The sequence below is a fragment of the Mauremys reevesii genome, linkage group 2, assembly GCF_016161935.1.
Source record: "Mauremys reevesii isolate NIE-2019 linkage group 2, ASM1616193v1, whole genome shotgun sequence".
Classification (NCBI taxonomy): domain Eukaryota; kingdom Metazoa; phylum Chordata; order Testudines; family Geoemydidae; genus Mauremys; species Mauremys reevesii.
Genome location: NC_052624.1, coordinates 219388011 through 219460099, shown reverse-complemented (window position 1 = coordinate 219460099; position 72089 = coordinate 219388011). Strand labels below are relative to the sequence as shown.

General features: G+C 41.6%; 2 long non-coding RNA genes across 4 annotated transcripts; one reads left to right on the top strand and one right to left on the bottom strand.

Moving 5' to 3' along the window:
* Positions 1-32457: 32457 nt before the first annotated feature.
* On the bottom strand, positions 32458-53415 carry LOC120399310. 2 transcript variants are annotated; one of them, XR_005595083.1, is made up of 3 exons: positions 53392-53415; positions 51077-51203; positions 32458-32915 (listed from the first exon to the last, which is right to left on the bottom strand). It is a non-coding gene; the product is annotated as an uncharacterized LOC120399310 (long non-coding RNA). The 2 variants fall into 2 exon arrangements; XR_005595082.1 differs by lacking the exon at positions 53392-53415 and adding an exon at positions 52094-52197.
* LOC120399309 lies at positions 52520-64293 on the top strand. 2 transcript variants are annotated; one of them, XR_005595080.1, is made up of 5 exons: positions 52520-52568; positions 56823-56886; positions 59360-59431; positions 63497-63577; positions 63798-64293. It is a non-coding gene; the product is annotated as an uncharacterized LOC120399309 (long non-coding RNA). The 2 variants fall into 2 exon arrangements; XR_005595081.1 differs by lacking the exons at positions 52520-52568; positions 56823-56886; positions 59360-59431 and adding an exon at positions 60410-60458.
* The last annotated feature ends 7796 nt before the right edge of the window (positions 64294-72089 follow it).

Below are 72089 nucleotides of genomic sequence, written 5' to 3'. Positions count from 1 at the left end.
TGGTAAACATAGGGGTGTCAGGGTGTTGCGTCGGGGTACAGAATATCACAAATTCCTACGGTGTATCTTTTAGAAAAACGTCCAAATTTTATTTAAAAATGGCTAGTGATGGAGAATCCACCACAAACCTCAGTAAACTGTTCCAGTAGATTAGATTTTAACTTCTGCTTTATATTCATTACTATCAACTTCCCTTTTTTTGCATTTATTATTAAAAATTAATATTAATTAATATTATTTTTGTATTGCTGCCTGCACTTCCACTGTAAACCAGGTTGTTTTTCTTTAAACCAGTATGGTCTTCTTCCTTGATTGTGGGGTTTTAGGCATCTGTTAAAGTGTTCTTAACAATTCACAATTATCATTCACATTTTTTCTGATGAAATCATAGAAGATTAGGGTTGGAAGAGACCTCAGGAGGTCATCTAGTCTAACCCCCTGCTTAAAGCAGGACAACCCCAACTAAATCATGCCAGCCAGGGCTTTGTCAAGCCGGGCCTTAAAAACCTCTAAGGATGGAGATTCCACCAGCTCCCTAGGTAACACATTCCAGTGCTTCACCACCCTCCTAATGAAATAGTTTTTCCGAATATCCAACCTAGACCTCATGCGCTGCAACTTGAAACCATTGCTCCTTGTTCTGTCATCTGCCACCACTGAGAACAGCTTAGCTCCATCCTCTTTCGAACCCCGCTTCAGGTAGTTGAAGGCTGCTATCAAATCCCCCCACTCTTCTCCTCTGAAGACTAAATAAGCCTAGTTCCATCAGCTTCTCCTCATAAGTCATGTGCCCCAGCCCCCTAATCATCTTTGTTGCCCTCCACTGGACTCTCTCCAATTTGTCCACATCCTTTCTGTAGTGGGGGGCCCAAAATTGGACACAATACTTCAGATATGGCCTCACCAGTGCTGAATAGAGGGGCAATACTGCTGGCAATACTCCTACTAATGCAGCCCAATATGCCGTTAGCCTTCTTGGCAACAAGGGCACACTGTTGAATCATATCCAGCTTCTCATCCACTGTAATCCCCAAGTCCTTTTCTGCAGAACTGTTGCTTAGCTAGTTGGTCCCCAGCCTATAGCAGTGCATGGGATTCTTCCGTCCTAACTGCAGGACTCTGCACTTGTCCTTGTTGAACCTCATCAGATTTATTTTAGCCTGATCCTCCAAATTGTCTAGATCACTTTGGACCCGACTCCTACCCTCCAGTGTATTTACCACTTCTCCTAGTTTAGTGTCATCTGCAAACTTGCTGAGGGTGCAGTCCATCCCATCATCTAGATCATTAATGAAGATATTGAACAAAACTGGTCTCACTTCTTGTAAGCTTCCTTTTTGTGTTTAAGTTCACCAAAGATTTCTCCATTAAGCCAAATTCTTCCTCTTAGCTGATTTGGCTCATAATTGTTTTTCAGGTTTGTGAAATTGGCCCTTTTAAAGCACCAGGGTTGTGTGTATATATTTTACTGGTTGGGACTTCATTGTGTTTGCAGATTATAAATGTGATCAAGTCATGATCACTTGTACCTAAGCTACCATTAATTTTTAGTTTTGTGACCTCTTCATCTGTCAAGTCAAACTCTAATATAGAATACATTCATGTTGGATGCAACACTTTTTGAGTTAGGAAATGCTCATCTATAGTACTTAGAAATTCCAAGCATGTTTTAATACTGGCAGCATGAGCCCTGCAGCATACATCACTCAGTCTTCCATAATCACAGAACTCCCCCCCCCCCTACACATTGTAAATAGTGCAAGGAGCTGCTCATCCTATTCCCTAATGTGTGATTTGATGGTCTGTAGCAGACATCAACTAGCAGGGCCGCCCAGAGAATTCCGGGGGCCCGGGGTGGGGCGGGGGGGGCTTCTCTCCCTTCCCACCGGGCGCCACGTCGCCTCCGCGGCGCCGGGGCGGGTCCCGAAGGGGCCCCGCCGCCAGCGGCGGCCGCGCGGGGCGGGGCGCCCGCCGCTCCCTCGCCCCGCCCCCGCCCCGCCGCCCCGCCGGCCGCCGCCCCGCCCCCCGCCTGCCCGCCGCCAGCGCGGCCCGGCCCCAGCTCCCGGCGCAGCCCCCGCCCGAGCCTGAGCTGCTGGGCCTCAGAGCTGTGGTGTGGCGGGCTGGGGCGAGCGGGGCGGCGAGAGCGGCCCCGCCCGCCCCTCCCTGCCCCGCTCGGGCTCCCCGGGCGGCCCCCAAGGGCTCCCAGCCGCCCCTCCCCGGGCGTGCTCCTCAGGCGGCGGCGCTCAGGCCGCGCGCGGCGGGCCGCTCGCGGAGGCAGGCGCGGGGCGGGGGCGAGCTTCTTCTCTTCAGGGAGGGGAGGGCCTGGGGAGGCCGGGGCCCCCCTCTGGGCCCCCTGCCTGTCAACTAGTACTCCATCTTGTGCCTTCTTTGTTAGGACATTGATCCATAAGCATGCAAGATTGTTTTCTTCCAAGTTATCAGTGACTCCGAAACTATTAATGACATTTTTGACATGGAGTGCTACTCCCCCACCCCTCATGCCCACTCAATCCTTAATGCATAGATTATGACTGTTGATTTTAACATTCAAATCATGCAGATCATCCCACTGGTTTTCAGTAATACCAACTAGATTGATTTTGTACTCATAAATGGGCAATACTCATTCCTTTTGTTTGTTACCCAGGCTTCTAGCATTGATGTATAGGGAATTAAATAATTTCTTGTCTTCATGTCCTGTGGTTCCTTGATTAATTTTTTCACCATCTCAGTTTTGTGCTAAATGAATGCTCATATATTCCCTCTTTTTACCCTCCCTTTATGCTATTTGTTTAATGGTCTCCTGACAACTCTAGCCAGCCTGTCCCCAAGCAGATTGGTTCCCCTTCTGTTGAGGTGGAGGCCATTCATACTGTGCAGCCATCACTCCCCAAAGATGGACCACAGAAGGTCCAACTACAAAACCAGTTTCTCCTCTCTTTGTTTTCTCACCTCAGCTGCTAGAAGAGGGCCTCATCCTCCCTGATTGAACTAACCTCGTTATGTCTAGCCTGCTTCTTGCTTGCTTATATATACCTGCTCCTGGAAATTTCCACTGCATGCATCTGACGAAGTGGGTATTCACCCATGAAAGCTCATGCTCCCAAACGTCTGTTAGTCTATAAGGTGCCACAAGACTCTTTGCTGCTTTTACAGATCCAGACTAACATGGCTACCCCTCTGATACTTGACACAGAAGGTGGATCAGTGATCCACAGAATCAAAACCTCTGCCCTATATTATTTACCAAGCCAGCAGTTCACTTCCAGAAGTGATTTAGTGGAGAATCCCTTTTGGGATTACTTGCATGAGTAAAACCAAATCCTGCTTGCCTTAGATGATACCAGGCTGTTCGGATTCATGCTGTGCATAGTATTTTCGTTGTTCATTTGTAAACAAGGAAAACAGGGATTGTCTAACTTCTGAGTTTTACTGACTTAAATTATTCCATGTAAAAACATTTCAGATTTCAAGACGACTTGAAGAATAATTAGGAAGGTGTCTGAGTTGGCCCTGCATATGCCAACTTTTTATGGGCTCCTTAGGGAAGACTTATGTCAAGTCTCTGCACTTAATATCAATTTATTGTTGCTTGTTCCATCCTCCATGACTCTTCTGTCTTACCTGCCCAAAGCACAGCAGCTAAAATAATTTTTCTCTCCCCTGGCCCCTCTCTAACCTATTCACTGGCTTCTGCTGCTTTCCATGTAGAGTTCAAATTACTGGTCCTCACTGCCCTGCCTGATATTCTCATTTCCTGACATTTCTTGCCTCATGCTCTGTCTTGTTCTCATCTTGTTCCCTCGGTCTGCTCATGCTTTCACCTTTCTACCTCTTGTCACACTACTCCCTATGCCTGGAATGATATTCCCCTTCCTGTGCCAGACATCCTCGCTTTCCTCCTTCTTGTCGACTTCTTTTGGCTTTCTTTCCAGCATGGACTGTCACTCCTCCACTATTGCTCTCAGTCTCTATGGGAAAAATATCAGCACTTATATGATTCATGTGACTTACTATTTTTGATCTACGTCATTCCTTCCCTGTTTCTTCCTGTGTAATTTAGGCCCTGATCGGGTACAGTAGATGCCACTTATTAGCAACCCCTTTGTTGACAGCAAAAACTGGCCATTATCTGGCAATTGCCAATAAGCAGAAGGCAGGTTTGCAAGGCTGCAGCCAGGGAAGGAAGCACTGGGATGAGCGTTCCCTGGCTGCAGCCTTGCACCTGTGTGTGGGCAGGGACGCAGTGAGGAGGAGAGCTGCAGCCCAGATGCTGGGACTTCCTATGGAGAGAGGGGGCGCTGGGAGTGCTGGGGGCCCACGGAGTTGCACGGTAGCTTTCCTTGCACTCTCCAGAGGGTTGGGGTTCAAAACACCCCAGCACTTCCTACCCTGTGTGCAGTGCCCCAGCAGGGCACAGCACAGAGAAGTACTGTGCAGCTCTGGCATCTAGGCAGCAGCACCTCCCCTCCTACTTATGGCCTTACCCATATCCCCCCCTCCCATACCAGCCAGCAGTCCCTTGTCTTATGTGCGCAGGCAGGTTTGTGAGGATGTGGCCCCAGCAGAAAACAGTGGGACATGCTGAGCACCAGCTGCAGGTTGGCTGGGGCATGTCTCATCACTTCCTTCCCTGGCTGCAGCCCTGCAAACTTGCCTGCACTTGGGGACTTTCTTCCCTCCCACCAAAAAAAAAAAGTTGTTAACAAGCAGCATGCCATTGCCAATATCCAAATCGCATTAACATTAAAGTCAATGGGACAGGATTGGTTCCTGGCAAAATGTTCCTATTAACAGGCTGCCTTTTCTCTGCCCCCTGCCAGTGGGCTTGAGCCTGACCGCTTGGTATTGCTTGGCCCCAGCCAGAGGGCTGACTACAGACTCAGTACTGACTTACACTACTGTTGATTGGCTCTCAGTCGTTAGGTAGCGTAATGAGGTGGAGTGGCCTCCCTCTGATGCAGACAGGGAGGAACCACGCCAAGCCACAACATGGGGGTTGCTATTAAGTGGAGTCTACTGTAAGTTTACCTTTTTGGGGAGATCCTGGTCCCTGTGAAGAGTCTCAGTGAAGTCACTGAGGCACCACATGGGCACTAAGAGCCACTTGTACCAATCTAATTAGAGGATAGAGACCTATGGTCCTGATTCAGCAAAGCACTTGAGCATGTACTTAAATCCCATTGCCTCAAGCTTAAAATTAATTATGTGCTTAAGTGGCTGCCTGACTTGGGACCTTAGATTGTAAACTTTCTGCCCATGGACCATGCCAATCCTAAAGCTTTTCTCAGGTGCATGCCTAGTTTTATCATTACATTTAGTTGTTTGCCCATCTGTGTTCCTTTTTTTTAGAAGGGTGTTATTTCAAAACCTCGAGTACTAAACACAGCACCCATTGGCTCTATATACTTAGACTGGGATTTTCAAAGGTGCCTAAGGGTAGGTCCATACTTACCACGCGGGTCTACGCGGGGAGTTCGACTTCTCGGAGTTCGAACTATCGCGTCTAATCAAGACGTGATAGTTCGAACTCCCCACGCACTCCGGTCGACTCCGGAGCTCCACCACCGCGAACGGCGGTGGCGGAGTTGACCTTGGAGCCGCGGAGTTCGACCCTGCCACGTCTGGACGGGTAAGTCAGTCGAACTAAGGTAGTTCGACTTCAGCTACGTTATTCGCGTAGCTGAAGTCGCGTACCTTAGTTCGACCCCCCCCCCCTGTAGTGTAGACCAGACCTAAGGGAACTGAATTTCAAAGAGATTCAGATGCCAACTCTCTTTGAAAATCCCAATGTTAGCTGACTAAAGTTATTGTGGGCTTTTTTAGATATTAAAGTTGCTGAGAGTCTGTCAGCTACCTCCTACAGAGAACCTATAATGAGGAATAATATGCATTGTGACCATTTGCTTTCTATCCTAAAAAGTTCACCAGGTTCTCAATTACAAGAGTTTTCATTGATAAAGCTGACCGCTATCTGAAGATGGATGTAATGTGTAAAATAACTTTGGCTAAGGGTATATGATATAATTCTGATTAAAATTTACCATAAAAGACAGAGAGAAAGCTGATGCATTGAGCAGTAAAAGTAAGATTGAGAATGTATCCCTTTTGTTAAGACCTTCCCTATTTGTTACAATAGTCCAGTGCTTGTATATATTATCTTAATATCTTTGTATCTTGATGACAAGTTAGCGTTGTTCAAGGAATCACCTATTCTTTTGCAAAAAATTTAATGATGTCTTTGGGCACAGAGCTTCTTTATTGCACAGAGAAAGTTTTTGTCAAATTCCACATCTGGATTTTTCTAATGTGACAATTATCATAATGAGCAAGATCTGAATAAAGGGAATTACTTTACTCAACCATTATCTTGAAAAGAGCCCTACATTAGAGCTAGAATGAGTTTTTTGTGTATGTGTCCAAATGACTTGGGTATAGTATAATGGGGAAATTCTTCCATCACTGAAATTGCACGTTACTAAGCAGGAGTGCAATCAAGAGAGGGAGCCTTACCTTGGATAGGAATGTCAAAGGCATTCATAAGTCCATTAGTTCTTTGGGATTCCTGACAGACGCACGGACCAAAAAAGAGAGCAGGACAAAAGTTTCACTGTCCTAAAGAGAATCTTTCTGGACTTGTTCTTTACGGTTATAAGCCAAATTCTTCCCCCGTGTATTTATATGCAGGTCCTATTGAGTTATGTTTCCGGCTTATTTCTGTGGGGAGAATTTAGCAGTGTCTTTCCATTAAGAGTTAATGAAAAGTGTGGCATATCTTTCTTTCAAGAATGAAGAAACCTCCTAAGAAAAAGCATTCAGGGTCCTTTGGTCACATGTGCACAGAGGAGCTGAAGCAGGTGAAACTCTCCAGGGGTATGTACGGAGGGCAACAGTGGCTAATCAGTATGCTCCGTCTTCTATCCCAACCCCGCAGAAGTCTTTTGGCTACCATCTGGACCATTCATGGGGGCTGTTTGTGGAATGACAGTACACTGGGGGAGAGGGGGGAGTGCGAGAGAGGGAAGGTTTAATGGCCCTGTAGTTCATTTTAGCATTTCGTAATTTACTACTATCCTTTTACTCATTTAAAAATATAAATACGTTAGAATCATAGAATCATAGAATCTCAGGGTTGGAAGGGACCTCAGGAGGTCATCTAGTCCAACCCCTTGCTCAAAGCAGGACCAAATCCAACTAAATCATCCCAGCCAGGGCTTTGTCAAGCCTGACCTTAAAAACCTCACGCTGGGAGAGCTCTCTCCCAGCGCTGGCGCTTTGACTACACTTAGCGCTTCAAAGCGCTGCCGCGGCAGCGCTTTGAAGTGCAAGTGTAGCCAAAGCCTAAGGAAGGAGATTCCACCACCTCCCTAGGTAACCCATTCCAGTTCTTCACCACCCTACTAGTGAAAACGTTTTTCCTAATGTCCAACCTAAACCTCCCCCTCTGCAACTTGAGACCATTATTCCTTGTTCTGTCATCTTCTACCACTGAGAACAGTCTAGATCCATCCTCTTTGGAACCCCCTTTCAGGTAGTTGAAAGCAGCTATCAAATCCCCCCTCATTCTTCTCTTCTGCAGACTAAACAATCCCAGTTCTCTCAGCCTCTCCTCATAAGTCATGTGCTCCAGCCCCCTAATCATTTTTGTTGCCCTCCGCTGGACTCTCTCCAATTTATCCACATCCTTCTTGTAGTGTGGGGCCCAAAACTGGACACAATACTCCAAATGAGGCCTCACCAGTGCTGAGTACAGGGGAATGATCACATCCCTCGATCTGCTGGAAATGCCCCTACTTATACAACCCAAAATGCCATTCGCCTTCTTGGCAACAAGGGCACACTGTTGACTCATATTCAGCTTTTCGTCCACCGTAACCCCTAGGTCCTTTTCTGCAGAACTGCTGCCCAGCCATTCGGTCCCTAGTCTGTAACAGTGCATGGGATTCTTCCGTCCTAAGTGCAGGACTCTGCACTTGTCCTTGTTGAACCTCATCATATTTCTTTTGGCCCAATCCTCTAATTTGTCTAGGTCCCTCTGTATCCTATCCCTACCCTCCAGCGTATCAATTACTCCTCCCAGTTTAGTGTCATCTGCAAACTTGCTAAGGGTGTAGTCCACACCATCCTCCAGATCGTTAACGAAGATATTGAACAAAACCAGCCCCAGCACCGACCCTTGGGGTTCTAGGAAATCCTTGGGTTCCTAGAATGCTGCAGGAAGGTAGCACCTTGGACTTTGCAGCTGCTAGCATGGACTGGGGGAGCCAGAGAGAGAGAGCCCTCCTGGCTGGCTGCTGGGATTTGCAGGCTTGAGGTCCTGAGAAGAGGGTGAAGAAGATGCTGGGGCGCAAAACTGAAACTAAAACTAGTCCTTGTCTCTGAGTCAGGTTGTCCCCTCCGACTGAAGGTCTGAGCAGACCTGGCTCATCATTGACCCAGCAAACTGCCTGTCCATATCACCCCATGCAGAAGCCTTGCTCTTGGCCTCAGCCGGAGTTTCTACTCCACTCGGTCCCCTTGCCTGACTCCATGCTGGGAAATGGTGTCAGATGGTTCTGGTAGCCCTTACAGTTGTTGTTAGATCAGTCTGACACTCCAGGAGGTGACAAACTCCAAGTGGGATTCTGGGTAAGTTTACAGTATATACTTAATACCATATTTTCATTTTATCCAGCAATTAACCTTGTGTTAAACCCGCAATTCCAGTTTTACTTAGATCTTAATCCTAAAGGCTCAAGGTCTGGAGAAACAAGTATTGACCCTGCGTTGCATAAGAGAAAATGAAGATTTCCTGGACAGACGTCAGGATATGCTTCTACGGGCACAACATTCTGAATAATCAGAGCAGGCTGTGCTGCGGGGACAGAGGGATGGTGAAGAAATTTGGCAGCATGTGATCTCCAGAAGAAGGAAGAGGAGCATCCATGTACCAGCAATGGAGATACAGGTGAGCAACCATTTTCATGTTCTCTCCACAGGTACTAATGTGGAGAGTGGACTAGATGATACATCTGAGCGAAGGGAGCAGAAGGAGACTCCACCGATTGGAAGGCATGAGATGCATTGTCCTAGGGATGGGGGTTCCACAACCACCGCTCCCAAGAGAAGGAGGTCAGTGGTGGTGGTCAGGGACTCTCTCCTCAGTGGGACTGAGTCATCTATCTGCCGTCTCAACCTGGAAAACCGAGAGGTCTGCTGCTTTCCAGGAGTTAGGATTCACGATGTGAGGGAGAGACTGCTGAGACTCATCAAGCCCTCAGATTGCTACCCCTTCCTGCTTCTCCACGTAGGCACCAATGATACTGCCAAGAATGACCTTGAACAGATCACTGCAGAGTATGTGGCTCTGGGAAGAAGGATAAAGGAGTTTGAGGTGCAAGTGGTGTTCTCGTCCATCCTCCTTGTGCAAGGAAAAGGCCTGGGTAGAGACCGTCGAATCGTGGAAGTCAACAAATGGCTATGCAGGTGGTGTTGCAGAGAAGGCTGTGGATTCTTTGACCATGGGATGGTGTTCAAAGAAGGAGGAGTGCTAGGCAGAGACGGGCTCCACCTAACGAAGAGAGGGAAGAGCATCTTCGCAAGCAGGCTGGCTAACCTAGTGAGGAGGGCTTTAAACTAGGTTCACCAGGGGAAGTAGACCAAAGCCCTGAGGTAAGTGGGGAAATGGGATACTGGGAGGAAACACGGGCAGGAGAGTGCAAGAGGGGAGAACTCCTGTCTCATACTGAGAAAGCGGGACGATCGGTGAATTATCTTAAGTGCCTATACACAAATGCAAGAAGCCTGGGAAACAAGCAGGGAGAACTGGAAGTCCTGGCACAGTCAAGGAACTATGATGTGATTGTAATAACAGAGACTTGGTGGGATAACTCACATGACTGGAGTACTGTAAGGGATGGATGGATATAAACTGTTCAGGAAGGCCAGGCAGGGCAGAAAAGGTGGGGGAGTTGCATTGTATGTAAGAGAGCAGTATGACTGCTCAGAGCTCTGGTATGAAACTGAAGAAAAACCTGAGTGTCTCTGTATTAAGTTTAGAAGTGTGAGCAACAAAGGTGATGTCGTGGTGGGAGTCTGCTATAGACCACCAGACCAGGGGGATGAGGTGGACGAGGCTTTATTCCAGCAACTGAGGCATGGTCTACACTTGGAGGGGGGGTCGATCTAAGGTATGCAACTTCAGCTACGTGAATAGCGTAGCTGAAGTCAAAGTACCTTAGCTCGAATTACTTACCCGTCCTCACGGCGCGGGATCGACGTCCGTGGCTCCCCCGTCGACTCCGCTACCGCCACTCGCTCCGGTGGAGTTCCAGAGTCGACGGGAGCGCGTTCGGGGTTCGATATATCGCGTCTAGATGAGACGCGATATATCGAACTCCGAGAAATCGATTGCTACCCACCGATCTGGCGGGTAGTGAAAACGTAGACTAACAGAAGTTACTAGATCATAGGCCCTGGCTCTCATGGGTGACTTCAATCACCCTGATATCTGCTGGGAGAGCAATACAGTGGTACACAGACAATCCAGGAAGTTTTTGGAAAGTGTAGGGGACAATTTCCTGATGCAAGTGCTGGAGGAACCAACTAGGGGCAGAGCTCTTCTTGACCTGCTGCTTACAAACCGGGAAGAATTAGTAGGGGAAGCAAAAATGGGTGGGAACCTGGGAGGCAGTGACCATGAGATGGTTGAGTTCAGGATCCTGACATAAGGAAGAAAGGAGAGCAGCAGAATACGGACCCTGGTCTTCAGAAAAGCAGACTTTGACTCCATCAGGGAACTGATGGGCGGGAGAATAACATGAGGGGGAAAGAAGTCCAGAAGAGCTGGCTGTATTTTAAAGAATCCTTACTGAGGTTGCAGGAACAAACCATACCGATGTGTAGAAAGAATAGTAAATATGGCAGGCGACCAGCTTGGCTTAACAGTGAAATCCTTGCTGATCTTAAACACAAAAAAGAAGCTTACAAGAAGTGGAAGATTGGAAAAATGACCAAAATATTGCTCAGGCACGCAGGAGTGAAATCAGAAAGGCCAAATCACACTTGGAGTTGCAGCTAGCAAGGGATGTTAAGAGTAACAAGAAGGGTTTCTTCAGGTATTTTAGCAACAAGAAGAAAGTCAAGGAAAGTGTGGGCCCCTTACTGAATGAGAGAGGCAACCTAGTGACACAGGATGTGGAAAAAGTTAATGTACTCAATGCTTTTTTTGCCTCTGTCTTCACAAACAAGATCAGCTCCCAGACTGCTGAACTGGGTAGCACAGAATGGGGAGGAGGTGACCAGCCCTCTGGGGAGAAAGAAGTGGTTCTGAACTATTTAGAAAAGCTGGATGAGCACAAATCCATGGGGCCAGATACGCTGTATCCAAGGGTGCAAAAGGAGTTGGCGGATGTGGTTGCAGAGCCATTGGCCATTATTTTTTAAAATTCATGGCTATCGGGGGAGGTCCTGGATGACTGGAAAAAGGCTGATGTAGTGCCCAACTTTAAAAAAAGGGAAGAAGGAGGATCCGGGGACCTACAGGCCACTCAGTCTCACCTCAGTCCCAGGAAAAATCATGGAGCAGGTCCTCAGGGAATCAATTCTGAAGCACTTAGAGGAGAGGAAAGTGATCAGGAACAGTCAGCATGGATTCACCAAGGGCAAGTTATGCCTGACTATTGCCTTGTATGAGGAGATAACTGGATCCGTAGTCTGTAGCAGTGCATGGGATTCTTCTGTCCTAAGTGCAGGACTCTGCACTTGTCCTTGTTGAACTTCATCAAGTTTCTTTTGGCCCAATCCTCTAATTTGTCTAGGTCCCTCTGTATCCTATCCCTACCCTCCAGCGTATCTACCACTCCTCCCAGTTTAGTGTCATCTGCAAACTTGCTGAGAGTGCAGTCCACACCATCCTCCAGATCATTAATGAAGATGTTGAACAAAACTGGCCCCAGGACCGACCCTTGGGGCACTCCACTTGATACCAGCTGCCAACTAGACATGGAGCCATTGATAACTACCCTGTAGAGCCCGATGATCTAGCCAGCTTTCTATCCACCTTATAGTCCATTCATCCAGTCCATACTTCTTTAACTTGCTGCAAATCATCACTGCTGCTGTCACCAGAGCTAGAGTCATAGCCTCTAGGAAGAGCAGTGCACCAGTGCCTGCTGCTGCATTTGAATTTGCCTGGGCAGTGTGAGGGAAGGAAGGGCCTCCATCCAAAGTGGAGGCTGTGCCATAGCTGGACCCTCTAATCAGAATTCATGGCAGAGCCACCCTTTTGGAGGCCCCCTTCCCAGGCAAATTCAAATATGGGCTGTGGGAACCAGTGCACTGCTCTTCCTAGAGGTTTCAGCAGGATGCACCAGGTGCATGCTGTGCGGCTGAGCAGCCCTGAGCCTCCAGGGGCCCTCCAAGCATATGGGCCCCTGAGCAGCTGCATCAACTATTCCTCTTCCCCACATTGAGGGCCTCACCCTCACAAGTATCTGAGTCAGTCACCCATGGCAAGGAGTCCCCTCGTTGCCGCAGGGGTGATGCAGTTGCATGTGTCTAACACTGCCCTAGGCTGTTAGCCCCCATTTTGTTCTGAAATGCCTTTGCAAAGGTCACAAAATGTAGTCGTAGAAGTTTCCTACCCCATCATGCAGGGTTCACAGGTGCTAGGTATGCGCTAGTACTGTTGGGAAATGTTTGTTTCCATAGCTGCCTACTTACTATGGAACACAGATGTATGTGTCTGCTTGCTCCAGCCTCTCTCCCACAGCCCCACTCTAGCTGTGCCTATTTCTGATAGATTCTGCACTGAAAACACAAAACAAAAACCACACTTTTTAGGATTCCTCCACAACTGAAGGATAAAGTAAACATAAGGTTGCCACCTTCCTAATTGTTGGTAACCGGACCCCCACGAGGCTCCGCTCCCACTCCGCCTCTTTCCACAAGGCTCTGCCCCCATCATTTACTCTACTCCTCTCCCTCCCCACTCCTGTCACTCACTGGATCATCTCAAAGAGTCTGCCTGCAAATAGGAGATGGCCCCGGCTGAGTATGGGATTGATGCAGGTTAATGACCCGGCACCTCCCCCCCTGCACAATAACCAGACTTTCGGTTTGGGTGCCATTTAGGGTTGTCAGGTCCTCTGGTCAGAAACTGGACACCTGGCAACCCTAAATGGCTTTTGGACCCAGAAGCCAAAAACCGGACTGTCCAGGTAAAACCTGCACGGGTGGCAACCCTAAGTAAGCAGCACAAAAATAAACTTTATTTTTGCCTATGTTTCCAACTTAGTTATTCTCATACTGGAAGACATCTGAAAATGAAAACCATAAATCCAAATACAATCTGGTTTTAGAAAATGAAAAGAAAATTTTTTTGCTATTAAAAACTTCCTCGAAATATCCTAAGCAGCAGAAACTGTCGTTTTGTCAACTTCTTGACCAGCTCCTGCAGTCTGAAATTGAAAGTCATGAACTGCCTTAATTCAGCAAACATGAATCTGTCATTGTATCAAGGTTTTAGTCAGGAAGAAGATTTGTGCAGTATCACTGAAGTGGCATTTGTAGTAGTAGGTGATGATATTTCCAGAGAAACTTTGCTTGAATTCAGTACAACTGAATACCACAGAGCTGAGCTACAAAGCAGCAAAGCTGAAGATCCCAGAGATTATTTTAAAACAAACAAACAAAAACCCAAAGACCTTGTAGGCGAATTTGAAAGGAGCAAAACAAAAGGCGCTGTAGATGAGTAAATCAACGCATTCTTGCTGCTGAAATAGGTTTGGCATCCCGTCTGATAAAAGTGACTTTCAAGACTCAGTTTTATCAGACACAGCTGAATAACTTTGTTCTTTTTGCAATTGAAAAATACAAGATAGCAAGGTTATAGCTGGAACAGTTTGCCGAGGAAAAGTATCACGGTCATGCAAGGTTCCAGTATTTGGAAATATACAAACCAACATGATTTGGGTGAGATTCCACTTTTGTTTAGGCTTCTGACTTATGTTTTTTTTTTTAAAACTTTAAAAAAGCTAAGGTGACATGACCATTTGGTCCCATGCGGAATGGTTTCTGACCGTGCTCTGACCTTTAAATCTGCCTGTCACTGGGGCAATTCTATGTAGGTTGAAAATTGCGACTCTTACTGATCTTGCACACAGGGTTCCCTATGTACCAATACTTTCGCCTGTGAAGATGCTTTTCAAAGTTCAAGAAGCTGTGCAGTGGCTGATGTCAGAGCCAGAGCCTGGCTGATGTCAGAGCCAGAGCCAAGCTGTTGAACACAGTATGGTCTCTCCGCCCCATATAATGAAGCGTTCCTGTCTGACTGTGTGTAAGATCTTTAATTACCTTCATCTCAGGCTGATCAGATCTCAGAGTGGTAACCGTGTTAGTCTGTATCAGCAAAAACCATGAGGAGTCCGTGTGGTACCTTAGCGACTAACAAATGTATTTGGGCATAAGCTTTCATAGGCTAAAACCCACTTCTTCATATGCATGGAGTGAAAAATACAGTAAGCAGAATATATATGATAGCACATGAAAAGATGGGAGTTGCTTTACCAAGTGGGGTAGGAGGGGTCAGTGCTAACGAGCCAATTCAATTAAGGTGGAGGTGGCCTATTCTTTCCCCTCTGCTGATACTCACACCTTCTTGGCAATTGTTTGAAATGGGCAACCTTGATTGGCCTCATTAGCACTACAAAAGTAATTTTCCCTCCCTTGGTATTCACCCCCTCTTGTCAACTGTTGAGACTAGGCATCTGATATGAAAGAACTGCCCATTGCCTCTGGCATCACCATGCCCAACTTACATGAAAGACAGGGCGATAACTATCCTCCATCTCGTCTGGAAGAAAACCTGTTTGTCCCTTTGTTTGGTTACAGACTTTAAAGCATAATAGCCATAATTTTTTATGCAGTGTTAATACATACATTTCACAATCATGTTAATTACCAGTGGGTCACTGGTTATTTGACATCTCACATGAGTTTCTTTATAGATAAGTATCACGACAGCAACGTGTTAGGTGTATTGAGTTTGTTAAGCCAGATAGGAGTTGTTACATGATAATGAACCATTTGCCAGCTGCCATTGAGGGGCTCTTAGGGTCACAAAGGCATGTTTCCCACACCTTGAATCATTCTTGCAGCTCTTCTCTGAACCCTTTCCAAATCTGTCTACATCCTTTTTGAAATGTGAACATCAGAACTGGACACACTATTCCAATAATGGTCTCACTAATGCCATACACAGAGGTAATAGTACAACATGTCTACTTTTACTTGGTGTTCCCCTGCCTATGCACCGAAGGCTACATCTACACTGGCTCACATACCTGAGGACTAGATTGTATATGTGGTTGCTTGTGCTCCACATACCCATGTGCAGCACAGCATATGTAGGCATGGGAATAATGCTGTGTATATGTGTATACCTGAGTCCACACTCATAGTGCTACTCCAAGTACACAAGGCTAGCGCTTGCATTTTAGGGGTGGTATCCCAGGGTTGTGTGCATCACAGGGAGATAATCTAGGAACCATTTTGTTGTGTACTGTAGGTACTGCTCCCTGCTTTCACACATTTGCCAGTGGTGCTTCCTGATCATGTCTCTCCTAACTTTTATTCACTGCAAAACTGGGTTGAAGACATGGATCATTTGTAAATGGTTCTGCTCTTACTCCTTATAGAGGGAACAATGTTTGTGCAGTGTAGGCAGTGCTCAGCATGGTACATGATGGTATTTGGGCAACATTTTCTTAGACATTGAAAACAGCTGATCTTGAGAGGCAATGAAAATTCATTCATGTCACACTGGACAAAGACACTGGTATTGCCATAGCATGGCCTTTGGTGGATCATCACTTCTGATCCAGGAGAACAGCATGGTGTGGTGGGATCACAATCTCTTGGAAAGCTGGGATGACTAGCAGTGGCTTCAGAACTTCCGAATGAGGAAACAGACCTTAATGGAGTTCTGTGAGCAGCTTGCATTAACCCTCCAGCAGAACACTCAATTCAGGGAAGCCATATTGGTTCAGAAGCAGATTGCTATTGCCTTGTGGAGGCAGGGTACCCCAGAGAGCAAATCACTTTGAGGTTGGAAAGTCCATTGTCAAGGTTGTGGTTGTGCAGGTTTGGAAGGCAATTCACACTGATCTATTCACAAGTGGTTGCTATTAGAAAAGTTCAAGAAATAATAGCTGGTTTTCAGAGGCTAGGGTTTCTGAACAGTGTAGGTGCCATCATAGCACTTGTATCCCAATAGTTTGCCCACTACAAGTGGCAAGTGAGTAGGTGAACCTAAAAGGTTACTGTTCCATCATTCTGCAAGGTGAGCACATAGACAGATTCATGAACACAGGAAAGGTTCAGGATGCAAGGAGGGAAGAAAAGACTTTATTCTTCAGAAACTATATTGTTCTATATGGTGTATCTGTGTCAACTGTTACAGTGAGAGACCCAGCATACCCAGTCCCACCATGGCTCATGAAACTGTACCCCAACATATATGGTCCTGGAAAAAGGAAATTCAGTTTTAAGCTAAGTAGTTGCAGAATGGTTGTGGAATGTGCATTTGGTAGGCTGAAGGCTCTTTGGTGCTGCCTGTGCACCCGCCTGGATTCCATTTATATGATTGTTGCCTGCTGTGCCCTGCACAACATTTGCAAGGGTAAAGGAGAGTGATTTCCATCCCAAGTGTTTTCAGGAAAAATACAGCTTGAAAATTCTGTACAGGCAGCTGGATTCCATACAGATACACCCCAGTCCTGGGCCCCAGTGGGGAATGGAAATTAGGGACTCTATATGTGCACATATGTTGACACAGCAGGGATCTTGAGGGGCAACAATGTCAAGGGACACCTTCACATCCTTTTTCTTTAACTGCTTTAAATGTACATTAGAGAACATACCTGTCTACTTATGGGTCATGTGGGCTGGTGTATTGATGCAACAGCACCCCTCTGTCCAGACGGAGACTTGCACTAGAGCTTGCTCAGTCTAGTGGGATGGTCAGAGAGTTTCTCTTGCCCAAGTCCTGTTGGGGGCATGGGTTTTCACCTTATTCCTGGTGAGGTCAACTGGTCCTGGCACGCAGAGGGTCTGAAAACCACCTCAGTTCTTCAGTCTCTCAGGCGTGCCCACTCCACTAGGTTCCAGCTTGGGGCCCTTAAGCCAGATAGGCAGAATCAGGACTCGATGACTCCTATTGTGCCCTGAACTTCTTCCTACCTCACTTGGCTTCTGTAGGCTTTTCAGCCTGTTGGTCTGGTGATTCCCTCTGTCTCTGAGCAGCTTCTCAGCAGCTTGCTGGCAGGAGGTCCCTTCTCTAGTGTGCTTGCTGGTCTGGCAGCCCTCCCGGCCCTCTGCTTCTCAGCTCTTTTATTCTCCTAGCTGCTGTGAGGCTGCCAATCAGCCTTGGATGGTAGTACCTGCATTAGCCCCTTGGTTGCCGGGCCAGCGTGGGTTATATACACCCCATTACAAGGGTACATAGCTTTTTAAGGCATTTGTTCCCATTTGAAGTGCTGCAGCTGAAGTTCGTTATCTCTTCCTGTAGGTCACATTATACACATTAAAGCCAATTATTACTAGGCATGGGGAATGGGTTTCTGCTATGGAGCCTAGCAGCAGTGATATAATGAGTTCATTATTCAACGTTTGTCCTTCTCACTATTGACACTTGAATGTAAACCAACTCATCTGCTGTGATTCATTTTGAAAAAAATAATGCGGTGGATCTGATGGCAACAATTTCAGGCATTGATACATATGACTTGCTTTTTTATTTTGCATCTCCTTGATCCCAGTTACAACAGTATGGGAAGCCTTCATACAATTTACAAAATGGTTTCTGATTTCACTTTAAAAGGTGGAGGACTTGTTTGCACTTCTTTTGGGAAATACTGGTTTTGAAGTACTTAACTGAATAGCACAAATAACTGATGAATGGAACCCCCTAATTTTAGTCTTTCAAGAACTGCCTAGGGTGGGGTTTTTCCCCATTTATGGAGACAAATTCTATTATTAATATGCCTGCATAATTTTCAGTGCCTTAAGTAATGGGTTTATGAAGAATAGCTGGGGAGGGGAGAGACATGCAACCATTATGTTAATGTAGTGATTTAGAATTGTCAACAGTGCTGAGTGCAATTCACAGCTGTTAGAACCCACTAATCTCTGGTGTGCTTGGAAGGTGCTTAAGGTTTTGAGGGAGTGGTTTTGGTACAGGGTACTGACAGATGCTGTAATATTGCCAATACATTTTTATTTAGGTTTTCAAATTTCAACATGTTCAATAAAGGCATTAAGACACAGATTAATCAATGACACACTGCCTATGTATAAGACATATGCTTAGCTGAAAATTAAGTGTTTTTTACAGCACAGGAAACATAGGCCTGGTCTACACTAGGAGGCACCATATATCGATTTTAAAGGCTCTTTAAACGTATTAACATATCGGATTAGGGTTGGTGTGGACGCTGATCGCACCACTGACCGCTCTGGACAGCAATCTGAGCTCGGATGCAGTGGCCAGGTAGACAGGAAAAGTTGAATATTTCCTGTTTGCCCAGCGTGGAGCTCCGATCAGCACGGGTGGCGATGCAGTTAAAAATCAAAATAAAGAAAGAGCTCCCGCATGGACCATGCGGATGTGATCGCTGTAAGGGCAGGCAAATCTGTTCTATCAGCGCTCCGTTACAGAAGACGAAATTCAAAATCATTTTTAAAAAATCTCCAGACAGACGCCATAGCAGGGGCTCAGCGCACTGCTGCGTGACAAACGTAACGGAAAGCCCAAGAATCAAATGGACGCTCATGGACTGGAGGACTCAAGCTATCCCACAGTTCCTGCCGTCTCAGTATTTGCATTCTTGGCTGAGCTCCAAATGCTTCTAGGGTCAAACACAGTGTCCGGTGGGTCACCCTACCCACCCCAGAAGTGAAAGGGAAAACAATCCTCTCTTGACTCTAACATGTCACCCTATCTTTACTGAATGCTGCAGATAGACCCGATGCTGCAGCACTCAACACCAACATCCGTGGCTGATGGTGCAATAAGACTGGTACCCGTCCTCATCATCAGCCTATTGGCAAAAGGGGCAGTGCAAAAGGACTGGTAACCATGATGACCAGCATCTGTTAGGTCGATCAAGGGTGCCTGGTCCTAATTTTCATGGTAGATGGTGCAGTATGGCTGATAACCATCATCGTCATAGAAACAGGGGCTGAGCTCCATCAGCCCCACCCTTCATGTGTAAAGAAAAGATTCAAGTGCCCCTGAACTAGCAGAGGGATGCTGGGCTCCTCTCCTACACACTCCTTACTGTCCTGTCTGGACTATCATAGCAGCTGGAGGCTGCCTTCCACTCATATCTCACTAACAAATCACTGTGTCTTATTCCTGCATTCTTTATTACTTCATCACACAAGTGGGGACAATGCTATGGTAGCCCAGGAAGGCTGAGGGAAGAACGGAATCAACAGGTGGGGTTGTTGCAGGAGCACCCCCTGTGAATAGAATACAGCTCATAATTTCTGCAGGATCTGACACAGAGCAGCTGTGCTCTCTGGTTCTCTGATACAGTGGTTCTCTAGTACACTTGCCCATATTCTAGACAGGACTAGGGACTTGCCCATATTCTAGGACTTGCCCATATTCTAGGCAGGACTGATTCTATTTTTAGATACCAAAGGAGGGATTGACTCAGGAGTCATTCCCCTGGCTAAGAGCAGCCAAAATGGAACAGTGCAAAAGGACTGGAAGCCACAATCATCTTATTACCAATTTATGGTATGGTAGATGGTGCAATATGGCTGATAACCATCCCTGCTATCATGCAAAAGCACAAGCATGCTGCTGTGTAGCGCTGCTGAATCGCCTCTGTGCATCTAGTCCACATACGGTGACAGTCACAAAAGGCTACACAGGCTCCATGATTGCCATGCTATGGCATCTGCCAGGGCAATCCAGGGAAAAAAGGCATGAAATGCTTGTCTGCCGTTGCTTTCCCAGCGGAAGGAGTGACTGACGACATTTACCCAGAACCAACAATGAATTTCTCAACCCGGAAATTCAAAGGAACTATGGGATAGCAGCCTCGGACCGTGGCACCACCGATTTAATGTGTTTAGTGTGGTTTATAAAATCTGTTTTACAAAACCGGTTTATGCAAATTCGGAATAGTCCCGTAGTGTAGACGTACCCATACACTCCACTATTCCCATTCCTGCCATGTATCCCTAGGACTTCAGGTACTTCCCCCCAGGTTTGGGAAAGACTCAAACATTTCCACTATCAAGGCACCAAAGTTTTTCATGCCATTCTACTACATGAGGTAGGAAGCGTGGGGCCCATTCCTAATCCAAAAAACACTTTCATTTCACTTACTCAGGAAGGAGGAGGCACACCCAGTTAAATCATGTCAAATGCCTTACAGAAATCTGAGTATATTATGCCAACACAGTTACCTTTAACAACCAAACTGGTAATCTCCTATAAAACAGATACCAAATTTGTTTCACGAAACCTGTTTTCTATAAAACCATTATTGATTGGCATTAGTTATGCTACCATCTTTTAAGTCTTTAGTGATTGCATCCTTTCCATGATCTTGTGTGTGTATTTTTATATATCTATAGATATAGACATAAATAGTACCAACAAGTGATGTATACATATCCATTTTCTGATGTGTATGTGTACCAAAGAGTCTCTCAAGGACCTTATTTTGGAGAGTTTTCCCAGTTATTCACATTAATGTCACAGTAATGGCTAGCTATGATGGTCTCTGGCTGCAAATCCTTTATTTTTTCTTTGGCTATCTCAGAAATATAATAAGAATTATTCCAGAACTTAGTGTCACATCAGTGCTCCTTTGTTGTGTCTGTACTTTTTAAAATCTCTCTGTGTATTGGTAAGTCCTGGATAGACACTATATTAGATGAGACCCTTCTGAATTTTTTATTTTTACAGCTCTATCTGCAGTTCCCTAGTAGGTGGATTACAGTATTTGCTATGTTATAACTGTGTAGTCAGGAGGGTTGACGCAGGGGAAGTTCTAAAACGTGGTGTGTTTATACCCTAAGTGACATAAGCATGCGTCTGACGAAGTGGGTATTCACCCATGAAAGCTTATGCTCCAATACTTCTGTTAGTCTGTAAGGTGCCACAGGACTCTTTGTCACTTTTTACAGATCCAGACTAACACTGCTACCCCTCTGATACTTTATACCCTAAGTCTAATTCCTGATTTCTGTCAATATAGTATAGTGTGGTGTGAACAGCATCAGATAAATAAATTAATCTTAGTTTGGGGAACATCTGCCTGTTTGTACATGGTCCCTGATTCAACTTCTTAAGTGAATTCAGTGAGCATGAATATTAACAAAATGAAAATTACTCTACAAATAAAATGGAGGATGAGACTGCTAGCATTGGATCAGATATTTCTAGCCATTCGTTTTCTGTGTAGGATATGAGAAACTGGGAATAAGTTATTTCATTGCTTTACCTGTTCTTTCCCACTTTTTTGCTGTTTGTAGAGAAAGGGCCTACATCTTGGAGGGAGAAAATAATGCCACCACCTTCAATTCTTCATTAGCCCTGGTGTGCAATCCACATGTGACTGGGGATCTTCATGGGTGTGGAAGGAAGAAGGAGGAACAGAACAGGGGCTTGCCAACTTTGTGTGTCATCCTCCCCATTGTAAAACTTGGACGGTTCCATGAATAGAGAATGCAATATCAATATTATATGGTTACCACTAGAACTAGCTGAACAATGAAAACCTGACATTCAAGGTGTCTGAAACAGATCCATTTGATTTTTTTCTTCTGAATTTTTTAATTTGGAACTCTTAACTCCCTCCCGCCATTTTTTTATTGACAGAATTTTTAACAGAAAACTCACTGTTTGGTTAATTAAAAATATTTCCAATGTTTTTAACTTAAAAATGAAAAAAAAAGAGACAGTTTTACACACACATGCACACATACACAGAGCAAAGTAAAATAAAAAAAGGTCCCCATATTATGAAAAAGATTTTCATTAAAAAGTATATTCACACATTGACATCCTCCCTGAGGGTGTGTTTTGGTGCAGTCATTTGCAGGGATACTTTACATAAGGCTTATGTTATGCACAGTGCACAGGTTTAACAGACCCACACAGTGGTGGAAAGCAGTGAAAAGCAAACCTCAAATTGCTATACCTGTTCATCTGAGTAGATAATGGCTCTTTAATGTATTAACCTTGAGGAGAAATAACCTCTCTTCTTTAATTGTAATTAAAATTGAGTTAGGGCAATTTGAAGATAAGTGGTGTATTCTCTTTGCTCACTTAGGGTCTGATTCAACTCCTGTGAAAGTCAATATTGGCTTCATCTGACACTGCAAGGACCAGGTTTTATTAAACTTTCGTGGGTGCAGAAATTTCAAGGTTGGCTTATCTAGTGTTTTATGGAAGGCATTATCTCCTGCAACTCCAGGTATGCTGAGAATGTTTGTGGAACATAGTGATGCTCAAGGGGCAACTATTCATTGGGAGTATGATGTCTGCCAAAATCCTGCTTTCACAGATAGATCAGACATCCACTATGAAGTGGAGTGATTATCTACCAGCTCCTTGGAATATCATACTCTTTGGCTTGGTTTGCTCTCTGTGTTCATTCTATTTAATGAAAGCCTCCACTTTTCCATAATTCCTCATTTCATAGCACTTTCCCTTAACTGAATGTTTAGTTCAATTTTATCATATTATCATATACTATGTATAGGGTCTTACCAAATTCATGGTCCATTTTGGTCAATTTCACGGTCTAGGATTTTAAAAATAATAAATTTCATGATTTCAGCTATTCAAATCTGAAATGTCATGGGGTCTTTTAATTGTTGGGGTTTTGACCCAAAAAAGAGGTGTGTGTGTGTGCGCGCGCGTGCGCGGGGGAGGCACAAGGTTATTGTAGGGGGGGTTACGGTACTGCTACCCTTACTTCTGCACTGCTGCTGGTGGCAGCCTGCCTTCAGAGCAGGGCAGCTGGACAGCAGCAGCTGGTGGCCAGGAGCCCAGCTCTGAAGGCAGAGCTGCCACCGCCGGCACCGCTGAAGTTAGGATGGCATGGCATGGTATTGCCATCTTTATTTCTGCACTGCTGCCTGCAGAGCTGGGCCCTCAGTCAGCAGCCGCCACTCTCTGGCTGCCCAGCTCTGCAGACAGCAGCACAGAAGTAAGGGTGGCATGGTATGGTATTGCCACCCTTACTTCTGTGCTGCTGCTGGCAGGGCACTGCCTGCAGAGCTGGGCACCTGGCCAAGAGCCACCACTCTCTGGCTGCACAGCTCTGAGGCAGTGCAGAAGTAAGGGTGGCAATACTGTGACTGTCCTAAAATAACCCCCAACTTGAGAAATGCTAGTCTCCCTCATGAAATCTGCATAGTATATGGTAAAAGCACACAAAAGACCAGATTTTGTGGTCCATGATGCGTTTCTCATGGCCACGAATTTGGTAGGGCCCTAACTATGTACAAACTAGAAACTAGATACCCAGCCAGATCTTCCTCGCTCCATTGTTCTATACCCATATCTCTGGTGAACCCTTGAGCCTTTTGTGATATTTTTGTCACAGTGGGTGCGTGTGGGGAGTGATTATTTTTGTCCTTAACATCACTTTTTTTTAATTCAAATCTTCAGAAAAATTGTGGATGTGGAGAAATAGGTATCTGAATATAGATTTGTGTTAATTTTGGACACAGACTGTAGTGAAATTTGCTAGTTAATAAATATTTCCATGTCTACTCCTTATGTTGGTATAATATTTTATCAATATCTCATTTTAATGCCATAGCTGAGATTTTAAAATCTATTTTAAATGGCTCTACTTTCGGGATAGTCAGGTTGTACAAAGGCTAGGCAAAAATAAATCCTTAGAGGATACCATAAAATAAAAAATAATTACACAGATCTACACACACAATAATAATACCTAGATCTTACATACCTTTTTTCATAAGTAGATGTCAACATGCTTTACAAAGGTCAGTATCATTATGTCCATTTTACAAATGGGGAAAATGACTTACCCTTGGGCATCCAGCAGGCAATTAAGACATTATGACTCATATGTGTTCCAAGAGATGTATGATTGCCTTGACTTTTTTGTTCTGATGTACGGAACTATTCATGGCAGAGCTGAATACCTATGAATACAAACTATACCAAGTAACTAGTGCATAGCATATCTATGGACTGCATTGTCTAACCACCTAATGTCTCTTCAAAATCACAGGAATGCTGAATAACAGGAATGTGTTTAAAATACATTTGGTTCTTCTGGTAGGTAGATGAGAGGCTTTTTTTTTAAATGTTCAACAAAAATTGTCTAAAAGCTATGTGGGGCTCGATTATATCTCCAGCACAATTGTGAATAATGAACAGCTCTGCGGTGCACTGTGCCTCAAACACACACGAGGCTCAAAACGCTCTCTGCTTCCTGATGCTCCAAGGAGTAGAAGTTTGCTACTTGTCTATAGATGCCACAGACCCCCCTCCTTGGCTGATGCAGGGAGCTAAGTCTGGGTCCCTTCTTGTGTATGTGGCTGGGGAGTGAGCAGGTGGACAGTGTGACGAGTTAGGTCACAGAAACCCCCTTGGGACTGCCACCTGATGTGCTGAGACTATCTATAAGCCCATTTTCCCTGGCAGCTTGGAACTTCAGTACCCTGCCTGGTTGTGCCAGACACACTAGCCTGCTACAAACACCGACCCACGTCTGAACCACATCCCCCAAAAGCTGCAGGCTTAACTGAAAACAGCTTAAGAAGTGCTCCTGTCTCCAACACCCAGATATCTAGTTCCCAATGCGATCCAAACCCCAAATAAATCTGTTTTACTCTGTATAAAGCTTATACAGGGTAAACTCATAAATTGTTCACCATCTATAATGCTGATAGAGAGATATGAACAGCTGTTTGCTCCTCCAGGTATTAATACTTGCTCTGGGTTAATTAATAAATAAAAAGTGATTTTATTAAATATAAAAAGTAGGATTTAAGTGGTTCAAAGTAATAGACAGAACGAAGTAAGTTACCATGCAAAATAAAATAAAACATGCAAGTCTAGGCCTAATACAGTAGGAAACTAAAGGCAGATAAATCTCATCCTCAGAGAACATATAAGAACATAAGAATGGCCGTACTGGGTCAGATCAAAGGTCCATCCAGCCCAGTATCCTGTCTACCGACAGTGATCGATGCCAGGTGTCCCAGAGGGAGTGAACCTAACAGGTAATGATCAAGTGATCTCTCTCCCGCCATCCATCTCCACACTCTCACAAACAGAGGCTAGGGACACCATTCCTTACCCATCCTGGCTAATAGCCATTAATAGACTTAACCTCCATGAATTTATCCAGTTCTCTTTTAAACCCTGTTATAGTCCTAGCCTTCACAACCTCCTCAGGTAAGGAGTTCACAGGTTGACTGTGTGCTGTGTGAAGAAGAACTTCCTTTTATTTAAAACTGCTGCCCATCAATTTCATTTGGTGGCCCGTAGTTCTTATATTATGGGAACAAGTAAATAACTTTTCCTTATTCATTTTCTCCATACCACTCATGATTTTATATACATCTATCATATCCCCCCTTAGTCTCCTCTTTTCCAAGCTGAAGAGTCCTAGCCTCTTTAATCTCTCCTTATAAGGGACCCATTCCAAACCCCTAATCATTTTCGTTGCCCTTCTCTGAACCTTTTCCAATGCCAGTATATCTTTTTTGAGATGAAGAGACCACAACTGTACACAGTAGTCAAGAGGTGGGTATACCATGGATTTATATAAGGGCAATAAGATATTCTCTGTCTTCTTCTGTATCCCTTTTTTAATGATTCCTAACATCCTGTGTGCTTTTTTGACTGCTGCTGCACACTGAGTTGACGTCTTCAGAGAACTATCCATGATGACTCCAAGATCTCTTTCCTGATTAGTTGTAGCTACATTAGCCCCCATCATATTGTATGTATAGTTGGGGTTATTTTTTCCAATGTGCATTACTTTACATTTATCCACATTAAATTTCATTTGCCAGTTTGTTGCCCAATCACTTCATTTTGTGAGATCTTTTTGAAGTTCTTCACAGTCCGCTTTGGTCTTAAACTATCTTGAGCAGTTTAGTATCATCTGCAAACTTTGCCATCTCACTGTTTACCCCTTTCTCCAGATCATTTATGAATAAATTGAATAGGATTGGTCCTAGGACTGACCCTTGGGGATCACCACTAGTTACTCCTCTCCATTCTGAATATTTACCATTTATTCCTACCCCTTGTTCCCTGTCTTTTAACCAGTTCTCAATCCATGAAAGGCTCTTCCCTCTTATCCCATGACAACTTAATTTTCGTAAGAGCCTTTGGTGAGGGACCTTGTCAAAGGCTTTCTGGAAATCTAAGTACACTATGTCCACTGGATCCCCCTTGTCCACGTTTGTTGACCCCTTCAAAAAACTCTACTAGATTAGTAAAACACAATTTTCCTTTACAGAAACCATGTTGGCTTTTGCCCAACAATTTATGTTCTTCTGTGTGTCTGACAATTTTATTCGTTACTATTGTTTCGACTAACTTGCCTGGTACTGACGTTAGACTTACCGGTATATAATTGCTGGGATCACCTCTAGTGCCCTTTATAAATATTGGCGTTGCATTACCTATCTTCCAGTCATTGGATACAAAAGCTGATTTAAAGGACAAGTTACAAACCATAGTTAATAGTTCTGCAGTTTCACATTTGAGTTCTTTCAGAACACTTGGGTGAATGCCATCTGGTCCCGGTGACTTGTTACTGTTAAGTTTATCTATTAATTCCAAAACCTCCTCTAGTGACACGTTAATCTGTGACAATTCCTCAGATTTGTCACCTACAAAGGATGGCTCAGGTTTGGGAATTTCACTAACGTCCTCAGCCATGAAGACTGAAGCAAAGAATTCATTTAGTTTCTCCACAATGACTTTATAGTCTTTAAGTGCTCCTTTTATATCTCGATCGTCCAGGGGCCCCACTGATTGTTTAGCAGGCTTCCTGCTTCTGATGTACTTAAAAACATTTTATTACCTTTTGACTTTTTGGCTAACTGTTCTTCAAACTCCTTTTTGGCTTTTCTTATTGCATTTTTACACTTAATTTGGCAGTGTTTATGCTCCTTTCTATTTACCTCACTAAGATTTGACTTCCACTTTTTAAAAGATGCCTTTTTAGATGTTCCAATAAGATTCTTTGACAGACTAGACTCCTTTCTAATCTGGGTCCAGCAATCACTCACACCCCTGTAGTTACTGTCTTTTGTTCAAGTTTCTTTCAGGCATCTCTTTGGGGTGGAGAGGCTATCTCTTGAGCCATTTGAAGAACAAATGGAGAGGTATCCAGGGGCTAATATAGTCTTTCTCTTGTCCCACCTCACAGCCACAAGATGGGGTCTCTAGCCACCTGGACAAGTCACATGTCTCTGAATGATTCAGCTTTTTGTAGGCCAACACCATTGTTTACATGTTAGTTTGAATGTTCCCAGGAAAGCTCAGATGTGGATTGGCATCTCCAAAGTCCAGTGCTAGTTAAGTACTCCCAATTACATGAATAACCCAACCCCTTTACCCTATGTTGACCAAATCTGTCTTATGTACTTCCTACAGCAAACACTTTAAATACAAGCATAGAGCCAATGCTCATAACTTCAGATATAAAAATGATACATGCATACAAATAGGATGAATATATTCAGAAGATTATATCCTTTGGAAAGATATGTTACATGCCATACACAGCATAAAACATATTCCAGTTATGTCATATTTACACTCATAAGCATATTTTCAGAAAGCATTATGAGGTGCAACGTCACAGGCAGTGCCCACGTAACTGTGCACCCCAGAACCTAAGGGCCAGGGACCAGATACAGATGGGAAAGGGTGTTTGTTTGAGTCTTCCTGTCTCCTTTACTCTGCAGCCCAGGAATATAGCAAAGATAGAATCTAGCACTTACTATTGATGCTATATATCTTATTAAAGAGAATCAGATAATGAAAACCAGTGGAGAATATCATTGAATAGGACAGTCAGAAACTTGTTTTATTGTCCACTGTGGATTTTCCTAAGGCGACAAGAAGAAATCATTTCAAGGCTCTTGTAAACAAGAGAGGCATGTGCAGTGAAACAAATGTCTGTCCAGATGTAATGTTTGTGCCACATTGGAGCATATTGAATTTGAAGAAATCTGTTGACTGGATATTGAGCAAAATAACTTTAACTGTAGCAGTGTAGCAGAAGTGTAGCCACCTGGGCCCTCAGGATTAAAACCATTAATGTCTGTCACTGAAATAGGGATCAGGTTCCCATCAGCTCTATGTCTATGTGGATAAAGAAGAACATGTTATCTGATCACTTTAGTACAGAAGTAAAGACTTTCCTGATGGGTATGTTGATTAGACTTCTTCAGAGAACAGAGGATATCCAAATTACTTCTTCCTAATTCCTGACAAACACATAGATGGTCAGACAGAGGGACACATTGTCACTTCTCAGTCTGCCCTGTGTTACCCCAGGAGAAGACCAATGAGAGTTTGAACCAAGAAGGGAATTGTCTGAGCACCTCCTTTGCTCCATCTGTGCTGGTTCAGGTTTGCTCATCATCATGTTGGGTAGATGGGGAAAAATCAGGTCTCATTTCTTACAAAAAGGCCATATAATGGTCAAAGTACTGAAGTAAAACATTCAACCAGCTCTAGTTATTTAATCTCTACTTATTTCTAAGAACATAAAGGGAGGTGCTACTGTGTTTGAGACCAGGTCTACGCTACACACTTCCGCTGGCAAAGCTCTATTGGCCAGAGGTGTGAAGAGGTATGACCCCTGACTGATATAGCTGTTCCTTCAAAAGCCCCTAGTATAGATGAGGTTACATCAGCAATACTGTGCTTTGCCAGTATAGCATATTTTGCTTTGCGTGGCAGGAATGGAATAAGTTGTGTCCACAGTATGTGTGCTTTGCCAGCATATTATAGCTTTGCCAGCAAAGAGCTCCTGCTGTACACCTGGCTGGTAACACAGTGCCAGCTCTTGACAAACACTGATTTCATTCATGTTCAGTAAATTGCATTTTGTCCTTCATATGAATTTACTTGAAGTAAATCCAGTGGAGAAAAAGACTTTCTTTCCACTTCTTGTTAGTGTATGTGCAGTGTACCTCAAGTGGCATGTGACTAAGATTCATCACTGAATTTGGTCCGCTGTTGGAGCATTAGCTTCCCCGGGGCAGGTACTGACAGGGAGTGCAACATGAATGCTGATTCATGTCACTCATTCCAAAGTAACTCTTCAATTGTTGACCATGATATAACTGGTAATCACATTCAAATAGAAGCTTGAAAAAGGCACACTAACGATCTCATAGAAACTGTATTTCTTATACCCTGAACAAACTTCAGAGATCTTTAATATACAGTAGAGGTTTTAACCAAATTTTCAAACCAAATAATACTTAGATAATACTACGTTTTGGCAAATACCACACAATTTGAGTTTGGTTCAAATTTTAAAATAAACTCTCTTTGTTCATGTACCATTTTATATTTGCCTTCAGTGAACATTCAAGCTCCCAGAAACTGAATCTTAAACTTACATGTTTGAGTATTTGCAGTGAAAGTTGTATAACTTTTATGGGATAGAACACTGATTGACACAGCAAGGGGACAGACTACTCAAAACTCTCACCACTTCACTGGCAGCTGGCACAGAGGCAGTTAAATGAGGCTAACAAGGGTACGACCACATTGTCTGTGGTTAGTCTAGTGTGGAACATGTTCTTTCTTGTGTGATGAGGCAAAGTTAGCTATAAGTTCTTCTCTGTTTAACATTTGATAATGAGGAAGTTTGAGGAAATTGCAAACTTCTTGCGGACATTCCATGAGTAGTAAGAGGCAAAGCATGCTGAACTTATTTGCTCAATTCTAATACATTATTAATTTGCCGTAAAGTCCAGAGTTTTAGCTAGGATTTAACTCAGTCTCCTTTTTTGTGGATGAAAGTCTGCACAGGCAAATAAATAGGCCCACAGTATTGAAATTGTAATGAATTGTGGGTCCAAATACTAGTTAATATTTTCAAAGTGGTGCATGGGGTTTGGCCACATATCTTTTATTAGTACCGAGATGTACTGCTTTGAAGAGTAAAATCCTCATATGTTGTTGTTATGTAACAATCATATACACTGATCTTGATACAATGAACTTAACATTGTCTGTTCTGGTGGCTGTGGAATTTAAGGCTGTACAAAGAACAAAATATATTCCTGTGCTATGTGCAATAGGACACTTGTTTTACATACAATAGTGACCAGGTGGCAGAAATGGCGCATGCAGGGCTGCCCAGAGGCTTTTGGGGGCCTGGGGCAAAATCTGAAACTGAGGCTCTTTCACCCTTCCACAAAAATTGCCACTGAGGGGGAGGCCTTTGGAGTAGAAGGGACACTGGAGAGCGAGCCTGCCCTAGACTCACCCAACAGCAGTGGCTCCTGGCCCAAGGAGCGGAGTCTGGTTCCCTGCTCCAGGCATTGAGACCTGGGCTGCCAGGTTGCAGCCCACTCAGATTTGACCTAATTACTTCTCCATCATAGGAGCATCCAGGCCAAAGCTGAAGCCACTTCAACCCTACCTGCTAGCTTGAAAGACTATTCAAATTTCACCCTGTCACCCCACATACTAGGATGCAATGAGACTCCCTCACATTTGGCCCACTCCCACTCTATTCACATAGAGGGGATGTCAGCCAAAAGTGAGTGGTAATTCTACCCCCATGCCAGGTCACAATGACATTTGCTTTGGGGACCCTCTCAAATGGGGGCCTGAGGCAAACTGCCACTTTTCCCATCCCCCTCCCATCAGGATGGCCCTGTCAACATGCTATATTTAACACAAAGGAGTGGGAGGAATTTCTATAGCACATTAATCTCAAATGAATAAATGAGCAAATCCTTCATAATATGAACTATCGGCTCTGGGAAATACTAAGTGGATACAGACTCATAGGATCTTAACCATTCGGTGGGCCAAAAAAGAGTAAAGCAGATGCTGCATCTGAAGCTTGGTCTACACTAGCAACTTATGTCAGTAAAAATATGGCTCTCAAGGATGTGGAAAATCCACACCTCTGAGCAATGCAGGGAGTGCTGTCTACGCCTGGAGTTACGTCAGTATATGTTGATGAGAGGGCTTCTCCCATCAGCATAGTTACTGCTTCTCGGGGAGGTGGAGTACCTATGCCCAGGGCTGCCCATAGGATTCAGGGGGCCTGGGGCAAAGCAATTTTGGTGGCCCCTTCCATTAAAAAAAAGTTGCAATACTATAGAATACTATATTCTCGTGGGGGCCCCTGTGGGGCCCGGGGCCTGGGGAAAATTGCCCCACTTTCCCCTCCCCCTGGCAGCCCTGCCTATGCCAACAGGAGAAGCCCTCCCGTTAGCCTACGTGGCATCTTCACTGAGGTGCTGGGTTGGTGCAGCTGTGCTGCTGCAGCAATTTAAGTATAGACAAGTCCTGATGGAAGAAAAATAATCTCTCCTTCTCAGTGGCCTCTGGGCCTTTTTAAAGGCCAGTTCCTCCAAAACTGGTTATTCTGCTGGATGCCACAGCTACTCAGATTAGCTAAATCCAATGCAGAAGCCCATTAACACTTTTATGAAGAATTGCATAATTTTAATGTATGTGGTAAAACTACAGTTGTTCATATTAGTGACCAACTGGGAATCTTTTTATTTCTTATACCTCATTCACCATTGTTTAGTAGATTTCCTACTAGACGTAGGAAACTTATCTCACTGACTCAGAGGCTGGATAAAAAATCTTGCCTTAATCCTTATTTGCAATGGAAAATGAAGGCAGCCTTTTTAAAAAAAAAGTAGAAAAGATAATAAATAGTTTAAAAAAATAAAAACATAAAGGATTATGCAGACAATGGAGCCTTGCAACTGCATATCCAGAAACATACCCTGAATACAGCAAAGTGCTGAGTGCTGATCACACACACCTCTAAAAGAAAGTACAGATAGAGCAAATGAGAGAAATGTATCTAATGCATATGAGAAATAAAAAAGCATTTCACCAGATTGAAGACCAATGGGAAGGCAAAGAACCAATATTCTCTCTGTCTGAGAAGCCTGACTCAATATAAACAAGGCCAGAAACTAATAACAAAAATGCTTTTATTTATTGCTCACTAACCTACAGGGCTTAGTACCACAGAGGGTTACAAAATTTCCCATAGAAATAACACTTTTCAATTCAACCCTGCAAGCATTACAGCACATTTCAGGACATAAAGGTAAAACCCCTTTAAAATAAAAGAATGCTATATTAAAATTACATTAAAGGGAACTTTTCACTGTCAAGTTAAAATATATTTATCTGTTGAGGGCCCTACTTTGCCTCCTTATTCACACTGAATAGTACCTTGCTCCAAAATAGATCCATGAATATAAATCCTGTGCTAACCTCATCAATTTCTTTTTCTTGCTCACTCATTTTCTTGTGTGCACCAAAATCCCACAGTGAACAGGACGTAAGAGGGAGACATTTATAAGCAGGCTACCATACTTAATTATACCTTTGGCTATAGGTTAGTGGAAAGCAAAGCTGACTGCTCTTGTCCAGCAATTGCAACTTTCTTTAACTTTCAGTCTTTCCTATATAAATATGCACATGCTTAAAGCTGAAGCAAGACAGATGCCTAAAGCATCTTATATCTTGAGATTTATAATTTATGTGAATGTCTGAGTGAGAATTTGTTAGTCAACAGGATCTGTTGATGTGTCTGTGCATGACACACAAGCCTGAACCAGCAACGACAGGGCTTGTAATGTCACATCAACAATAGAGCAGAAGAATTCTGCAAGAGAAAAGAAGCAGCAAGTAAGAAAAAATTCAAATACAAATATTTTACACAAGTTGATCTTGAAGAGAACAACAACAAAATGACAAGGATTGCAATTTGCTCCTTATAGAATGGACAGGGACAGTGAGTCAACCATTTAAATGTTTCCAAGGCTTTTTGCTTTGTCAGCTGGAATCAAGTCTTGATAGCCTTCACGGCATGGTGAAAGGATGTTTCCTGTGAATAATTTCCTGAGGCGGAATAGGTTATGAGCAAAGCTAGCGGGAAAATGTAAAAACAATGTTGTGAATTTTTTTTGACATTTTAAAGTTATTTCTGTTTTGTAGAGTTCAAAATTGTAGAGTTGGACAATTCTTTTTTTGTCTTAACTTTTTGTGGATTTGAAATTTTCAACATTTTCTTGGTGGTTCTCCTTTTTTTCTTTTTGCCTATAAGTGACATAAATTGATTTTCCATTTTGATTTTTGCACTCTAACATTTCAAAAGTTGAAGTTATGGAAATTTAGAATGGGAAGAAAAGAAAATTAAAAAAGTGGGGGAGAGGAACCTACACACCACTCAGTGGCAAAAAAGGAACCCTCCTAAAATTTTAAAATTGCAAAAAAAATATATTTGAAACTAAAAGGAACATTTTAAATTCAAAGCAAAATGAAACTTCTCATCAAGCTCAATATATTTACGTAAATAAAATTTTCCTGCAAAATGTTTGTTTCCAATGAAAACACATTTTTGACATGAAATGTTTTCAGTCAAAACATTTTGACCAGCTCTAGTTCTAATAATATTTTGATACTTTGGGTATTGAACTAATTTCTTATTTTAATATTTTTAGCTGCTTATTATGAATAATTGTTGTTGTATGTGTACTAAGCTGATTGATTAGCACATTTTAAGTAAAATATTTTCATTTAAGAAGAAATTCATTCACCTTTATATTTTTTCCTGCCGTCTTTGCTCATATTGAAAATAGTACTTTTCATTATCTTCCTACTTAACCATATACTAATGTCATATTATGTCATAAACGAATAAGTTCCAATGTCACAAAAACCCATCACAAACAAGAATAATATGGGAGCAAGATGGTGTTTAAGGTTGGTTGTGAGTGAGAAAGCTGCTACTCAAATATCTGATGAACTGTCATGCTTTGACCTCTCCACAGGGCATGGGGATGGGTCAGGCCCATGTCTCCACACTAGCCAATGGACAGAACTAGGCAGGGACGAGTGGATTCTGCATCCTCTTAAATTATAGCAATGTGACCATCTCCCCCTGCACCCTATGGAGTTCTAGGAAGCTTTGTCCCCAGTTCAGGTGTAATGTTTCCCACAACTCCTGATGGGGCAGTTGGACATTTCACCATCAACTAAGCAGAAATGTGTACTAATAGAAGAAAGCAAGGAAAACCTTTTATGAACATGTATTAACAAGGAGTAGGTAAGGACACACATTAAAATGGACAATTATTGGTAAAAAAACTTAGGGTACAGCAGGAAAGTAAACATAGCACCAATTTTGCCTCCACCCTCCCAAAAAGGTTATTTCTACACATAGTAATGAAAATGTACTTCTCAGTAGAGATGGGTGAAATTTTGAAGGCAAAACTCTCTTCCTCCACCCCTGAAAATGCATATTTGGGTCTACTAAAACTTTTTGTGAATTCATGTTGAATTTGCTAAATTGTTTCAGCCAAAAAAAAATCAGAAAATGTTAATATTTCATTTTGACATTTTTTAAAAGAAACTTGATTTTTTAAAATTCAAAATGCCTTTTAAAACCAAATTTTACTTCTATTTTATAGAAAAAGGTAAAAACCCACAAACGAAACAAAACTTTCATTTCTGGTCCAGGAAAACATTTTATTTGACTAAACCACCTTTTTTCCTCACTTTTTTGGTTCAGCCACTGCACTGAAAAATCAGTTATTTACACAAATCTACTTCTCAGTGACCCCAGAATTATTTGCTACTGTTCAACTGTGCTTTTGCAAGGAATGGCAATACATACAATTTTGACTTACCTTGTAATTGTCAGGACACTAGCAAGCTGCAGTGTCTCTATTAATGGGCCCTGAGGATCATGATTAACAAGGAAGCCTTATTCCCTGTGTTTTCTACTGCTTTATCATAATTCTGGCAGCCTTTCAGTTATGCCTTAACCACACCACATCACGTCACACAAATGCAGTCTGGAATCAATTTCTTTACAACAGGCTTATCTCTGATTTCCGGAAGACAATTAGCAATGGTGTACTGCTTCCTCACTTGTTTTCTAATCACTTACTGTCACTCTACATTGAGTAAGTTTCCAGTGAGCACATGTTTTGAATGATGAAGGATTGCCTACCTTGCAGTAGTATTGGTTTAATGCAACTTAATTTTAATGATTTCACCCAATGTCATACAACCCTTAGCAATAATAAATGTCCTTTTTGCTAGATGTCAGATTGTAAAGATACTTTTTATGATACTAGCTAAAGAAAGGACAATCTAATATTCCTAGAATTTCACACCCCCTCCCTCACTTGAACTCTCCTTAACTGCCCAGCCCTGGCTGAGAATTGATTCCCTAGCCCCTGAGAACTTTCCCTTCCAGAGTCAATCTTTGTGGATGTTGAGCTGGTAAATTAGGGTTTCACTATGTCTCTTTCTCTTTTCCTCTCACCCTCCTCTCCTGACTCCTCTCTGAGGCAAGCAAACTGAGCTAGCAGAGTGACAGACCATTGCCTACAACAGGATAGAATGTTAGTGACTAATAATGAAGGAGGAACAAATAGATTAATTAGTATATAAACTCTGTTATGGGGTGGTGAAGAACCCTGAGAAATGAACGGAAAAGAGATATCTTCCTCCACATAAGTTATTACAAACTCTTGTCTTCTAGGTAGGATATAGACTAATAAGTATTTATGGCTCAAAAGGGGAGACTGTTAACACTGTCACTTCACTTTTATCCATCATAATGCTGCTTTAACACATGAGATGTATCTTTTAGGGCTGTCGATTAATCACAGTTAACTCACGCGATGAACTCAAAAAAATGTATCTCAATCAAACAAATTAATCACGATTAGTTGCAGTTTTAATTTCACTGTTAAACAAGAGAATACCAATTGAAATTTATTAAATATTTTGGGTGTTTTTCTACATTTTCATATGTGCCTTGTATTCTGTGTTGTAATTGAAATCAAAGTGTATATTTTGATTACAAATATTTGCACTGTAAAAATGATAAACAGAAGAAATAGTATTTTTCAATTCACTTCATACAAGTACTGTAGTGCAATCTCTTTGTCCTGAAAGTGTAACTTACAAATGTAGATTTTTTTTGTTACATAACTGCACTCAAAAACAAAACAATGTAAAACTTCAGCGGCTAGAAGTCCACTCAGTCCTACTTCTTGTTTAGCCGATCGCTAAGAAAAACAAGTTTGTTTTCAGTGACAGGAGATAATGCTGCCCTCCTCTTATTTAAAATGTCACCAGAAAGTGAGAACAGGCATTTGCATGGCACTTTTGTAGTCAGCACTGCAAGGTATTTATGTGCCAGATATGCTAAACATTCATATGCTCCTTCATGCTTCGGCCACCATTCCAGAGGACATGCTTCCATGCTTGATGACTCTTGTTAAAAAAATATGTTAATTAAATTTGTGACTGAAATCCTTGTATGTCCCCTGCTCTATTTTACCCACATTCTGCCATATATTTCATGTTATAGCAGTCTCAGATGACCCAGCACATTTTGTTCATTTTAAGAACACTTTTACTGCAGATCTCACAAAACACAAAGAAGGTACCAATGTGAGATTTCTAAAGATAGCTACAGCACTTGACCCAAGATTTAAGAATCTGAAGTGCCTTCCAAAATCTGAGTGGGACGAGGTAGGGAGCATACTTTCAGAAGTCTTAAAAGAGCAACACTTTGATGCGGAAACTACAGAACCCGAACCACCAAAAAAGAAAATCAACCTTCTGCTGGTGGCATCTGACTCAGATAATGAACATGTGTTGGTCCACACTGCTTTGGATGGTTTTCGAGCAGAACTCATCATCAACATGGATGCATGTCCTCTGAAATGGTGGTTGAAGCATGTGCGTCTGGCACGTAAATATCTTGTGACACCAGCTACTACAGTGCCATAGGAACACCTGTTCTCAATTTCTGGTGACATTGTAAACAAGAAGCGGACAGCATTATCTCCTGCAAATGTAAACAAACTTCTTTGTCTGAGTGATTGGCTGAACAAAATGTAGGACTGAGTGGACTTGCAAGCTCTACAATTTTACATTTTGTTTTTGAATGCAGTTATTTTTTTGTACATAATTCTATATTTGTAAGATCAACTTTCATGATAAAGAGATTGCATTACAGTACATGTATTAGGTGAATTGAAAAATATTATTTCTTGTCTTTTTACAGTGCAAACACTTGTAATAAAAAATAAATATAAAGTGAGCACTGTACACTTTGTATTCTGTGTTGTAATTGAAATCAATATATTTGAAAATGTAGAAAACATTTAAAATAAATGGTATTCTATTATTGTTTAGCAGTGCCATTAATCGTGCAATTAATTGCTATTAATTTTTTTAATTGTGCAATTAATTGCGATTAATTTTTTTTAATCGTTTGACAGCCCTAGTATACTTCAAAATGAGACTGCTCTAAATAATGTATGAAGGGAAGCTCAGGGTATGAGACTGACTATTTTATAGCCCTATTCCAGTTTTGGGCTAATAGAGCCACTCACTCAGCAAGCAGTCTTTGCTTCATTAGCGGCTCAGATATAAACCTTCCCTGCTGAGCTTTAGCCTTCAGGATTTTCATCCTATTGGGAATTAGCCATTCTGCTCTCACCCTGCAGGAGCTCAGGTCTTACACAGCTTGTGGATGAATCTTTCTGGATGTGGGCTTGAGATGTTTTATTTTGGGTTGGAGCCACTTCCAGCCTGTGACCCAAGGGATTATATTGTTGTCACTTGAATGCTGGGTCTTATTACTGCCCCAAAAATCTGACTGACGAATTGTGGAATTAACCATCTTCATTATATCACTTTATTTGTAAAGCCATATGTTTGGGTCATGGACAATTAACACACAATAATAATGAAATAACACCTCATAAAATATACAAAATGAATTCCAGCTAAAGTACTAAGAAGCCTAATGGAATGAGAACATTTACATAACTACCAGTAATGGAGTAATTTGTCAAACATGGAATTAGTTTCCTTCCCCCCCTCCCAGAGCATTGTAACTGTAAATGGCATTAAGGGATGCATTCTGGCTTTGATGCACATCCCTGTGAAAAGGCCGATGTTGAGGTTCACAGCTGAAGCAGGAGCTCCTGAAGATGTTAGGACCCCAATCCCAATGACCTCTGCAGAGGTGAAACCCCACTGAAGTAAATAGGGTTCTGCTTGGGCACAGGAGCCTATCTACACTAAGCTCATTGTAGGACTGGGGCCTAAACAGGGAGTGTAGCTGCTCTTTGTCATCCTACTGTACTGAGCCAGCTGGAGTGCTAAGTGCAAGGAGGGGTGGCTCCATGACCTAGATAGTAATGTCACAATCAAGGCTGCACTGTCAGCTTTATCTGATTTCCTGGGGCAAAACCCAGAAGGAAGGAATTCCGAGTACTTTTTTGCTCTCATTAAAAGTTGGAAGCACAGGGCCTGATTCTGATTTTACAGGAGTATAAATCAAAAGTAATTCTACTGAGACCAATGGAGTTACTCTGGTGTAAAAAATGGTGTGACTGAGATCAGAATACATCCTGTAAGTTTTGACATCTGATCCCATGAAGAAACAGAAACAAAACAACAAAACCCACACAGCTCAATTTGTCATGGGTGGCTTTTTTAAAAATAGCATTTACCTTCTTATAAGTAAACATGGCACTTGTGAAAAGTTATATGTATTTAACCACTAGTTTTATATACTTAACCCCTAGCTAACTCCTAGAACACAAACAGCAGAAGTGCTTCCCTGCAGTGATGGCTTAAACCCGACCTGGATTAAGTAGAGTATTTTTGGAAGATCTCTGTTAATGAGCTGGCAGACGTTAGCAAAATCTACAGGGGTCATGGGGATGATGGAATTGCAAACTCCATCATCTACAGGGTCATGGGGATGATGGAATTGCAAACTCCACTCATGGCAGAAGAATAATACACAGGGACCTATAGAGATTAGAGTTAGGGGCAAGAAATAACAAAATTAGATTCAGATTGGAAAAAAAATGCAAGTAAATATATCTGGGGGAAATTAATCCAAAACACTCATGCACCATAAAAGAGAGAGACCTCTGAAAAACCTAATGCTGAAAGAGATCTAGGGGTATGCGAGAACATCAGACAAGTCATAAAGGATGAAATCCTTGCCTCATTTTAAGTCTATGACAATTTTGCCACTGACTTCAATGGAGCCAGAATATTGCTGCAGTTTGCAAAGCAACATACCTGCACAGCAAAAAGGCCAGTGTAGTTTTGTGCTGCATATACTGAAACAACATATAATGGAGTATGGAGGTAATATCTATTAACCAGGTGTGGGCATTTGTTTCCAAAACAATGTCGAGAAACTGGAAGGAGTTCAGACATGCATGATTAAAATTAGAGCTGGCTGGGAATTTTCCAATGAAACACCATAGTCAGAAAATGCCAATTTGTTGAACCAGAAATGCTTGCAGAATCTTGACTGCCAGGCAGCCTGGTTCCCTGCCAGCTCACCTCGTGGGCTGCAGGGGATCCTGGGCTTCCAAGGTCCACAGTACTGGGACAGCAGTGCCATACAGAGTGCCCCAGGGTTTCCAGGGTGTGTGGCTATGGGGAAGCCCTGCCATGCAGACTGCTACAGTATCAGGGACCCCAGGGCTTCCAGTTTCCCTGCCACAGAGATGGGAACTTAGAAATTCTGGGAGTCCCAGCTATGCAGCCAGGAGTCTGGAAGCTCTGAGAATCCCACCAAGGCTCCGGGGGCAGCCCCACAATCTGAATCAGAACTAAACCAAATTTCAAAATGTCAAAATTTCCCATGAACTTGGAATTCCTAGACTGAGCCAGCTCTAATTAAAAAGATTAGTGGGCTGGAGGGATTGAGAAGTGAGAATGGATTGTTTTCATCTTAAGGCATTGTGACAGAGTGCTGAGAGAAACAGCTGTCCCAGCACTCTGGTCACTTAAGCTCTGCTTAATTCCCCCCAGAGAAGACTTGAATGAGGAATGGAGTACTTAATTACCTAATAAGGCTGGGGGCAGTAAGGAGCTAATTGTCCCATCAGCTGGGACGGGTAGTTAAAAAGCATAGGAAGACAGTGTAGAGAAGAGAGAGAAAAAAACTAACAGTGCTGAGGGAAAGGGGGATCTCAGGAGGGTGAGATTGTGCCCTCTTTTTGGAAAACGGGCTGACGTCTGAAAAATATTGTAGATAGAGCTCCTGCACAGGATTGTGATGGTGCTGATAATAATAATAAATTGTGTAAAGGTGTTAACAAACAAGAGATATACAAGACTGTTCATGTGGGATCACAAGGCAGGAGTGAAGCCTGCCTTGTTACCTGTGTATAGATAAGGTTCCATATAATCCATGGCAAGCTACTCCTAAATTTTCAGGCAGCTTTATTTATATTTAAAATTGGATAATTCTTAATTAAAAATGAAAATGACTGACTAAAATAGCCTGAACTGATACTTTACATACTGTATTCCCTGTTATTTATTTTGATAGTCAATTTATTTTAAGCTGTCACACATTTTCAGCTTTCAGTGTGTTTCAGATGTTTGTGCCGACAGCACATGAATACACTGTAGAAGTGGGAGCTTTCACCTCAGCAGGATTCCCTATTTATGGGGAGGGTCTCTCTGGGGAATCTGGGTTCAGAGGAAGACCGTGGTTATTGTGGTTTGCAGCATTGCCAAGGAACAGGGCAGCTGGGGCCCAAAATGCTGTGCTGATGTACCTAGCCTCCTGCTGGTCCCCTGTGATGTTTGGAATCCAGAAGTGGGTTCTGTGGGAGTAACTTTGTGAGGAGAACCTCACTAAGGTTTCCTACTCTGGAAACCCCTCCATCAGTTTTACTATGTGAGAGGTTCACATGGATATAACTAGGAATAGAGGGCGGTTATATAGAAAGGGAGAAAGTATACTGAAGATCAAGAGAAACATCAAGAAACAGTAGAAACCCCATTGCTTGCAACTTTTAAAAAAACAGACTAAATAAAGCACTAGGAACAGTACGATATGGAACTATCCTGCTTTGGCAGGGGTCTGGACTGAATGACCTAATAGGTCTTTTGTATATCTAACTTCTGTGAGAAAAGAGATGTTTGATCAAATTAAAGGGCACTGCATTTAAAATAAAACATTGCAATGATAAAGTTTTGAAAGAAATTCACAAGTTAGTGACTTAGTTCAATGATTTTTTACTAAAATAGTTGGAGCCTCAGACAATTGATATTTAGATCCTAAAATTGGCCATAAAAATATCTGTGCATCTCTATTATAAAATAAGGAACTGGTAAAGGAAATTGTTTAGGGGGTAAAGCGAGGCTGTATGTAGAAATCACCATATGCTGGTCTCAATCCATACTGTGAGTCAAGAGTTATCTGTTACTCAGAGTATTAAGAAGGATTTTGTTGTAATTTGATGTGGATAAATGTTCATATTTTTAAACAGTGATTTATTGAAATATTTATTGTTCTGTTCAACTGGTAACTTGCTTTCTTCTTTGTGATTAATTACCGAGCAGAAGTTGGCCTTGTGTAACTAGACCATTGTAGTGGCACTGTTGTTGATTAACACCTGGAACTTTAAGACTCTGTCCTCTTTTGGACACCTGCAGTAATATCAAAAAAATTTTGTTTGTTTTTTCTTTTTCCTTTAACTTGGCCTGGAACACTGGCAATTTAAAGCAGAAAAGATCAACAAAAGATGGAGCCTTAATACTAAAAACATCCTGTTTATTATCCAGTGGGGTTCCAATGAATATTTCTGCCTATTCTGCTTCTGACATACAGCACCACTAGTGTTTTATAATTATTGATTTTTTTCTCCATTCTCTGGATTAATGTCACTATTCTCTCTTGCCTTTTGGATAGCTATTTTATTGCTTTAGAGTCATGCACAGTAACATGGTCTAACCTGATATAATAAGATGTCATGTCAAAAACTTGAGCAATTTGTTTCGATTTTTCCTCTCTATCACCTGCACGATGTAGGTTATACGGCATCTAACAAAGGCTAGGAAGAATCGAATGGTTCATCAGCCTGGGATAATTAAAATCCCAGTCTAGTCAATTGATATATATTTACTTACTGCCTATCAGACAAGCAGCTGACTTACACTTAGAAGTCTTAGAAGGCACTAACTAACCAGAATTTTCAACCAGAAGCTGAAATCTGTCTTCCTACCTTAGTTTCCTTATAATCACTGCTGAGGAGCAGGCAGAACTGATTTGCCTGCCTAGCCCACTTGGGCTTGCTCTATGGAAGTCAATGGGAGTCCTGCCATTGACTTCAAAGGGAGTAAGATAAAGCCTTAAATTCCTTCTCTGGCTCTACTCATCCAACTGCATAATGCTCTTTGGGAAGATTGTGTAAAACAAGCATCAGTGGCACTTATAGGGAAGGTCATTCTATTTAATTATATTTTCAGTTTTAAATTCAGTTTTAAATCCGTAAAAACTTATGGGTACAAAAACAATGTTCAGAAATCCCCTCTGACAGTGAATAGGCTTTCCCTACTCTGTTCTGCATGGTACTTTTACTTAAAAAATCCTTTATCCACCTATATAGTCATAGACACATAGACTTTAAGGTTGGAATGGACCATCATGATCATCTAGTCTGATCTCCTGCACATTGCAGGCCACAGAAACTCACCACACACTCCTGTAATAGACCTCTAACCTCTGGCTGAGTGACTGAAGTCCTGTTATGCCCTTATTGCCTATTTTATGCAATAAGTTCTCTCATATCCTTTTTCAATATTTAGGAAAGCTACTATCATATATTCTTTATTTCTCCTTTTTTTTGAACTTCCATGTCTACTCTTACTATATAAGCAGCTTTAATCCTTCCCCTCCTAAACCCACTTTGCATGTTATCTGTAAATTCATTTAGCTCTAGATATTTTTTAAATCTTTCAGTCACTATTCTTGCCATGGCTTTAACCATGGCAATTGGCCTGTACACATCAGGTCTTGTTTGCAGCTTATCTGCTTTCCATACTGGGACTACAATCACATGTTTCCACTCTACTGGTAGCTCAACTTTCCCTCATATACTGTTGTACAGTTTTAGCAGTATTTTCAGACTCCCTGCATTCAGGTGTTTTTAGCATTTCGATATATGTGACATTTTTGCCTGGTGCAGATATTTTGCTTTTAGCTATAACTTTTTCAAGTTCCCTCATACTGAAGTTTTTGTTCAATATTGTAGCATCATCTTCCACGCACCTCTTCCACCCACCTCTTCCAGTTATAATGATTCTCTTTAATGAATTTTCTTTTCCTCAAGTGGATTTCTATACTGAGATTTTCACCATTACTGACATTGTGGAATATTTCTGCTGGAACTTCACTGTTTCTTTATAAGAGTTTTTATCCCTTGGCCTTCTACAATAAGGCCTGGTAAAGAAATGCTCCTACTCTGTATTCCATTTGTTGTCATAATCTGCTTCTGATATTTTAGTATCTTTACTGATTTTCTCACACTACATTCACTAGCTTTCTTTTTTTGCCTTTTTAAAACCTTTGCACAATTGTCTTGTTTCTTTATATTTCATTGTCTTAAGTATTGATTATATTTTTTGCTTTTTTGTTCCTTTCTTTAATTGCTTTTTTTGCACTCCTCATTTCACTGCGGTACATGGTCTCTGCCTTTAGGGTGCTTTGATATCTTAAGTATAGCTAACTTTTTTGCCACCATGATTCCTTTAGTTATATTGCTACTAAACTCCTCAATGCCATCATTTATACATTGTTCATTAATATTTTCATTACATTTGCTTCTAAATAGTATCCAGTTTGCCTTTTTTATATTCCAATTAGCAGGAATCATCCTCCATCCTCAATATTGCCTTTTTCTTGATATAACTATATAGGAAAGTGATCACTTCCCATTCCCTCTTCTTTATCAATTTCCCAGTTGCATTTGCTTGCTAGACTACTTGACACAATTCCCAGATCTGCACAGGAGAGATTTCCATGGTCTGCATTAAACCTAGTGGGTGTACCATCATTCAGAATTACTACATTATTTTTATTGATGAATTGTTCTAGACATTTGTCATTCTTATCATATTTTCCAGTTCCCCACAATCTGTTATGGCCGTTTAGGTCTCCACATATATGTCCTGTTTCACCTTCAGCTATCGCTGTCAAGTCCTTAATCTCCAGTTTTCCATGGGGCTTGTATAAATTAAATATTCTCAAAGCTGCAGATTTATTTTTTTTCATTGGAATCTCAATAGCATTAGTCTCTATATTTAGTTTCTTCACCACAATTTCAAAATAATTAAGTTTTCCTTCAAAAAAAATTCCCCCACCCCTTCCTACTTCTCTGTCTTGCCTCTAGATGCCATATCCTTGGATTTCCTATTAACAATGTTTCTTTTATGCAAATGATATCAGGGTTAGTAGTCTTATCATGAATATTGTTTTTTAGTTCCTGTGCATTCCAACAGTAAATAGTAGCATTCTATTTATCCTTCAATATTTTTCACTTAAAAAAAGCATGGAATCATTCTGCCGAGAAGTTGCTAACACGTAGGTACTTTTCTGTTGCTTTAACTATACTTTTCATTTTCTGTTTCCCCCCGTCTATGATGTGCAGTTTATTACTTCAATCATAAAAGCTAAACCTATTTGTCTATGCATAATGTCTTCTATTTTCCCTGTATCACTCATTATATCTTTGGATTTATTCAGCTGTGTATTTGTCTTTCTCCTTATTGAGTTTGCTTTTCTCTTCCCCTTTTGGTCTTAGATGGCTCCTAATAGCTTCTACATATGACATGCTATTTGTAACTCTTTTGTAACTTGCTTTCTTGCTATACAACCTATGCATGTCGCAAAGTGCTTTCCTCCACAGTTGCTACACTTTAATTTGGCTCCTTCCACACAACTGTCTTAGGAGTGCCCCCCTGCACACCTACTGAATCTAGTTTTCCCTTTACATATATTTGCCACATGTCCAATCCTTTGGTATCTGTAGCAACTCACTGGGGACGGTATATATGGTTTTGTCCAAAAAAAAAAAAAAATCTGATCTCCAACTAGCACAACTGTTGATGGCTTTATTTCCCTTCTTCTTGCTAATTAGCTGCTTAGCATATAGTACGTTATCATCTCCTATTCTTTGTTTACCTCATCTTCAATCATTTCAATTGGCACCGCAAATCCAACTCGTCTTGTCTCTGTCAGCTACTTAGGCAGTTGGCTCACTTCAATTTTCCTAGCATTGTAATCTTTAATAGCTTCCCACTTGTTCCTTGCTTTATAGTCAATTAATAGATCTCTTCATTGTAGCTTTGAAGCTCTTTCAGTGTCTCCAGCACTTTTAAATCCACTCTACCACTTTCAGAGGGTTTATGTCACATCCTTGACTAGTGATTTCATTATTATAGCAGTGTGATTTTTCTCTTTACTCTTTCATGTCTTTTTGTCTGCTGTTTCTTCTTCTAGTACTGGCATTTTCACCCTTTTCTTTTTCCTAACCTGTGACCAGTCTTCCCCTCTGCTTTCTCCATAATTTTCTAGACTGGTTTCAGTATTCTTCATTGTGTCTTCCATCTGCCCCCAAAGTATAGGTCTGCTAGCCTAAGACTGCCTCAGCTGGAGTCCCCTACCAGCCAGCCGGAGTCTAGCTCCACCAAATTGCTGCTGCTGGGCTTAAGAACTGGTCTATTGACTCTCCTCACTAGTCAGGTGCTGTAGCCAATCCAGTAGTCACTATAAGCCAGCTGCACTCATTAGGTTGCCCAGAGACTGGTTCTGCTACAGAACCTGATTCTTGACAGTACACCCACAGCTCCATAAAGGTGCTTCCTTAGGGCCAGGTTTCTCTGGCTACTTCCAAGGGAACTCTCTCAATAGGTCTGGGGTGTGGATGTTCTCTGCTGGTTCCAAAAACTGCTTGTCCAGAGTGTAGCCTTCCCAGACCACCAGGTATTGGAGCCTTCCACTAATTCACTGGGAGTTGAGGATTTGGTGGATTGTTATGGGTGGCGGTGGTGGGCTGGAGTTATTTGGGTATGGGTTTTCAATGTAGGTTTTTAAAGATGGGATGAATCTTCAAGGCGTTGGGCAGCTATAATCTTAAAGCTATTAGGTTTACCCATTCTATATTCTTGATGGGCCCAGGTATTGGTAGTCTAGTTTTGTGGATGGGTTGCTTGATTTAGGGCTCCAGGCAGAAAGCCACATTGTGTTCCTTATCGCCAAATTGGGGGAAGCCTGATGATCTTGGTCTACATGGTGTTTATAGGCATCTCTGGCAGACTGCAGGTGTTCCCTGAGCTCCCAATGCACTCAGTGTAGGTGGGAGGCAAATCCAAAGCTGCCATTATTTAAAACTCACAGGTTAGTCTGGGTGGAAGCAGGAGTGAAAGCCATTATTTGCAAAGGATGGGCTATGTTGGGTTGAGGCATAGATTGCATTGTTATATGCAAACTCAGTGGAGCATAGTGGGTGAAGCCAGTTGTTCTGGTGGCAACTCCAAAAGCAGCAAAGATACTGCTCCAAAATTTGAGCGAGACTCTGTTTGCCAATTAATCTGTGGGTAACAGATGGATGAGGTAAGGGACTCAATGCCAAGAAATCTGAGAAATTCCTTCCAGAGTGGGGAGATGAATTGGGGACCCTGGACTGATACAGTGTCCATCAATAACCCATGCTAGTGGAAGAAATTTTCCAGGAAGATATGAACCATCACCTATGTGGTAGGAACATTACCACATGGGATGAAGTGAGCCACCTGTATTAGGTGGTGGACAACAACCGGGATTACTGAGTGTCCCTGGAAGCATGGCAATGCTACAATGAAGTCCATTGATATAGTAGACCAAGACTGGGGAGGCATGCGCAGAGACTGAAGGTAACCTAAGGGTTTTGATTGTGAGTTCTTGGTGTGGGAACAGAGGTCTCAAGACTTTTTATATAATCCTTGATGTAAATTCATAGACCTGGCCACTAGAAATTCCTCTAGACCAGATGCCAGGTCTTGAATTGGCCAAATGGCCTGCAAGTGGCAAATCATGGCAACCTGGGCTGGCTAAGTCTGCAATTTCTATCAGAGAGATATTGGCCATTGCAGAATCCATGCTCGAGGTATCAGCTCTAATTCTCTTGCTTGTGTTTTGGCTGCTCAAACAATCAGTGACTGGCACATGGGTGGTCATATCTAGTGGCTGGAGCAGGAGTTGGTAGTCAGGAACAGGATGCAAGAGTCAGAACCAGAGGCAGATGCCAGTTCCAAGGGTCAGAGCTGAAATCAGGAATTGCAGCTTCAGGGGCAAGGCTGGAGCAGCATTGGAACAAGGCACAAGCAAGACTGGGAACAAGCAGGTGCAGGAGCTATCAAAGCTGTAGGCAAATCCTTTGAGCAGTCACTAAACTGCCGAGGATGGACTTAAGAGCTGGTCTGATGACTATTCCCACCAATCAGATGGTGTAACTATGACACTACATCCCATATTCATCATGGGTGTATGATTATGACACAATTTGTACAAGATGAGATGTGAGGCGTCACTGGAAAAGTTATGAAGTGTGAATATGATTATCCTATTTGTGAGAATGTATCATTTTTGTATCAAGTTATCAATATTGACTATGTATCTATTTCAAATGTGCTTACTCTGAGTAACACCCACAGCTAGCCTTTCAGGTACAACAATGAAGAAGCTAGACAGTGCTGATGGTCCATCAGCAACACCATGAACTATAGAAGAGCTTAGCCTTTCTATAAACATTTCAGCCAGCCTGTAAGTAATGGCTGCTACGACTCAGCAAGGGCATATGATCAGACCACATGATACTGAACTCCATTTTGGGTACCTGTATTTTTCCACAAACTGGGCTGGGAACTGTTTTTGGAACAAAGAGTTTCCACCATGTGTTAAAGCTATAGAAGGTGGGGTGTGACATCATCTAGTGACCTAACTCCCCAGACAAGAGAACTTGTGGAAACACCTAAGGAACAAAGACTGAACTCAGGGGGAGTGGTGGTCCCAGGCTAAAAGGATTTCTAGCCTGTGTATGGAAACCTGGTGGGCTGCTTGTATCATCAGTAAGGGTGAGAAATTGCTAATTCATATCCAATCTATCTAGTATGTTAGGTTGAGTTTGCATTTTGCTTATTTGGTAGGTAACTTGCTTTGATCTGTTTGCTATCACTCAAAATCTATGTTTTGTAGTTAATAAACTTGCTTTTTGCTTTATCTAAACCAGTGTGCCTTTAAGTGAAGTATCTGGGGAAAAAGCTCTGTGAGCAAAGGCTGTTGTATTCCTCTCCACACTGAGGGTGGGCAAACTGAGTAATACATTCATAGTGGTTGGGGTTTTGACCAGGGCAGGATGGTACAGCTCTTGGCTCTTAGGCTGGGGAGCTGGCAGTTATTTTGGCTGTAGCCTCTCTCTCGTTGGTTCATGCAGTGGCTGGCCAGAGTCTGCATGCAACTGCAGCTGGGTGTGCCCCTGCCTGTGTGAATGCTGGTGGGAGTAAAGGACTGGGAGTCATCTACAGCAACACAGTGTGAGAGGAAACCCAGGTTGGTGAGTCAGAGGACTCAATGATACCCCAGTTCCAGGCAGCACCCCAGGGGAAGAACCTGTCACAGTAACCAATCAGGCAGCCTACTACATGCCAGCTGTACTTGTTAGGTTGCCCACAGATGGCTCTGCTGCAGAACCTGATTGCTGACACTGAAAACCCATGGGACTGAGTCTCCGAGCCTGGGTCAATTGACTTGAGCACATGGGGCTTGTGCTGAGAGTCTAAAAGTAGCAGAGATTTCAGAGCCTGTGTTCCAGCCCAAGCCTGAACTTCTACACTGCAGTGTTTAGCCCTGTAGCCCAAGTCCTGTAAGCCCAGTGAGCTGATAAGGAAGTCTTAATGGGTGAACCTACCCTGCTAGTCCCACAGCAGAGGCAAGACAAGTCAGGGGATGAGAGGGATCCTGAGACTGTGGCTCTAGAGCAGTGGTGGGCAACCTGCAGGTAGCCCACCACTGCTCTAGAGGGACAATTCACTCAGGTAAATATAAACCCAGACCCAAGTAAATCGGTAGAAAGATTTGTAGGATTTGATTGGTGCAATGCCCTATAGGCCGAGGCAGAGCTGTGAGGAAAACCTCTATCCTCAAAGTGTACTTTCTATAGGTGGAAGGCAGGAGCCCCTCACTGGTGGTCCATGGAAGGCCAGCCCTAAAGGGAACAGGAACCCTCAGTAGAATCCCAACTTTGTAAAGAGGGTAATGCATGAACAGCAAAGAATTTCTCTTCCAAAGGCAAGAAAAGGCCTCAAGTGAAATAAGTGGGGGGAGGGGAGGTGTGTGACAGGGCACTATGAGTCACTGGGATGAATGCAAGTGTCAAGGTATCCCCCCACCTCTGAACTTTAGGGTACAGATGTGGGGACCTGTATGAATAACCCCTAAGCTTTTTAGGCAAAACAGTCGCTGCCACCACCAAGAGTGTTCCAAATCTTAGGGGAGAGCCACTTGGAACTCTGCCTTCCCCCAAGTCTCTATACCCTTTTTCCTGGGTAGACTCAAGAAAATTCCCCCCATCAATTTCTGGTGAGCCCAGCTCCAAAATCCTTGGATCTTAAAACAAGGGAAAAAAAATCAATCAGGTTCTTAAAAAGACAACTTTTAATTAAAGAAAAAGGGTGAAAGGAATACCTCTGAAATTAGAAAGCAAGATGATCTCACAGACAGATTCAAAACAGAGGATTTCACAAAACAGATTTTATGAAAAGATTAAAAAAAATTGTGACTATCATAAGCAATGTCAGGCATCTTTTGCTATATTATATTTAATCCAGCATTTCTTTCAAACAAGTTGCTAGGCTAGATGCAGGAATCACTGGGTGAAATCTATGTCCTGCAATAACAGGAGGTCAATTTGGATTACATCACTGTCTTTCCTGGTCATAAAAATCCATAAAAGGATAGCACCATGTGTGTTTCAAAGCCAGTGAACAAATTCTTAAAATGTGGCTTGTTCTTCAGATTTCATTGAGACTTCAAAATCAAGCCAAGTCTGAAGAATTTTGTATCATACTGTTACTTGCTTTTCATAAACTTGTATTAAAAGTTCCAGATGGTATCTTATCCAAAAGCAAAAAACTTTGCTTAAAAATAAACAAACATTGAAATTATAGTACTTACCTATTACAATATTTATTAAAACCTTAAGAAATCCAAAACACAGGATTTGTGTTACCTTCCTAACACAAATCCTGTAGGCCAGCCTCTACTTTTTGATCTCATTGTGTGTCTTTGCTGCTTGTCTGTCTCAGGAATGTACTTGCATATAGCTATAGTGCTATATGCAAGAGGAAGGGAAGGACCAAATCTGTTCACAGAAAAGATAAATAGGTGGAATTTGTGTGAAATGTACTCACTCATCAAGATTACTTGAGATGTTTAATTCATTCATCCCAGGGCTGCTCAAATTTTTAATCTGATTGTTTGACACTTGCAATATACTGAAAAAAGACTGTTGCTTAAACGATGGATTTCATGTCGTTCATTCACCTGCTTGATTTACTGCCTTCACACTTGGTTTTTAGGAGCAACACATGAGCATTATTGTTCTAAAACCAAATGATGCATAACTATGCAATGAAAAAAATAAATGTCTTCAGTGAAGCTTTGACTAGAGTGGACCAAAAATCTTCTTACTACAAGAATAAAATTTTTTTACCTGAAGGGTATGCATTACACTGAAGGAAAATTACCAGAAACTGTTCATTTCTTTTAGCCTTCAAGGTTCAATAATATACACTAGGCAATTTTTCCATAATATTATGTACTTCAATTAATTCTATCTTTTCTAGACACTTAACACCTGCCATGGCCCCAAAGCACTGTACAAATTCTTTTCCCCCTCCTACTCTCTCAGATCTTGATTAGAATCTCACCTTTCCAAAAGTTTGAATGTGTTCACATTAAGGTTCCTGTTTGACACAATATTGAGATGGGACCACATTGTGCATTTCCAATCCTGCATTCAGATACCACAGTGATGGACACAGATTCAGAACCTATCTACAATAGACCAAAAAAATAGAATAAAAGAGAGCCTAATTTTGGCACCTTTCCTGGGAACTGCACTTGGCTGCAGTAGGAAGGCTTGTGTGTTCCAATCACACTGAGACCTTGGTTGGTGGGGTTTTAACTGCTGGTAGGGTCCCACAAACCTGCCAGATCAAAAATTAGGGAGCAGATGAAAAACAGTCCACTGGACATCCAGGATGGTGTTGAGTGATAGGCTGAATCCCCACTCTGGCACCTCCAGTGCAGGAAGTAGGGGCCCCACAAGGTTTTTAAAAACTAATACTTGTCGCTCCAGGCTTGTATTAAACTCCCAAGGTTACAGCTTTTTCTGACCTTGGCTTGGTAAACGCTGCCACCACCCAAATGCAAAAAACAAAACAAAACAAAAAAAACAAACAACAAACCACACACTCAAAACAAACAAAAAAACCATGGGCCCAGGAAGGAGCACTTGGGAATTCCTCCCTGTGGGGTACCCTCAAGCCCTTTCACCCCCCTCTGGGGAAGCACTAAGGAAGAAAACAAACAAAATTAGCTGCGGCCACCAGCTAATTAAACCCCACATTTACAAACCTTTTAGGACACCAAAAATTCAATCCTGTTCTTAAAAAAAGGTAAATTTTATTAAAAACAGAAAGAAAGAAAGAAAATACATCTGGAATTTAGGCTTTTGCTAGGATTTTAAAAGAGCAATTCCAAAAATTAAGCACCCCAAATAGCCTTCTTGGGGGTCCAGCTTAAAGGTTACAAGCACACAAAAGCAGCTGGGATTAAAAGAGAGGAGATTCACAAGCCAAAATAAGAAATAAACCTGATAGTGTCTCACTAAACATTCCCTATCCAAATTATTTCTTCTAGATATGGAAGATGAATTTTTATACCTGCTTCAAGCCTTACACAGCATTTCTGCTGCCCTCTGTTCCCCTCTTTCCTGGAAGGGCACAACACAAAAAAACAAAGGGAAGTCCCCCCATTTTAAAAAGTTCTAGCTTTCCCATTGGCTCTTTTGGTCAGGTGCCCACTCCTTTTCCTTTACCTGGGGAACTCTGTTAACCCTTTACAGGCAAAACAAGCAGAGAACAGCTACCAAGAGGAACTTGATTGCTAACTGGCTGCCTGGGTGTCCATAAAAGGAAGCTTACCCCTCACCCCCCCTTCATTTATCACATAGGCCAACCACCAATCGTTCATTCACAATGATCCAGCCAACAGCTGCAGGAAATGAGATTATGGTGATCTGTCCCCATCTGAGTTCATTACACATCCCAGCCTTATTTTCTGTTGAATATGTTCACTGCATGAGGCAGGAGTTCTATAGCAAAAGCAGGAGGTGATCATCTAATTAAAATCTGCAAGGTAATGCGTATACACAGGATGGAGAGTAAAATTTGTGCATTCATGAAAGATGTAACAAGGCCAAGATTTCACCTTTTGGGATTATCTCTATTTAGGGAAATGCTTAGTGTTAGAAAAGGTTTTACATACAGTAGAATCTCAGAGTTACAAACACCGAGTTACAAACTGACCAGTCAATCACCCACCTCATTTGGAACCAGAAGTACGCAATCAGGCAGAAGCAGACACACACACACACATGTAAATACAGTATAGTACTGTGTTAAACATAAACTGCTAAAAAAATGTTTAAAAATGTTTTTTGACAAAGCAAGGAAACTGTTTCTGTGCTTGTTTCATTTAAATTAAAATGGTTAAAAGCAGCATTTTTTTCTGCATAAAGTTTCACAGCTGTGTTAAGTTGTATTAAGCTCCATTACCAAGGTGTTCGTAACTCTGAGGTTCTATTGTAAAACACTTCAACTCACAGTGTTACATGCTATTTTGCTCTTAATGTGGATGATGGCAGTTGTGTTTAAAAATGCTTTAGCTGGTCATGCTTAACCCTATAGATTGGAAAAATGTATCATGCTAAAAACCCTTAAGGATCTAGGACTAACCATGGTCAGTTAGATTAATAGATTCCAAAGCCAGAAGGGAACAGTTTCAATCGTTAATTACTCTTGCTGTTAAAAATGTATGGCTTATTTCCAGTCTGAATTTGCCTAGCTTCAACTTCCAGCTGTTGGATCATGTTATACTTTTCTCTCTTTCATTGTCCTTGTCCATACAAAGTAGTTTTTAATATTACAGGAGAGCATGCATTAACTAATACGATACATACCTCTACTGGGGTGGTGAATCTCACTGCCCAGTGTGCTCTGGGGCTGGGTAGGTATCTCTAAAAGCATACTGTAATGACAAAGGGGTTGCACATGTGTAACTGAGGGCAGAATTTAACCTGCAGAATGTGTGTTGTTGGTGATAAGTGAGGAAAAACAAGAAACCAGCTTGACTTTTAGATTAGGCTGAATTTGCAAGGCTGGAGGTTAGAAAAACATCTTTTTACTTGTAAGTTGAATTGTTTGGATATAGAATTCCATTGAGGCATGAAACCCCATGATGCCATTTTTACAATCACTCTGAAATACAACCAAAGGATGTAACTGTGGGGAAATATTTCATATTTATTATCTCCTCAGAACACAACCATAATTTAAAACTCTATTTATTATATCTAAGCATGGATATAAACTGATATTCTGGAGTGATAAAATATGATAGTAATTTCAGAGTCAACATTACTTAATAAAGGGGCAGTTTGCAGACAAAATAATATGCAAAGAAATGAAGAGATCCCATGAAGCCAAGAAACACAATAAACTTTCAATTTACCATTATAAAAATTGGCAATGTTTACAAACAGAAAGCTTTTCTTTTTTCTCTCCCAAAACAAAATATAATATAAGCCAACTGGATGAGCAAAAATCACATAAGTATCTGCTAGGAACCTCTAGTATAATGCCTTATTCTTCCCTACAGGACTGTATAGCCTCTTCAGAGGAGGAATGGGCTCTGAACTTTCTCATATGTAACACCAAAGTTTCACACATGTATTAAATCATTCCTCCTTTTAAAGACGTATTTTCACTTTCAAGCATTTTCCTCCCTTCCCCATCTATAAAAGAGAATTCTATTGCTCACCCAGGCTTATATCTCCGAGAGTTTGTGGACTGATGAAAATACTTGTCTTACTTGGATCACAGAGTTTTTGAGCAATGTACATTGTTAAAACTGGCTATTAAAGCATTGTAAAAAGTAGCAGTGCTCAAGACATTGGCCTATTCCTCATAAATACCTCACAGCCAGCACACAGATTCTGAAGCGTTTTATTAGGGTTTCTGACTCAAACAATGGTGGGTAAATTAAGCCTTCTTAAAAGAACTGTTTATAATAAATTTGTGTGTAGGAACACTTTACTGTTTAGTTTCAGAGAGCTTAATGCCACTTTTTCTATTTACAATCAGAAATGTTCCTTTGACTTTATGCTGACACTTGGATGGAATCTCTTGCTAAGTACATAATTAAAATTTGAAATACTTATTGCTGTAGATTTATCATCTTTTATAATCTGTGCTCCTGTGGTAGGTGGATTATCCCTGCATTTGGGTGCCAGAAAGTCTCTTTGACGTTGTATCCAACTTAGGGTGACCAGATAGCAAGTGTAAAAAATCGGGATGGGGGTGGGGGGTAATAGGTGCCTATATAAGAAAAAGCCCCCCAGATCGGGACTGTCCCTATAAAATCGGGACATCTGGTCACCCTAATCCAACTACATTGATGTGAGTAGTACTTAGCTATGTGATAGTTCAATTAGGCCAACATGACTACTCACAGAAGTAAGGATTTCTCATGTAAGGGTAGCAGGATCTGTCTGTTACTGCTTTGATGGAAAAAGAAGGTGAGCCAGATGATGAGCGAAATGCTATTGGAAACCACAGACTTGCCAAGTAGTTAAGCTTTACAAAACAGTTGTTTCCCCTTCTGTGGACAGTCATATACAAATGAGGCCATGGCTTCTAGTAGGGGTTCATAAGTGACACCACTGGTTTTAGAGGTAGACCTGAGTTGTGATGTTCAGAGGCACATCTAAATCTCACTTGGATCTGAAGTTTCTCTAAGCTGGGGGGTGGAGTAGGGGGTTAGATAAGGTGTTCCACTTTAGCCCCATCATTTCTTGTATGAAAATATTTTGTTAATGAGTTATTTATTTCTCCCTGATGTGGTAGATGCAGTGATTTGGTGTCGCTGGATATAACGTATGGTAAAGAGAGACAGCTTTCTTTCATTTCTTTCTGTGCAATCAGAATAGATATAGATGGCTCATTAAACACTTCCTAGTTTACTCCCATTTTAAAATAAAATTACAATTGGGATGTAATGTGGCCACGAACAAAGTTCTGTTGAAAGCTTCTGCCACACAAATATCAGGAGAAAGATCTGAAATACTAGGGAAAGTCCAATAAGCCAGTGGTTCTGAACCAAGGGTCAGGGGCCCCCTGGGGGGCCATGAGCAGGTTTCTGGGGGTTCTCCAAGCAGGGCTAGCGTTAGACTCACTGGGGCCCAGGGCAGAAAGCCGAAGCCACCCCCGGCATGGGACTGAAGCCCAGGGCCCTGAGCCCTGCTCCCTGGGGTTGAAGTCAAAGCCTGAGCAACCTAGCTACCCGCTAATGCTGGCCCTGGCTTTTATATGCAGAAAACCAGTTGCTGTGGCACAGGTGGGCCATGGAGTTTTTATATCCTGTTGGGGGGGCCTCAGAAAGAAAAAGATTGAGAATCCCTGCAATAAGCAATAACCGTGTTACCGATTCACAGTGGATAGAAATAATATCTTTATTATATAGAGAGAGTACTTATGTAATTTATGCAGTCTGTTATTAATTGTCTTCCTTCGGGAGCAGACCCCGATCATGTATTATTGACTGATATGAGGAGTCACTCATATCCTTTGTCTTTTTGTAATAGCTGTAGGTCTGACAATTCACAGAAATTAAAGCCATGGTATGAAACTTTCGAAGTACAGCTGAATTGGAACAAAAAGTTGAAATTACAATATTTCCTGCTTAACGAACATTCTGAAAAAATTCATTTTGGAACTATCAAAGCAACGTTATTAAAGAGCTTCATTTCATTAAGGTTGAAGCACTTTGTTTCCACTTTATTCTTTTGCCCATTACATACACATAGTCGAAACAATGAAGTGGAAACAAAGGATGTGACATTCTATACATTGTGGGAGAGGGTGCCGTAACCCTCCTCATTTTCATATAATCGTAATCTTACATATAAAGCATGCCTTGTAGCATATCAGGGGAAAGGGTATGATCTGCTGAAAGTCATTTCTCTATTCATATATGTGTATAATTAATGCATATGAAGTTATGAGAATTGTGTAGTATGGTTGTCACTAAAACATGCTGTAAGGTGGGGGAATCAGCCAGACATTAGCTCCCCAGAGGCAACAGCATGGAAAATAACCAACACCCGGGTGGGGTGTCAAACAACCCATCAACAGCCATTGTCCAGCAAAGGAGCTACAACACAATGACTCACCTGCATGAGGCCACACCAGGGGAATTGCTCAACCTTGCTTGGAGAGACTCAGTAATGCTCACCTGACTCTGAAAGGGGGAGGGGGGCAAAGCCAAGAGGTAGGAAAGTACATGATAAAAGGAAAAGAAAATGCTCTTCCTCTCTTCCACCTGCATCTATAGATATCACCACCACCAAGCTACTCAAAGGGGAGAGCCTGACTGAAGAGTAACCAGCCAGCCTGTGGTGAGAAGTATCTAAGTTTGTACGGACATTGAAAGTGTTAAGATCAGCTTAGAATGTGCTTTGCTTTTATTTCATTTGACCAAATCTGACGTGTTATGCTTTGATTTATAATCACTTAAAATCTATCTTTATAGTTAATACATTTGTTTGTTTATGCTACCTGAAGCAGGGTGTTTGGTTTGAAGTGTGTCATAGACTCCCCTTGGGATAACAAGTGTGGTACATATCAATTTCTTTGATAAATTGACAAACTCATATAAGCTTGCAGAGGCAAGTTGGCATAACTGGACACTGCAAGATGGAGGTTCCTAGGGTTGTCTGGGACCGGAGATAAGTAGCTGGAAGCAGCTTACATGCCAGAGGCTGTCTGTGAATGGCCCAGGAGTGGGGGCTCTTACAGCAGAGCAGGGTAAGGCTGGCTCCCAGAGTCAAGGATTGGAGAGGTCTAGCAGATCACCAGTCCAGATAACACCAGAGGGGAACATCACAAAGGGGTTCAATAATTTTTCATAAAAAATTTCAACCAAATCAAAACATCTAGATTTGGTCAAATCCATGCTTTCTTATGGAAAACTGTGCAATCAGAAAAATTGCAACAGGAGGATCTTGCTGGCATAGTGGGACTATGAGTGGCCTAAAACTGCCACAGAGGCTAAACCATGCCACCTCCCCACCACCGGTTTAGGGGCGATGGCTGGGGAAAGAAGTTTGGCCATGGAAAAGGAGTGTGTCTGGAGTGTAGCTTTCAGGCGGCTCCCACATGCATGGAAACTGGACCAATGGCTCCAGGATCAGGGGAACATAAAGGTGTCTTGAAGTTACCTTTGCTACATCCCTTTTGAGTTACATTGGGTGCTCCTCTACTAGAGCCAGGGATTGAGGCCTCTGTTTATAATTAATCTTCCAAAATATTAAAGATTTATTTTCTCCGTTGTCTTCTGCATACATCACCCTTTGTGGAGACTAATTTCAGTGTGATCTGCCCAAAATTCTACATTCTTATGTGCCATTGCCTTTCAACTGCAGGTGATTTGAAACAGTAACAGAACTTTCTCCTTTTGGGGCTGTCTTTGCAAAGAAATGATCAGATTATAAAATAGTTTGGCATTTTGTTTCACTTGCTAGAAAGCATCAAACATTAAGAGATTCTGGCTATGTATCAGTGGGTACAGTTTTAATTACATAAGACTAATAAAACACCAATCTAAACTGGCAAATCATTTTCCTTCTCCAATTTTACTTTTTTAAATAAATAAATAAAAATAAATAAAACAAATAAATAAAACAAAATAGCAAGACAGTTCATATTAATCAGAAGGGTTACTCCCCAGATTTCCAGTAATTTGCATCTTTATGTTGCCCATTAGGCTTGGAGCTAGAAATTCCAAACAAAACAGGTATCATTAAATTGCAAAAAAACCTTCATTAATGCAGAGTTAAGATTGCCTGGGGATAGCTTGTGCCTTTCCATAACACCGAGGTCAGTAAAACTTAAACTTCTGAAAACCATGAAATACCAGATAAATGCTCATGCAAACTTAACTCTGCCCCCTGGGAGCTGGCAATAGCCACTGGAAATTATCTGCATGCACTCCAGCTGCATTCACTGTATTAGGTGTAACTGTATTGAGTGGTGAAGGAATAAATTGGAGCAGCTTGGAAGAGCTGGGATTAGTGTCATGAGGAGATCTGGGTCTGAGTCCCCCCGATGTGTGTTATCAAAGGAAAGAGGAGAATATGTACTTTGAGGTTTCAGTCTGCATCACAGAATTGTGCAGGTTGTGTCAGTAGCAGAGCATTGTCAATAGTGAGGTGGGATATGAGGGCAGTTTGTGGATTTCATAGATTCCAAGGCCAGAAGGGACTACTGTGATCATCTAGTCTGCCCTCCTATGTAACACAGGCCAGAGGCCTTCCCCCAAATAATTCCTAGAACTGATCTATTAGAAAAAAACACCCAATCTTGATTTAAAAATGGTCAGTGATAGAGAATCCACCATGAGCCTTGGTAAATTGTTCCAATGGTCAGTTATCCTTGATGTTAAAAAAAAAAATTATGCTTTATTTCCAGTCTGAATTTATCTAGTTTCAGCTTCCAGACACTGGATCATGCTATACCATTCTCTTATGGATTGAAGAATCCGTTATTAAATATTTGTACCCTACGCAGATACTTACAGCCTGTAATCAAGTCACCCTTTAACCTTCTTTGATAAACTAAATAGATAGACTCAAAGTTCTCAATCATTATAAGGCATGCGTTCTAATCCTTTAATCATTCTCATGGCTCTTTTCTGAACCCTCTCAAATTTATCACCATTCTTCTTCAATTGTGGTCATTAGAACTGGACACAGTATTCCAGCAGTGGTTACACCATTGCCAAATACAGAGATAAAATAACCTCTCTGTTCTTACTCAAGATTCTCCTTTTTATGCATTCTAGGTTTGCATTAGTTCTTTTCTTAATTCTAGGTTTGCATTAGCTCCACTACAACACCCAAACCTTTGTCAGTCATTGGGTCCCAGAATAGAGTCCCCCATACTGTAAGTATGCCTACAATCTTTGTTTCTTGATGAATACATTTACATTTAGTCATCTTAAATTGTATATTATTTTCTTGTACCCAGTTGCACCCATGAAATCTACATTGCTCTGAATCAGTGACCTGACATCTTCATTATGTACCATGCTCCCAATTTTTGTGTGATCTGCAAACTTTATCCATGATGATTTTATGTTTTCTTTCAGGTTATTGATTAAAGAAATAACATAGTGCCAGGAACCAACCTCTACAGGACCCCACTGGAAATATATCTGCTCAATGACAATTGCCCATTTACAGTTACATTTTGAGACAGTTTTTAATGTGTGCCATGTTAATTTTCTATCTTTCTAGTTTTTTAATCAAACTGTCATGCGGTCCCAAGATAAGTGCCTCACAGAAGTCTAAGTAGATTATGTCAACACTATTAGCTTTGTCAACCAAACTTTAGTGATGGGTAAGGGAAAGTTTAGGTGGTATCCTGTGTGCAAGTGTGAAGCAGTTGTAAAAGTGTGGCATTCTGTTGGGGGAGTAGTCTCAAGTGTTTGATTATAGGGCAAGTGCAGGTGGCATCAAAGCAGAGTGCGAGTATATATGTTATGGGTAATGTGAGGCTCTAAGGGCAGAGTTAAGGTGGTAGGTGTTTACCTTAACTCTGTATTTCCTGGTTTTCAGAAGTGTGTGAGTTTTGATGAACTTGAGATTCTGGAAGGTTACTGGGCAACTTAACTCTGCATTAATTCAGTTTTTAGCCATTTTGTTTCCTAGTTTGTTTGTTTTTAACAGAAAAATAATTTTTGGGGGTAGATTTCAGTGGTCATATAGGCAGTCATAATTCTCACTGAGGTTTGCAGTTGATATGCTACTGTGCCTAGGTAATCAAAAGAGCTAGCTTTTATACAGTGCTGTTCATCAATAGATCTCAAAGAACTTGACATCATTATCCCTGTTTTACAGATGGAAAAGTGAGGCAGAGAGAGGTGAAGTGACTTGTCCAAGGTCAGCCAGCAGGCCAGTGGCAGAGCTAGGTATAGTCTTTCAGTAAACCACATGATTGCTATGTGATTCTTCAGGGCTCCACCTCAATCCTGTACATTTTGTTATATTGGAATGGGGATAATGGTCGTGCTTTGAAATGTTTGCAGTGTAGTGGCTAACAGGGTCACTGAGAAAGATTTCATCCATGGTCTATGTCCCAAAGCCTTGACAGTTTTATTACATAGACATGGTGGGTGAAGTAATAGCCTTTATTGGACCAACTTCTGTTGGTGAAAGAGACATGCTTTTAAGCTAAACAGAGCTCTTCCTCATGTCTGGGAAAGTTACTCAGAGTATCATAGCTAAATATAAGGTGGAACAGATTGTTTAAGTATAAATAATTAACACATATTCTAAGGGACCATGAAAGGAGAAGTGGCCAGTTAACACCTCTGCAGTCATAGGACAAAAAAGAGGGTGAGTAGGTTACAGATTGTTGTAATAAACCATAAATCCAGCATCAGAGGGGTAGCCGTGTTAGTCTGGATCTGTAAAAGCAGCAAAGAGTCAGACTAACATGGCTACCCCTCTGATACTTGACACCATGCAAGGCACTGCATTTAGCCATATGGAGTGGAAATCCATCAACCTCATGAAGAAACTTGCACAAATACAGACAGATATCATCTTCCTTTCCAAATGCAAACGGATGGACATCATACCAAATGGACTAAAGGTAAAAAATCCACTGCTATCTACATACTACACAGACCACAGTGAGAGACTATGCCATACTCTATCAAAGAAACTGAGGAACCACCTGATCAGCAAACACAAGACTCTTTGCTGCTTTTACATAAATCCAGTGTCTTTATTAAGACCATGACTTTCAGTGCCTAGCAAAGTCATGAATTTAAGCTCCTAGACTCATCTTTTGAAGGTGTTGTGAAGGTTTCCTTTGAGGACAAGGAGAGAGAAGTCAGATCATGGAGTGATCGTTTTATGAAAACTGTTCATCCATGGGTAGTGTCATTTTTGTGAGGTTCATTCAAGAGTCTACAGATTAGCTGGATTCATTCACATAGCTGTTATTGGGGCATTTAGTCCACTGGATGAGGTACACCACATGTTGTGATAGGCATCTGGAGGACCCAGGAACCTTGAAAGATATGTTGTGTAGGGGGTATTGATCATCATAGCAATGGATTACCATTACCTCACCCACCTAATCTCAGGTTTATTACATGTTTGTTACAGTAACTTTAAGCATGTGAAACTGAAGTATCTTTCTCCTTCAAGTCCTGACCCCTATTCCCTGCAATGTGTATCCCTTTGCCAACATTTCCAGCTCCCCTCCCTTTCCCATCCCACTAAGCCATTAGTTGGCACTGTAGAAGCCATCTTCTTTAGGTATCTTGAACAGTGCCCAGACAGAGCTTGATAGTGAAAAAAGTTGACATATGCTTAAAACGACACATATTCCAATTCCTTACCTCTCCGAGAGAGAAATGACAAATGGAGTCTAGCAATCACTTCCTGATACCTTTAAATATTGTTCTTCTGGAGAAGATGTAATTTGTGTCATAACCTTTCATCTTTCATATAATTTTGTTCTGGCATTCTGGTTGATCTGTTTGTTCACTGCATGGGTGCTGTATGTCATGCAGTGTTCTTGTGACTGCTGTCTGATGCTTACTTTACTGCAGTCACAAGGCTTAGGGAGATAAGTACTATCTTCAGTAACCACAAAGATTATTTGGGTGCAATATGTTTTTCTTCCCTGCTAAATAGTGGATTTTGTTTTCTTTTTTTCCCTTAGAAACTGAATTTATAAATAGTCTGATGCCTGCATTGATTTTTGTTGGTCATGATAGGATGATTTATATATAAATAAACTTTTTTCGGTTTGGGGCAACACATTTAGTTTGTACTGAACAAGCAGATAGTCTTTGGTTATTAAACTTGCCTGGGAAGGAATTAAACTCCTGTCATGGCTTCGATGTCACAGACAATTAATTTTTGCTGCTGATTTAGTTTTGCCACTGAGCTTATTTCCAAATGAAAAACTGGCAGACTACAGACACTCAGGGCTCTTGTCTTCCAAATCCCTTAGAAATGAGATGAGTGTATTTAAAGGGTGGGAGGCGCTGGGAGGGAGGGGAGGTGCTGATCAGTGGGGCTGCTGGTGGGTGGGAGGTGCTGGGGGGTGGAGCTAATGTGGGGGGGTTCCGGTGGGTACTCAGCACCCACCATTTTTTCCATGGGTGCTCCTGGAGCACCCCTGGAGTCAGCGCCTACGGTGTCAGCTCCTGGTGGGCAGCAGATGGGGTGGGCTGCCCAGGCTTCTTGCTCCAGCTCCTGGCTGGGAGCCGGGGGAGAGGGAAGCCACACTGGCTTCTTGTCCCGGAGGCTCCAAGCTGGGAGCAGGGGAGGGGGAAGCTGTCCTGGCTTCTTATCCAGGCTCCCAGGGGAGCGGTGGAGGATGAAGCTAAGCCTTGTTCCTGCTTTGATTATCTCTTGTCTTGATACTGCCTCCTCCTCTTCCTTTTCTGGCAGCCCTCTTGTGTCCATTCTCTCCAAAATGCTTCAGCTAATAACATTTTCCACTACTGCTGTTCCAGTCTATGTCACCCCCAACTTTTAAAATTATTTCCCCCAGCTCTTTCTACATCACTGTCATCTTGAAGCACAGGAGATTTCCATGCATCTCTGTTTCTCATTAGCCTCAATGGAATGGCATTTTGAGATCAGAATTTACCTAATAGAGTTGGTCAAAAATTTCGGACAGAACAATTTTCTGTTGGAAAATGCTGATTTGACTAAATCAAAACACTTTGTGGGAATGTATCTATTGTAAGAAATTGGACATGAAATTATAATAAAGTTGAAATGTTTTTACTTTTATAATAATTTATTTTTAATATATAATGTAATATATAAATAAATTTACAATTAGGACTATATTGTAACAAAAAGTTTAAAAAATCAACTAAACATTTTAATATGCTTGTTTTGATGTTTCCAAATAAAATATCTGGCAAATTTTGTTTCATGGGAAATTTGATATTTTGACCTTGTTCCAATTTAGGATGAAAGGGAATTTCAAAATGTCAATTTCCCGGAGATCGGAAATTCAGCCTCCAGACCAGTTCTACCTGGACAATAACACGTTTGTAGTTTTAATCTTCCTTTTGATCTCTGATGGAAAGTTTTATGTAATTTTCATGATGCAGATCATGTTATAGTTGGTAATGATAGCTTATTAACTCCACAGGTGTAGGATGCTTAGAATTTGAGCAAGATATATCAAGTTTCTGTGTGCATTCTTTTATTTGATGCAGTTTCTAGTTCTAGCTTCATTAGATACAAGTTATTCCATTCCCTTACAGGTCTCCATCTTCGTCACTGCCCCTGCTGGGTTCAGACTAATTATCAGAGGCATAATGCTGTATTTTATTATCTTCAAATGGCAGACAGAAATGGGATTGATGTGATGTATGACTATTTTCTTCCAAAGTGAATACTTTTTTGCAAATCTCTGGTATGATAAATTGTGCAAAAAATTGTTGTTTTCCAAATAGGAGTGCATTGTTAAAACAGCATTTATCTACTTGACACATTGCATTTTTATCAATCCTTAACTGTCACAACATTTTGTAATGAAGGCATTCTCTGGTCACTATGTGTTGATTAAACACAATATGGTGCTCAACATTTTTTATTATAGATAAGGAAAATGTCTCCTCTCTAGCATATATATGAATTGGATGCAGTATAATGTTAGATTAATACATCACATTTCAGATTAGCTATAAAAATTTCACTGGCTATTGCAAACTAAGTGATTTTTTCATCTGTACAATTTTGGTAGTATAAAGGTAATGTCAGCAGAGTGAGTTTAAAAACTTTATTCAGTGTTGTTTATAAGCGAAGCAGCCTTGAAAATTAAAATGTTTCCTTACCAAATTAATTTTCCTCTAACATTTATTCACACTGGTTCATGATTGTAGGGCTCGTTATGAGCACTGGCATGCCCGCATAACTTTCTTTTCAAATTCAGAGTGCTGAAAAACTGTTCTATTAATAATTGTAATAGCACAGAGGCAGTTTAACAAACACTTCTAATGAAAAGTGCTCTCAATATAGATGCCAGTGTGTTAGCTATAAAATGGTTTGTCATAAGGAGGAGAAAAAGGTAGAAAACGATAGAATTGGATATTGAGAGTGAAGTATAGACAACTTCCATCACTTCTTGCACTTGCTCATGGTATTTTTCTTGAGTAGCTTAAATAATTCAAAGGAAGAGATCATCTTCTCTTAGAAGTTTTATCTGCAGATTTTATTTTCTCCTTTAAAAACAGAAACATAGTTTGATGTAAGTTTCCTTAAAGTTGTAAGCATTAACAATTAAAGGTGAAATCCTGGGTCTATTAAGTTAATGGGAGTTTTGCCATTGACTTTGGTGGGGCCAGGAGTTCATCTTACATTGGTATTTCAAGCTATATTAACTTACTTATGAAATAATAATTGTATCCTGGACTAAATAAATTCCAAGGCCAAAGACCAAGGTTTTTACAGGAAATAAACTCCAAAGGGAAAACCAGGGTGTTTCTTATTCCCAGAAAGATTTATGATTGAGTTAAAAGGGTCACCTGTTATTTCTTTGTTGTTACACTGAAATTAGCATTATTTTTAGCGTGGTAGTCCCTAAAAGCCAGGATTCCCTTGCATTAGGCACTATGCAAACATAGAACAGAGATGGTCTCTGCCTCACAAAGCTTACAACCTGAGAATAAACTAAGAGATGGTTGCAAGAGACAGATTGGGGTAACACATGGAAACAATGAGATTGCACCAGTCATCATGATAAGCAATGGTCCCAGCATACCAGCTACCTAACCACTGCTGAGTTTTGTAGCCATCTTGGCAGAAAGAAACTTTAAGGCAGGCTTTGAAAGAGGATGATGAGGTAGTTTTGTGGATATTTACTGGGAACTCCTCCCTAGCATAAAGGGCAGCATGGGAGAAAGCATGAAAGTGCTCTTTGATAAATGTTACCACTGGGCAATTAAGACTGGCTTCATTTGCAGAATGAAGGTCTGAGATGTGCAGTGAGGATAGGCTGTGAAGGCCTTAAAAGTGATGACAAGTTGTTTGTGGTTAACAAGGTGAGGAAGGGGAAGCTAGTGGAGGGATGCAAAGAGAGGGGGCGTATAAGGTTGAAGCAATGAGCCAGAAACATGATCTTTGCAACAGCATTTTGAATGGTTATAAGTGGAACAAAATGGGATTTATCAAAGACAGAGAAGACGAGTCTACAGTAGTCAAGTCATGTGATCAGGACCTGGATGAGAGATTTAGCTGTGTGGATGAAGAAGAAAGGCTAGATTTATACAGGAAGAACTAGGGAGATATAGAAACATTCCTCTGTTACTCTTGCACTTTGCTGGCTACCATATATATCCCTGTGAATTGTTTGGCTGCTGCTATCAGTACTTGATAGCCCCATGCCTTAGTTTGGGAAATAACTGGAGAGCAATTATGCAAATCCCTACACTCTTTGTGATTGGTTGAGGATTATTCTTAGCTAGAGTCTATGGATTTGCTTTTGGATGGCTAAATAACAGTACATTACATTACATTGAAAATAACAGTACAGTAATTATTAATATTGCATTACCATGAGCTTCTGAGTATTGCATAGCTAAGACATAAGGCCCCAAACCAACAAAGCACTTAGGATAACTATAACCTCATTATAATGTTTAATGTGACTACTCACAAGTTTATGTTAAGCAGGTGCTTTTCTGGATCAGGACCTATATGTATAACTGGGATTACCATTAAAAGTCAACATTTTCCTGCAGGTGCTACATAGTTAAGACAGGTATTTTGAAGTAAACAGTATCCTTACTTGCAGTGCCTGTTGTTTCAAACCCGGAGTGCTCAGCATTGGTTTAATACTGCTCCCATTGAAGTCAATCGGAATTTTGCCATTGATTTCAACGGGAGCTAAGTTAGGCCAATGCATGCTGGGTACTTTGGAAGATCCCACTCATTGTGGCTGGTCCCTGCACAGGGGGAAGTCTCCTCATGACCACTTCCCTGCCTTATACATCTTGCAGGGCCAGACCTCATTTGACCTTAAACTTATTTTGTAATTTAGATATTTTTTAGCTATTGGCTACTTGGCTTTACAGGCAGAGGGGAAAGACAGTACTAATAAAAATGTCTAAAGCTCTCTAAAAATATCAAAAATAATTTGTAGTATAGTAATATAGATGACATAAATAAAATATATGATGTGTGATAGTATAAAGGCTTTATTGGAGATAACTTGCTTACCTCACAAGTTTAGGATGACTGCAGTATTCAGATGAGTTATAAATCCCGTTTGTGTGCCAGTAAAGCCATGGAACAAATGGAAAATGGGTGCACAGCAACAATTAATTATAATTGTTGCTCTTGTTTAAGGGATCAGAAAATGATGTGCTCAAAAACAGATGCGGTAGCATAGATAAAGAGTGAAACGTACCCTTTCTGTAGGGTGCAAAAGAAGAGAAGAAACACTACTAATAATAAAAAGTAGAGGACTGATGCCAATAGAATTCTGCGATATGAACAAGGGGAACAAGTGGTCCTTTGGACCCATCTAGTTAAGATCCACTTTTGGAAACAAAAGATGTTTTATGTATCCATCTCCAGTTCTAGGAGGAGGACTACATAGCCAATTGTTTGAAACTGAAGACATAGCTGTGGAACCAATTGTATTTACTGCATATAACAGAAAGAACTGTTAGATCTGTAGGAATGTAAAGCCTACAGTTTCAACCTTCCTCAGTAGGGTGAGTTTTAATTTGTTGGCAGTACTTTATGTCTATGGGAAACTATACCATAAAGTACCACGAACAAATGAAAATGTATATGTATCAATGTCTGTATATCTCCTATTCTAGGAGGAGGACTACATAGCCAATTGTTTGAAACTTTATAGCCCAGTAATCTTTTCAATGTAACATTCTTTATTTCCTGAGACTACCTGGTTGCACTGAAAAGATTACCTGACTACGAACGTTTTGAGGATTTACTAGCTATTCCATGGATGGAGTTCATACACTGTAGTAGATCTTTTCTAAGCCTCACAGAAGTACAAAAGTTTTCCTGTGATTTAGATTTGATAAACAGATCACAAATGATCATTTTGTCCAGGAAATTAAAGGAGACCTAGAAAACTTAACATCTTGTCTAGCTTTTTATAGTTATCAAAAGCAAAGTACATTGAGATTCTTAGATGGAAGGCACTATGCAAGTGCTTGTTGTTGTTGTTATTATTAATTTATTATTACTACTTAACAAATTTTGGTTTGTTGAAACAACAACATTTTTTAGACTGCTGGATGAGACATTAGTCAGCCTCCAGCAGTGTTATCATTCAATTTCTTACATTATTCTCATGCAATCTAATCAATAATTCTTCTTGTCATAAAAATACAGAATCAGCAACAAGCAATTCATGAATTTTATGACATAGCTAAATTTCCATTAGTCTTGGGATTTATAGATTGCACACTCATCCCCTTTCATGCTCCTGCACAGAACAAAAGCATATTCAGAATATGAAAGCTATTAACTTCCTGAATATGCAGGTGATGTAAAATGCCAAGGATAAAAGATTCCATGGGGACTGGTGTTGGGCTCAGTTTTATTTCAAATTCTTATTCATGATCTGGAAGAAGAGGGAAAAGGGCCATTATTTAAGGTCCCTATTCCTGCAAACCTTTTCTAACACAGGAAATACTTACTCATGTATGTAGTCCCGTTGACCTCAAGTGGACTACCAGTGTGAGTAAGGATTGAGCCCTAAATTTGGCAATGATGCTAACAATGGGAAACATTTCAAATACCAGTGTGGGAAGTGAAATGATATGGAGTATTTAAGACAGGCCAGTCATATTGTTAGGGACCGGAGAGGCAAAGTATATTAGACATAGGTCTGAAAGGAAAGGGATGCTACATTATAATTCTGACTCTGGCAATAGACTTCTTCTATAGCTTTAGTTAAGTCTTAACATTTCTGCCTTGGTATCCCCATCTTACAGGAGTGTTGTGGTGATTTAAGCAGTTTGTAAAGCACTAGCTATGTGCCAAAATTAATCAGAAAGCACAAAAAGAAAAAAAGCTCCAGTGATCAGGAATCATACTTCTTCCTTCTTCCCACTCCCAGTTTGTTTGGACAATTTTCCTTTGCAAAACTCATTTAAATGTTGGCAATGATGCACAGACCCTAGGATGAGCAGTTGGGCTCTATTTCTGCAGCAGAAGCTGAGGAGTGGGGGAGATATCTCCACTGTAGCGCACACTGTGTGTAACATGAGTCAGTTAAGTTTGAGTCAGTTGAGTTTGGCGTGTATCCCAGAGAATCCTCTTGCTTCCCCTATGGTGTGTATAAGTTGCTTATGGATTTTACAGGCTTGATCAAAATGATAAGGCTGGCTCTTCTTTTAATCTTAATTATTTGTTATGAATCTTGATCTAAGAAGAGTTGTTCCAAACCTGGATATGGTAACACCTGATAAAAGATTCTCCAGTGGCTATACCTGCAGGTGAAACATGAAAAATAAGACTGGTCTTAACTGATCAATATGGCTAATTAAATGATGTGCACCTCTTCAAAAAACATCTGATTGATAGAGATAAATTCTCAGCCTATTTCAAAAGAAATGATCTTCACCACTGTCACTTAGCAGTAACAGTTATATTGTACCTAAATTTCTAGTAGTGGCTGGCTTTAGAAAAAGCTCACTAAAGTAATTGGACTTAGGAAAGTTCATAGCTAAATATTTATTGCATTCCTGAATAATTTCCTCTTCAAGCTATGAAATGCCTACAGTTGATTGGCATAACACACGCAACCTTGGTCATTAATGGATAGCTACAGAATAGGAATTAAAGGGGTAATAGGTGTTTCAGGAAGACTTGTGCTTTAAATGAAAGGTTAAAAAAATTAAGACAAAGCAAACAGGAACAATGCTTATGTCAGTTAAATCATGCTCAATGAAGGATTAAGCTAACAAGCTTTCATATTAATCACACAACCAAAGTGCTATAGGCAACAAAGTCTGCTTTTTGAACCATAGTGCTGGTTAGCAATTATACAGAAAAATGGCTTATCAGAGCATACAGTTACAGAGAAGCTTCCATGGCAACATTTGTGAAAAAGAACCTTAACCTAAACAGAACTTGCTTGTATGAATGAAACATTTCCAGTGTTTATGGAACTGAGGTAGCCCCGAAGCAAGGATGGAAACTAGTGGCAACCATGGTTATTTTTGTTGCTACTGCTACATTAGATGAAAAATCTAATGGTGATGACAAGTACTTATAAGCTTTTTTTCCATGGCACTTTCAGTAACTCAGCAAAATGGCTCTTTAGGAGAACAAATATTGCAATCTTAGGTCCCATTCCAGCTCTTATTGAAGACAAAGCGGTCTGAACAGGGGCTGCTATCTGATTTGATCTATTTGCAGTACATTCACCACTGTATTATTCAGGTAACATACAAAATGTAGAGTAGTATCACTTGTTTGGAAAAGGACCAGACTCTACTTCTCCCTCATTCTACTTTGTATTCTTAAAGGGGATTATTCTTGGTGGTGGTTTGCAATTTACAGACCATTCTGTAGTCACCATTATTGAGGGAAGGCTTATGCAAAAAGATGTCTTGCATTGTTCCCTAACACTGGTAAGACAAAGACTCATTCTGATATCTCGGTGGTCCCCAATTATTTCAGGATCCCCTCCTTACTCCTGTCTGTGCCTCCCCCTGGGAGCCAGGGCCGGAGCAGGGCCATGGCTCCTGGGGGAGGGGAAAGGAAGAACATGGACAGTGGTAAGGGGGCCGATGCTGGGGCCGCAGCTGGCGATGGGTCTGGAGCCACATCCGGGGGCGGAGTCCCAGCCGAGGCAATGCCGAGGCTGGAGCAGAACTGGGGACAGAGAGAGGCTGGGTGGTGCTCCTTCCCTGCCCCCCCAAACCTTCCTCCAAGCCCCCCCTGGGGATGCGCCCCACCATTTGGGGACCACAGTGATATCTATACAGGGAATTTCACAGATAAGGTTCTAAAATGGAGATATTTATGCTCTCTGGCACCCAGAATTTACCTTGGGGATCATCAGTCACAATCTCCCAATAAATTTCTGTTAATATGCTAGGGTGTGGAAGTAGCAGCAGCTTCTGAAATGACTAGTCTGTAGGTCACTGAGGGCTTTGAAGATTAGAACTGGTACCCAGTGTTGCCAACTGTCATGATTTTGTCATGAGTCTCATGATAGTTATTGTTTTCCTCACAGTTCCAGCTCCTGGAATCAAGGGGATATGTAATGATTTTAGCCTTCATTCTTAAAGAAAAAGAAATTGTGTCTGGATTTGTTGCCGGCTGATAGCTCAGCAGAGCAAATTTAATCCAAATAGGTTTTGAAGCTGGACACATCTAGATAAGCTTAAAACTGAGACTCTAATTACTCTAAAACTGCCATATGAATTTATGTCATTGAATAGAACTTTAACATTTAGCAAAATGACAGTAAATGCCATTTAAAAACAGCAGCCCAAATTTTCACATTTGGATGCCTACCAGAAGACGCCCAAATCCATGTTTAAGCACCTAAATATACAGCTTGTTAGTATCATCTCTTAAATTGAAACTGTTAAGTTTTCTCACAGTTTACTGCGTCTATCAACAATCTAGCCTGAGACACTAAGCCCTTTGGGGAAGGAACCTGATCTTTATATCTGCCTGTGAAGCATCAGGAAGTTTCACTGTATTTTTAATAAATAACATTAATCTTCAGGGAATAAACTACTGTTAGAATTTTATTGCCTTCTCAAATAATTGTCTGTTTGGTATATCACAGCTGCAAATAAATAGTTTTCATAGAATCATAGAAGATTAGGGTAGGAAGAGACCTCAAGAGGTCCACCCCACCTGCTCAAAGCAGGACCAACACTAACTACATCATCCCAGCCAGGGCTTTGTCAAGCTGGGCCTTAAAAACCTCTAATGATAGAGATTCTACCAGCTCCCTAGGTAACCCATTCCAGTGTTTCACCACCCTCCTAGTGAAATATTTTTTCCTAATATCCAACCTAGACCTCCCCCACTGCAACTTGAGACCATTGCTCCTTGTTCTGTCATCGGCCACCACTGAGAACAGCCAAGCTCCATCCTCTTTGGAACCCCCCTTTAGGTAGTTGAAGGCAGATATCAAATCCCACCCCCCACTCCTCTCTTCTGTAGACTTAATAAGCCCAATTCCCTCAAACTCTCCTTATAAATCTTGTGCCCCAGTCCCCTAATAATTTTCGTTGCCTCCACTGGACTCTCTCGTTTGTAGTGGGGGGGCCCAAAACTGGACTCAGTACTCCAGATGTGGCCTCACCAGTACCGAATAGAGGGGAATAATCACTTCCCTAGATCTGCTGGCAATGCTTCCACTAATGCAGCCCAATATGCTGCTAGCCTTCTTGGCAGGAAGGGCACACTGTTGACTCATATCCAGCTTCTCATCCACTGTAATCCCCAGGTCCTTTTCTGCAGAACTGTTGCTTAGCCAGTCGATCCCTAGCCTGTAGCAGTGCATGGGATTCTTCCGTCCTAAGTGCTGGACTCTGCACTTGTCC